At 51.0% G+C, this 52,685-nt stretch overlaps 1 protein-coding gene and 1 long non-coding RNA gene across 2 annotated transcripts; one reads left to right on the top strand and one right to left on the bottom strand.

The window, feature by feature from the left end:
- Positions 1 to 24,485: 24,485 nt before the first annotated feature.
- On the bottom strand, positions 24,486 to 27,045 carry LOC103003375 (uncharacterized). Its single transcript, XR_003622619.2, has 3 exons — positions 26,960 to 27,045; positions 26,442 to 26,695; positions 24,486 to 24,528 (listed from the first exon to the last, which is right to left on the bottom strand). It is a non-coding gene; the product is annotated as an uncharacterized LOC103003375 (long non-coding RNA).
- Positions 27,046 to 36,547: 9,502 nt separating this feature from the next.
- SLC22A11 (solute carrier family 22 member 11) lies at positions 36,548 to 50,386 on the top strand. The gene is given in 12 exon segments (XM_007174465.2): positions 36,548 to 36,940; positions 38,856 to 38,958; positions 38,961 to 38,988; positions 41,179 to 41,216; positions 41,219 to 41,266; positions 41,269 to 41,322; positions 41,426 to 41,598; positions 43,083 to 43,229; positions 44,907 to 45,022; positions 47,199 to 47,413; positions 49,119 to 49,227; positions 50,182 to 50,386. Coding segments are annotated over 12 exon segments (1,629 nt in total).
- Positions 50,387 to 52,685: the final 2,299 nt, after the last annotated feature.

The following is a 52,685-nucleotide window of genomic DNA, read 5'->3' as shown; positions in this document are numbered from 1 at the left end:
CTTGGTGTCCTGCTCATCCCAGGTGAGAATGGCTCTGTCAGTTTTCTGGCAGTTGGCGTGGCAGATTTATAGGCATCAAACAAAAACCTATTGTCTTAGTAACACGTTTGTTGTGAAGTGTCTATGTGCTTGTGTGTTCTTACAAGGCAAAGTGTTTCAGCAAAGAGGAGGCAACTTCCTTGGAAATTAGGATATTCAAAGTAACTACTCAGGGCTTCCCTGGTGGCGCAGTGGTTAAGAATCCGCCTGCCAATGCAGGGAACTCGGGTTCGAGCCCTGGTCCAGGAAGATCCCACATGTCGCGGAGCAACTAAGCCCGTGTGTCACAACTACTGAGCCCGTGTGTCACAACTACTGAGCCCGCGTGCCACAACTACTGAAGCCTGCGCGCCTAGAGCCCGTGCTCCGCAACAAGAGAAGCCACCGCAATGAGAAGCCCGCGCACCGCAACGAAGAGAAGCCCCCGCTCACCGCAACTCAAGAGCCTGTGCACAGCAATGAAGACCCAACACAGCCAAAAATAAATAAATAAATAAAAATAAATTCAAAGTAACTACTCAAATCAGGCCCTTTGATATTGCTTTAAGAAATCTGTTTTGCCCATAAAATCATGGCTCTGCTGTTTGTGCCATTCTGTTGACATTTTTTCCACTTTTCCGATAGCAGCCTCTTCCACTTTCCCTTCTGTAATTCAAAACTGTAATCGTTACGTCATCGGAAAATTGTTTTTGTAATATTCTAAAGTGAAATACTTGCAAATATGTACTTTTTAGAACGAGTGTAAATTTTAAATTCAGGACTAAAGTAACATTTTATGTGTAATCTTGTCTGTACCATAAATCATGAAGTGTTTTATTCTCTATTCTTTGAGCAAGTCTCAGTTGCCCTGTGTTTTCACGAGATTGGAATTGCTGGTTACATGGTTTGATGGGCTCCAAAGATGTTCTTTGGGCTGTATATGCTGGAAGCATCTGCTTGTGGAGCTGGTGCTACCCCATGCCTTCCCAGCTGTGGGCACGAAGGGCGCCTGGGGCTGGTTGGTACCACAGGTCTGGTAAAACCTGTGATGGGCTCTGGCGCCACCCTTGTTGGGGGTCTCAGCCCCTTGCAGAGTTCTCTCAATGTGCATTCCCCCCCCCCCAATATTCCTGGATAGCCCACTGTGCTTATGTCCAGGCAGCTACCAGCTGGCTTCTGCTGGGCGCCGACACCAGTCAGCACACCAGCGCCTCCCTCTGTTGGGCCAAGCGGACCCTTCCCTTGGCCCAGCCTCCTGGCTTCTGCCCTCCCAGTGCTCCAGGTGGCAGGTGGGGGAGAAGGCCCCCCTCCCTGGTCTGCAGAAGGGATTAGGCCTTGCCGTTGAGCCCTCTGTGCCCAGAAGATTTCAAGAACAGCTGTTTCAGGCTTCCCCTCTAGGACCCAGATGTGCCCAGGCTGGGCAGGGGCCCTGGCTGAGCGGTGGACACGTGGCCATGATCGTGGGCGCCCCCTGCAGTGCACTCCACTTGTTAATGGGTCAGCCCCTCCTGCCTGCTCTGATTCCCTGTTCCTCGAAGAAACAGACTTCCGGGGCTGCATCTTCCTTTGCCAGAAACATCTCCACCCCAGCTTGAGCTCACTGTACTCGGAGTGCAGTTTCCTCAAGTCCGGCAATGCACATGGCCTGCTTAACTGTGTTCTTGAATGTTGAGTGTCTCAGACCCTTCCTTGGAGCATCATTCTGATGCTGTTTCCCATCAGGTGCAGCTGAGCACAGGGATGGGCCGTGGGGACACCTTTGGAGAGCCCACAGCGTGGGGGGGGGGAGCGGGAGGGGGTAGGAGAAGGTGGAGACATGAGCACTAATGTCTCCAAACTTCCTCTGGCCCTACTTTTTTTTTTGGCTGTGCCTCGCAGTCTGCAGGATCTTAGTTCCCCGACAACCAGGGATTGAACCCGGGCCACCGCAGTGAAAGTGCCGAGTCCTAACCACTGGAGCGCCAGGGAATTCCCAAACGCCCCACCGCCCCCACCACTTCTTCAACCAGGAGTGAGTGGTGGTACTAGTTCACCTTTAAGGACTCTTTAAGCTCTTTAAAACCTACTTAGGGATGGAATCAAAAGTTTATTTATTTATTTACTATTTTTTAAAACCGCGGTTAAGGGATAGATTCGACAAACATCCGAGACACCTCTCTCTTCCGTGACCTCGTTTGCAATGCTCATCTATTTTCTGCCTTTGTTCTTTGTTAATAAATGCATTTATGGTTCTGAAGTTCCCTACAAGTACCCCTTTAGTTGCATCCCACACATTTGGAGAGTGTTCACTGCTATTCAGTTCTGTTTATTTTTAGATTTCCATTATGATTTCTCAATTGACTCAAGAATGATTTAGAGGTATAGGGTTTAAACAATTTTGTTTTCTTTTTTTGGTAGGGAGATAGGCAATGCATTCAAAAGTTTCAAAATCCAAAAAACCTAAAAGTTCTACAAGGAAAACTATCACTTTTTCCCCGTCCCCCCCGCCAGACACCCATAAGCAACAAATATTAGTCATTAACTGAGTTTATGTCTCAGATATAGTTCAAAATGTGTGTAGATGAGCATATAAACATATTATTTGCATTTGTAAATATGCATATATTCCTTTCCCCCTTCTTAGACAAATCCTATGCCTTAGTTCTGAAGTGTGTTTTAGTTTGTCCTTAACAGTTTATATTAGGGATTATTCCACATCAGTATGTAAAGAGCTTTTCATTTGTTTTTACAGCTGCATAGTATTCCATCAATTAAACATACCATTTTCTAAATACCCAGTTTAGTTCTCTATTGACGTACGTTTATTTTGTCTATGGTTTTTCAAATTTATAAACAATGTTGCCATAAAAAACCCTTTTGGGGGGATTATTACACAGTGGGCAAGCGTATCACCAGAAATGGAATTGCTAGGTCAAGTGTATGTGCAACTGAATTTTGATAGCTATTCCAAATGCCTTTCATTGAGGCTGTTCCAATTTATATATCCAGCAGCATAGCATGAGGTTCTATTTACCCCTTAGCTTTGCCAGCAGTATCCTATCAAATTTTGGTTCTTTGTTGATCTACTAGTGAATAATGTTATATTTTCTCTTTAACCTGAATTTCTCTTATTCTGAGTAAAGGAGAGCAAATTTTATATGTTCTAAAGTTAGTCATATGGATCTTGGTTTGTAAATGCTATTCTCCAATAAAAGGAATTAGGACTCCTTGGAGAAAGGGCTGATTCCCTGGGGCAGGAAACATAAGCCTGGAGCATCTTGTAGTGTCAGAGTTAAAGAAGTGCTAAAAACAAAACAAAACAAAAAACAACCTACAATAATAGGAGAATGTGAATGGGTCTCAGGAGCCAACTGAAAAAGCTCCCAATGGTCAAAGCTGGAACTATTTGAGCCGCAAAATAAATGCAATATTGGACTACCTTTGCAACTTTTCTGTATATCTAAAATTATTCCTAGATAACAAGTTTATTTTTTAAAAGTTATTGTATTTCTTTTTTTATGAATCATTATCTCCTTTGCCATGTTTTTTCTTTTGGTTGTTAGTCTTTCTTGTTTATTTGTAGCAGTTCTTTATATATTAGGATTTGACTGTAATGTTAATTATACATATTTTCCCCAGTTTGACTTTGTCTTTCAATTTTACTTACATTTTTCCCCACTCAGAAATGTTTCAATTTATATTGTCAAATTTATTCTTTTTTTGTGTGCATTTTATGGCTTTTAAGTTTACACTATAGTTGGAAGTTCTTCCCCCCTCCAAAATTGTAAAATAATTCTCTCATGGTTTACTCAAGTGCTTATACTTAAGAAGAGTGTTTTTTACATTTCCAACATTATATGATACAAACTTTAATTTCTAAAACTGTATCAGTTAGAGCAGTCAGGAGACAGAAACCACTCCAGTTATTTGAACAGAGAAGATTTAATATAGAGAATTCTTGGGACTTCCCTGGTGGCGCAGTGGTTAAGAATCCACCTGCCGATGCAGAGGGCACAGGTTGGATCCCTGGTCCAGGAAGATCCCACATGCTGCGGAGCAACTAAGCCCCCGCGCCTAGAGCCCGTGTTCTGCAACAAGAAAAGCCACTGCAATGAGAAGCCCCTGCACGGCAACAAAGAGTAGCCCCAGCTCGCCACAACTAGAGAAAGCCCGCGCAGCAACGAAGACCCAATGCAGCCAAAAACCAAACAAACAAAAAGAATCCTTAACTAGGTATACAGTTGTTAACTAGGTAACAAAAAAGGTAAAGAGAAAACTCTAAGGTATTAGGGGGTGAGCAACCACAGGAAGCAGCTACCACCCCCAGGGCTGAAAGAACAAAGAAAAGAGGCTGGAATCTTTAAACTCAGAATAATGTCCCTCCCTTAGAAACACAGCGGAGGGCCCCTCCTCCAGGTCTGGGGCCCACACCTCTGAGGGGAGGTACTGGCTGCACTGGTGTCTCTGAAGGGTAGAGTGAGGGCATGATGAAGTTGGTCTGCAAGCGTTGGAAAAACTGTGTTGACCTAAAACAATAAAACGGCCAATTACTTTACCAGCAAAATGGGTTCACTCAGCAACAGTAAAGAATTGCAACTCAGGGGGCTTCCCTGGTGGCGCAATGGTTGAGAACCTGCCTGCTAATGCAGGAGACGCAGGTTCGGGCCCTGGCCTGGGAAGATCCCACGTGCCGCGGAGCAGCTGGGCCCGTGAGCCACAGTTGCTGAGCCTGCGCGTCTGGAGCCTGTGCTCCGCAGCGGGAGAGGCCGCGATGGTGAGAGGCCTGCGCAGCGCGATGAAGAGTGGCCCCCACTTGCCACAACTAGAGAAAGCCCTCGCACAGAAACGAAGACCCAGCACAGCCAAAAATAAATAAATAAATAAATAAATAAATTAAAAAAAAAAAGTAACTGAAGTGAAAAACCAATTGAGGACACAAAACAAGGCAAAAAAAAAAAAAAAAAAAAAAAAGAATTGCAACTCAGGACATAGGTTTACTGTGAACCACAGGCAAGTCCAAGAACAAACGAGGTAAGTGTTCTTTTATAGTGGAGAAGGGGGAGCTGGGAGGGGCTGTTTTGTTATAAACAAAGGGTCCATTGGAGGACACTGGAAGTTCAAAGTGTCGTGGCTTTTCATTGGCTGAGTGTGGCAGTCTCTCATTGGTTGGGCTGTTGCAGGGCAAAGAGAAATTCTTCCTTCCTCCCGCTGGGTGGTAAGTAGCAACGTTCTTCTTGTTGGGTCTGCAATTGAGGTCAAGTGGCGGGGTATGAGAGTTCCCCCTTCTGGCCTCCTGACTTCATTTCAAATGAGGTTTCTGTTCATTAATTTTCACAACTGCAAACTGGATCCCACCCGCTGCTGTGGGCAGGAAATGCTGCTGCTGGGCTGAAGAAGCTTTGCTGGGATAAAGTTCACCGGAACAGGAAGCAAACAGGAAGAAGTCCCTTCTTCCTCCTCCATCTTTGCCCCCTATGGGCAGAACCGAACAGGGACCCTGCTGACAAAGCAGAAACATTTACTGAGTTCCAGCCCCAGGTTCACAAAGCCAAATGGAGGAGAGTGGTTTGGAGCTGAGACAATAATTTCATAATTGACCTGTTTGCTTCAATGATTTTTGCACACTTCAGTCCATCCTCTTCCATCTTGCAGTGGGACTGAAAATTACAGTGGCTACATAAAAGTGCCTTAGCTTTCTTTTTTTTTTAAAAATAAATTTATTTATTTATTTATTTAAATTTTGGTTGCGTTGGGTCTTTGTTGCTGTGCGCAGGCTTTCTCTAGTTGCGGCAAGTGGGGGTTACTCTTCGTTGCAGTGCGCAGGCTTCTCACTGCGGGCTTCTCTTGTTGTGGAGCATGGGCTCTAGGCACGCGGGCTTCAGTAGCTGTGACACGCAGGCTCAGTAGTTGTGGCTCGCGGGCTCTAGAGTGCAGGCTCAGTAGTTGTGGTGCACAGGCTTAGTTGCTCCATGGCATGTGGGATCTTTCCAGACCAGGGCTCGAACCCGTGTCCCCTGCATTGGCAAGTGGATTGTTAACCACTGTGCCACCAGGGAAGCCCCTCATTTGTTTTTTAATCTCTCAAAATGAATAGTATCTTGACTATTTTACACAGTCTGAATTGACGTAGGATAACTCACATTGCATGTTTACCAATTGATTTGCCCACCATTTCTTTTTTCATTTTAGGCGTTTTCTTTTCTTTTTCTTTCTTTATTTATTTTTGGCTGCGTTGGATCTTTGTTGCTGCGCAGGCTTTCTCTAGTTGCAGTGAGCGGGAGCTACTCTTCGTTGCGGTGCGCGGGCTTCTCATTGTGGTGGCTTCTCTTGTTGCAGAGCACGGGCTCTAGGCACGCGGGCTTCAGTAGTTGTGGCACGTGGGCTCAGTAGTTGTGACTCGCGGGCTCTAGAGTGCAGGCTCAGTAGTTGTGGCGCACGGGCTTAGTTGCTCCGCAGCATGTAGGATCTTCCTGGACCAGGACTCGAACCCGTGTTCCCTGCATTGGCAGGCAGATTCTTAACCACTGCGCCACCAGGGAAGCCCTCAGGCCTTATGGGATTGTTTTCCTTCTTCCTGAAGTACCTCCTTTAGAACCTCCTTTGGTTGGCATCTGTTGCTGGTAAACTCTAGATTTTTGTTTGTAAAATCTTTATTTCACATTAATAACACTTTGAAAACATTATTACACTGTCTTCTGGCTTCCACTGTAGCTGGTGATAAGTCTGTTTTCAGCCTAATTGTCATTGTTTTATTGATAATCTATCTTTTCAAATAACTTGATATATAAATGGAAAGACAATAGGTATATTTAAAAGGACATTAATTTGCAAAGAAATAAATGGCAGACAAAATCCTGATCCATCTCTGAGACCTTAGGCAAGTTTCTTAACCTCTGAGTCCTGTGACTTCATGGTAAGAAGGAATCTGTACTCTACATGGTGGTTGTGGAAATCAGAGAAGCCGCATACATGCCCTGGACAAATAGAGAAACTCCACTGACATGGTTATTTCCATGGATTCCATCTCTTTTCACATTTTTATGACACTTAAAGGTTAAAAATTTGAGTCTGTCAACAATGATGTTTAGTGCTTATTTTGAAATATCAAAACATAATTCCAACGATGGCTCATATTATTATTTCCTGTTATATAGAATTTTCTTTTCGATTAACTTAATAAGGAAACCTACAAGCCTCTGCTAATTAATTTCTCGGCACCAACTACAGTAGCTCAAACTCAGAATATTATCATGTCAAAATGGAACAAAACAAGAAAGGGAGTTTTGGGTACTCCTTTGGGCAAGAGACTGGTAATTGTCCTTGGTTTCTATCCACATAGTACTGCACTGGTCCTTTTCATGTACACAGCTATGGTCGGAACAAGAAAACCAACTATTTGGGCTTGACAGCTTTGTGTACAATTGTTTTTTTTTGTTTTTTTTTTTAAATCACTAATTTTGATTTAGAAGTTTTCCTAAAATGGTGGTCATATTTGTATCTGCATTGGACAACTTGGCATTCAAAACAAGCAGCTTCCCTCTGAATTAAAAGTAGAATATTCGGGCTTCCCTGATGGCGCAGTGGTTAAGAATCCGCCTGCCAATGCAGGAGACATGGGTTCGAGCCCTGGTCCGGGAAGATCCCACATGCCGCGGAGCAACTACTGAGCCTGCGCTCTAGAGCCCACGAGCCACAACTACTGAAGCCTGCGCGCCTAGAGCACGTGCTCCGCAACAAAAGAAGCCACCGCAATGGGAAGCCTGCGCACCACAACGAAGAGTAGCCCCCACTCGCCACAACTAGAGAAAGCCCGCGCACAGCAAGGAAGACCCAACGCAGCCAATACATACATACATACATACATACATATATACATAAATAAATAAAATTTATTTTAAAAAAAAGTAGAATATTCATCTGGGGAATTATTTACCTTCAGCAGAGTCGGCTGTTTGCTCATCTAGGCCTTTTAACAGGCTAGCTATCCACTAACTCATCTGTGTTCCTCTGCAAGGAACACCCTTCTCACCCTCGCCACTCAAAAGTTGTGCTCATTTTGAAATCACACCTTTCTCATCTGTTTTAACATATTGATGTTGTACAAGGAAACAAGACAAGATATATTGAGAAATAAATTGTGTGAGAGGGTTAAGGAATCCTAAACTATTAACCTATGAAGGTTAGTAATGAAAATGTCTCCCTATTCCTTAAACGCATGGATGCAAAGGGACAGTATTCTTGATTGGAAAAGAAACCATCACTTCCCACCTACTTACTCAACAAGAAGGTAATTTAATTCTTTGCCTGAACCTTGTTTGCCCAATAAGACTCTGTGTGCAGATGTTACTATTTTCTGATACCTCTTCTCCTTCTGTTCTCGGGTTGTCTTTGTGGATGACATCAACCTGCCTGCTCCAGGGGAATACGGGGCTCAACCTCCTGCTGAGTTACTTAGATGGCAGTTCGATCACTGGAGTCAGAATGACCTAAAAGATTGTTCTGTGATAAAACTGGTGGACATTCAAATCACGTGTGCTCTGGGACCCTCAGGTACATTTTCTGAGTTTGTGATGATTAAGATTGAAAATCACGCTGGCTATATCCGAAGAGGTAGCTGGAGAAAGAGAAACCCAATGGGACAATATGGGTCACAATGTTTTCTAAGCGTATACACTGCCACCTGAGGGGGTCCACCACAGGGGCAAACGCTGCAAAGTGGGTGGCCTGGGTCGGGGCCATTCTCCCACCAACTCTTCCAATCCTTTCCTCCCACCTTCTGGGACTTTGTTCCCCATTTCCTGCCCTGCATCCTGAGAACCCCAGCCCCTTGTCTCATTCCTTAATGTTCCAGCTGTATGAACCGTCCCTGATCAAAGATCAACTTTCCTCAACCCCAGTCAGGTCCCATCCTAGTGGGTCTCTGCCTTTAGATGGGCTATTGAGAGGAATTTAAGTAGGAAACAGCCCAAAGAATTGACCCTTAAAGATCCTTTACATTTTCCAAGAGAAATTTATAAACTCAAAGGAATCTCAATGTAGGGAAATTTTTTTATGCGAAAGTGTCGAAAATGGCTTGATTCAACTAACTGGACAGCTTCAACTATTCCCCTCCCGAACTCAAGTTGGTTATTCTATTTTTTAAAAATTCCTTCTCTCAGGACTTCCCCGGTGGCACAGTGGTTAAGAATCTGCCTGCCAATGCAGGGGACACAGGTTCGAGCCCTGGTCCGGGAGGATCCCACATGCCGCAGAGCAACTAAGCCCCTGCGCCACAACTACTGAGCCTGCGCTGTAGAGGCCACAAGCCACAACTACTGAGCCCATGTGCCATGACTACTGAAGCCCGTGTGCCTAGAGCCCGTGCTCTGCAACAAGAGAAGCCACCACAATGAGAAGCCTGAGCACCGAAGAGAAGCCCCTGCTCGCTGCAACTAGAGAAAGCCCACGCCCAGCAATGAAAACCCAACACAGCTAAAAAATAAAGAAAGAAGGAAATTTATTTTTAAAAATTATGTAAAAAAATACTCCTCTCAATGTATCACTTCTCCATATCACTGGTATTTGCCTCCTAACCCCTGACCTTTATCTGACCTGTGACTTTGGCTCTGAGTCAGGCTGTCAGCATGCTCTGGGCCACTCTGAACACTTTCTTTTTCTTTTTTTGTTCTTTTTTATTTTTTACTTAATCTTTTTTATTTTTATTTTTTGGCGCACTGTGCGGCATGCAGGATCTTAGTTCCCCAACAAGGGATCGAACCTGTGCCCCCTGCACTGGGAGCTCGGAGTCCCAACCACTGGACTGCCAGGGAATTCCCACTGTTTTTTCCTTTAAAAAGACAAATAAATAAAGGACTCTATTGCTCCGGGTCTCAGACTTCAGTTCTACTTTATCTCTGTCATCTGTACTTACCTGTTTACTTTTCCCCATCCCTTCAGGCCCTGGAAAGGGAATAGGCTGAATCCATGAGGTCACAACCTGGAAGTCCTAGAAGGAGGTCACTGGAACCTCCAATCTATAGTCAGTTGGTCAGGAGCACAGGTGACAACCTGGGGGGGGAAGGAGGAAGTGGGGGAGGGGAAGAGTCTTGTGGGACTGAGCCCTTTATCTGTGGGATCTGATGCTACTCCAGGTAGACAGTGTCAGGATTGAGTTGAGTGGTAATACACCCTGCTGGTGTCTGGAGAATTGCTTGGTGATATGGAGGGAACCTCACATCCTCCCACTTACATTGGAATTGGGTTCAGAATCCCTTTACATATGGTCTATTCTGGAAAATGCCCCTTGTGCACTTGAGAAGAACATGTATGCCATTGTTGTCAGGTGGAGTGTTCTGTATATGTCCATCAGGTCTAGTTGGTTTGTTGTGTTAAGTCCTCTGTTTACTTACTTACCTTCCATCTGGTTCTACCCATTGTTGAGAGTGGGGTATTGAAGTCTCCAACTATTATTTTAGAACTGTCTATTTCTGCCTTCAATGCTATCAGTTTTTGCTTCACATATTTTGATGGTCCGGTATCAGGTGTGTGAGTGTTCGTTCTTGTAGGGGTTGGGGTCATATTAACATGGGATAAAAAACCACTGTGATGTGGAGGGCATGCCTACTATGCCCTCCAAACCGCCAAATACATGTATTACTTTCTGTTTATAAATATTTAGTTTCTTCTAGATTTCTGGGTGTTATTCTTCCTCTTATTTAATACATGTGCAATTTATTTTCATGTGTGGTGTGAGGTATGGATCCAACTTTCCTTCCCATATTGCAGCCACTTGTCCTGGAACTATTGCTAAAGACACTCCTGCTCTTGCCCATTGAATATGACGCACCCATCATTTCTGGTAGGCTGTTCGTTCTGGACTTACAGTTACGTACAGAAAAGAAACCCCATCTGTCTAAGACATAGCTGGTTGGGTTTTGTACTTGCAACCAAATACACTCATACTGATTCTGTGCATGAATGAACAGCAGTTCGATGAACAGAACAGTGCTGGTCAGTGCTGAGTCATGTTCTGCTTCCTCTAACTGCAAGGGATGCTGGGAAAGTGGGTAACTGGACTGTCCTAAGTGTCTTAGAATAACCACCATTGCCTAGGGCTAAGTGTGAAAGTGGGGGCGTGAGTCACCACACAGACCAGCCTCTGGATTTTGTTACGTAGCATTACAGTCCCCCTAAGAGAATACTACTGGGACACTTGTGCAGGGAGAAAACAGACATATGCTGGAACTCCCGAATGATAAGTTCCAGCAGTGAGCTTATTATTCAGCCTGTAGGGTGGCAGGGTGTGTCCAACCAGCCCTAGCAGGACTGGATGATCTGTTTCTGCCACGCCCACAGCTGACCCCATAGAGAGAAGGTAGAGGGCTCCACGTTGTCTTGTAGGGGGCAGAGTATGAGGGGTGGGGCAGAGAAGGACCATCCTCACCTATTGGTGGAGACTGGCTGCTTCTGTTGCCCTGTTGTATGTATGAGTTTCCTATTGCTGCTGTAACATATCACCCCAAATTTAGTGGCTTAAAAGCAACACAAATTATCTTACATTTCTGGAGGTCAAAAATCTGAAATGGTTCTCATTGGGCTAAAGTCAAGGTGCCAATAGGGCTGGTTCCTCCTGGAGGCTCCTGGGGAGAATCTGTTCCTTGCCTCTTCCAGCTTCTAGAGGCTGTCTCTCCATATTCTAAGCCAGCAATGTAGCATCTTCAAGTCTCTCTCTGCTTCTGTCTTCACGTCAGTTGATTACATCAGGCCCACCAGGATAATCCAGGATAATCTCCCCATCTCAAGATCCTTTTTTTTTTTTTTTTTTTTTTATGTTGATTTTTTTTTTTTAAACTTTATTCCCTTTAATATAACTCTTAAAAATTTATTTGGTTCAAAAATTTGCAAAAGAAAAAATGGAGAGCAAGAATGAAGAGAAGTAGAAAACATGCTGCTAAAATAGCCTTGGCTCCCAGGTGTAAATTAATCAGTGACTTTTATTAATAGCAAATCAGTTTTACTCCACCCCCCCTAAATTAATGTTAAACAAATATTTAAAGTGTGCCCAAAGCATCCCCAAGTCTCAAGCCTTCCCTTCCCAGGTCTGCAGGAAGGCATCTAAAAATGCACTGCATTCACTGGCTCAGGGAATTAAGCCTTTCAGCCCCCTTCTACCTTCTCACTGCCTGTGCCATGCCTTGCTCTGTGCGTGCCTGTGTTTTAAGACACCCTTGGGTTCCTGTCTTGGCTCTCCCTTCTCACCTTTAGAATTGGTAGCCTGGTTCCCACAGGAGCTGCCAGTAGGAATTGCCCCACTCTCCCACCATCAGAAATTCCGTTCGCGTGCACCTGCAGCAGCAATGAATCTCAGTCCCAAACTCAGGTGTGCATAAAATGTAGCTTTCTTAATTTAAGCTGTTGCGGGGAAAAAAGAGTGCAGACTCAGAATTTTTAATTAAGTCCTTGTCGTTTGTAAGAAGTGTACTATAAGAAGGAAGTTAAGTACACACTAGCCAGAGGCTGAAGCCCACCATACCCCTGATCCTTACATCCAAATCACAGGCTGTCTTATATATGAGTACAACCTAAGAGTCCTTCCCAAGAATTGTCTTTTGGTAGCAGGGGATGAAAGTTCTTGCGATCCTTGGATGGAGATGGCGAGACCTCGTGACATTCAACAGGGTATAAGAAGACATGGGACTTCCCTGGCGGTCCAGGGGTTAAGACTCTGCGCTTCCGGTGCAGGGGGTGCGGGTTTCCCTGGTCGGGGAACTAAGATCCCACATGCCGCGTGGTGTGGCCAAAAAAAAAAAAAAAAAAAAGCAAACTTCCAAAAGGCTATTTAAAAGAGGGGCTGTTAATCTCCATTTGAAAGGGGGATCATTGTTTGTCTAATGAAACGTTAGAGATCATTCTGCTGACACTTTCTCTCTTCTAATTACTGACATGGGACAGTGCCTTTTAATGGAGGAGCTAATTTCTTCCTCATATTCTATCCTCTGTGGATTGTGAGTCCACACATTTTTACCTGTACATGAACTTGGCTATGAATATGCTTCGCCAAGTATAACACTTGTTCACCATCACCATAACAGACGTTCAGGGGAGATGGACAAGGTGGAGGTAGAGAAGGAAGCTCTTCCTGGTGTATGATGGCAAACTACCGTGGTAAGCTAGGTGAATGTGGTTAAGACTCCGGTTGGCATTAATTAGCTCACATGTTTCCCATTTTATGTAATTACCCCTGAGGTTATCCGCCCATGCATTTCTGAGACTTCTTTTTTTTTGTTTTTGTTTTTTTTTGGAGGGCCACAGGCCAGTATAATGTCTAAAATGTTCTACATCTTCCCCAAGAACCAATTTTCACCCCCTTAGGGGAGATATCAACCTGTGGAGAATGAACAAACCGGTTAATAATGAGATAGATGCCTAGGAGACAGCCAGGTAGAGAAGCTCAGCTAGCAGTGGAAATTCAGACTGGAGTTCAGACGATAGGGGAGGTTAGGAGATACAGTTGGATGTCCCTAGCATTTAGATGATGAAATTGAAGCCACCTGGGGAGTGAGTGCGGCTGGAAAAGTGAAGCAGGCCAGGCTGAAGCCTCAAGACACTCTTGCATGGAAGGGATTAACAGCGGAAGAGATGTCATCAAAGGAGAAAAGCCAGGAGAGGGAAGACGAGGCTGAATTCTGATGAGAGGGCGTGTAAGATCACAGAGACGTGAACAGAGGAATCGGCCACTCAGGGGTCACTGCTGCTGTTGACCAGAGCGGTATCCTTGTCATTGTCAAGGAGGAAACCAGCCTGCAGGGGTCATGGAGAGAGTGGACACACTGACCGGGCACCTCTGTCAGGATGTAGTGATGCATTGCCGTCTGGGGGAAACTGTGATGCCAGATGGGTTTGACATGTATTTGTTGTTGACATAGGAATCATCCAGTGGAGAGAGAAACAGATGAGGGGTGGTGGTGGGCTGGGTGGAGGAGCTCAGTGTGAGCTCTGGGGTCCATAGTAGATGGGATGGAAGGGCAGGGGCTGGCCTTTGATAGGAACGAACACAATGGATCCATTGTAACAGGAAAGAAGACAGAGTGGGTACAGACGTCATCACAGGTGTAGAGGTGACTGTTGTATGATGAGAAGATTTCAGCATGTTTCTTTCTCTTTTCTCGCTAAAGTATGAAGCAAGATCGTTAGCAAGAAGGGGTTTTCGGAAAAGTCAGTGATTATGATCTTGTGTCCCCCCCGCCCCCCAGTCCTTAAGGACGGAAAAGCAGGAGCCCAGGACATACTCTGGTACAGTGGTCCAGAGTCCCAGCAGTGGTACACTTCAGGCTGGTGGTCAAGATCCTTAATTCAGTCACATCTGCAAAGTCTCTTGCCTAGAAGGTATCATTTACAGGTTCTGGGAATTAGGACCAAGTGTTACTCCTTGTTATCCCAGGGGAGGGGCAGCAGCTGAGTCTCCCTGTTGGGGAGGGAGGGAGGAAGGGCTCTGGGAGCAGGGCAGAGCTAGGAACTTTCCGGAAATGCCATGGCCTGTTGGGCTCAGCGCGCAGCTATCAGCTCAGCTCTGCTGTGATGTGGGTCTGGAGGGTCCTCAGCCCGTTACCGAGCCCAAGCTTGCTCTGCCCACTGCACGACGGGCCAGTAAATCAGGAGACGAGTTGTTGGGGCAAGGAATAACTATTTTAATCGGACAGCTAGGGACCAAGAAGATGGCAGACTAGTGTCTCAAAAAACCATCTTGTCCCAGTCCAAATTCAGGCTCCTTTTATACAGAGGAGGGGGGAGGGGAGGGGCCCACTGCAGCGCTGACCAGTGGCTGAGTGGGGGTCCTATAGGTCTCGACTGCCCCGCCCCTATTACAAGCCTGGTTCCTGTTGTCAGGCCTCTCCCCTCCCCCGCTCCACCTGGGCGCCCCCCCCCGCCCCATCACAACTGCCTCTTGGCTGGTCTCCTGCCTCCATCTGGCCCAAGTATTGTGGCCAGAGGAGGCTTTCCAAGGTGGAAATCTGAGCAAGTCGCTCAGCTTAAAACCCTGCTGACAGCTCCGGGTTACCTTTTAGGATGAAATCCCACATCCCCAGCCTTGCAGTCCCACTCTTCAGGACCTGGTGCTGATCCTCACTTCACCTCCCAGAGTGTGGAGAGAACTGCATTTCTCCCATTGTTCCAGGTCGATTCTTGCCTCTTCACCTTCATATGTGTGGTTCCTCCTGCCCTTCCTCCCATCCCTCCTCTGCCAACTCCTATTCATCCTTCAGGACCCAACTTGGGTGTCACTTCCTGGGAAAACTTCGGGATTGGCCAGGATCCTGTGGATGCAACAGAAATGGATTCAGTCTGGTCCACATGAATGGGGGAGGGGTGGTCCCCAAAGGGCCGATGTTATCACAAGGGGAAAGGATACTGGATACTTGGGGACACTGCCCAAGTATATGCCTCCCTCTCTGATACATCCAAGTGGGCCTGGTGCCCCTGTGGGCATGTTCACCAGTCCTGGCACTGACCACAGTACATCCTTGGTGGCCGGTTGCTTGCCTGCCTCCCCGCCCAGTGAGCTCCTGATGAGAACCCAGCCTGGCTCAGCTGGGCCCTCTGGGTCAGCACAGTGTCCGGCACACAGCTGCCCCAAGATTGTGATGTGGCAGGGGTTTGAAGAGCAGTTGTAAACTCAGAAACACAATGAACTGAGAGATCTGTGAGCTGTGGGAGGACCCTAAGCCAAGGCAAATGGAGGGTAAACAGGCTGGGAAGCTGAGTCCTTTCTGCTCAGGGCTTGCTTTCTTGAGAACAGGGAGATGGGCAGTGCATACTTTGGAAAAGTGTTTGGCAGCGCCTAGGAAAGCTAAAAAGATGCTCATGCTTTGCCCAGCAAGTCCACCCTTGGTGTAGATGCAACAGAAATGAGTGTGCATCCCACCGAGACATCACATGAGCCCCCAGGGCAGCTTCATTCACAAGAGCCCCAAACTGAAAAGAACCTGAATGTCCTCCTCGGTGAAATGGATAGATAGTGTGGACTATTCACAAAATGGAAAGAAAGTTCATGTCAGAATAGACTCGCCCTGGCTTCCCTGGTGGCACAGTGGTTAAGAATCTGCCTGCCAATGCAGGTGACACCGGTTCGAGCCCTGGTCCGGGAAGATCCCACATGCCGTGGAGCAGCTAAGCCCGTGTGCTACAACTCCTAAGCCTGCATTCTAGAGCCCGTGAGCCACAACTACTGAGCCTGCATGCCTAGAGCCCATGCTCTGCAACAAGAGAAGCCACTGCAATGAGAAGCCCGCTCACTGCAACAGAGACTAGACCCCGCTCGCAGCAACTAGAGAAAGCCCGCGTGCAGCAACAAAGACCCAACACAGCCAAAAATAAAAATAAATTAAAAATTAATTAAAAAAAAAAAAAAAAAGAATCTGCCTGCTAATGCAGGGGACATGGGTTTGAGCCCTGGCCTGGGAAGATCCCACATGCCCTGGAGCAACTAAGCCCGAGAGCCACAACTACTGAGCTCGCGTGCCTAGAGCCCATGCTCTGCAACAAGAGAAGCCACCGCAATAAGACTGTGCACGGCAACGAAGAGTAGCCCCTGCTCGCCGCAGTCAGAGAAAGCCCGCGCGCAGCAACGAAGACCCAACGCAGCCAAAAATAAATAAGTAAATAAAATAAATTTATTTAAAAAAAAAAAGAATTGACTCACCCTACATCTGCGGGTTGAGAACCCACATCCAGCTGAGAAGGATGTGCTTGAGAAGGAAACCCCAAATCTGTTTGGGGAACACTTTTAACCCAGGGAAATTTAGAATTGAGTATAGTGATGATGAAGTAAATCAAAACTATAGCATTTATCTTTTTGTGTTAAGCTCAGAAATCTACTTTGTATCTTTGGCTTTTTCAGAACTTAGAAAGTTTAAGCAAATTGGGCAGATTTGAGTGTTAACATCAGACTTGTGATTCTAATTTTAAATGTGCTCTTGAGTCATTGGTTTCGACCTGTGATTGTAAGTTGAAATCTTACTAAGTTGGTAAACAGTTTTTGAATATTTAAAAATCACCATAATTATAAGTTTAATGTATCTGATTGATAAGGATCGCTTAAGGACTTGGGAAGATTTATTAGTCAGATAATTGAAAAACTTAGAAAATGGAATATAATACACTTTGATTGCAGCGTAAAATGTTTAAAGGAGTTTAATTAACTAAGTAGGTAAATGCTACAAACATGAATCAAAGTTCGCCTTAAAAATGATTGCTAAAATTGGCTGGATATATTCATAGAATAAGATTTGTACATTGCATTTAAAAGCTCAGCGAAGGATTAGGGCTTAAAAACCAAAGTATTTCTGAAAAGCCTTTTCTCTGCCCAAAAGCTGTCCTCAAAAACGCCAGAAAAATACTTGGATTGGGACCAGAAGGAGGCTGGAGGGAGGAGGACTCAGCAGCCACCTGTCAGCCGTCATCCTGGACCAACGGGGCAGTAGGTCTGGCAGGTGGTGCCCATGGGTGGGTGATGTGAGCCCTGGATCCAGGGTCCCTCCTTCCTCTCCCCATCCCCAACTTGGAGAGATACTCCCCAAAGCAGCCACTGGGCTACTGCAGAAACCTCGGGGGTGGGGGGGGGGCGGGTCACTGGAAGTCCCAGCCCCTGTGCCTCGCAGCCTCTGTGAGAAGTGAGCTTGGACACCCCCGACACCCTCTGGTCTTCGGAGCCTCCTGTCTGCTTGGCGTTGCCCTCTGTGGTGGGCAGAATAATGCCCCACAAAGATATCCAGGTCCTAATCTCTGGAACCTGCAAATGTTACCTTATATGGCAAAAGACACTTTGCAGATGCAATGGAATTAAGGTTTTTGAGATTAAGGGATATTATCCTGGATTATCCGGGTGGGCCCTAAGTGTGATCACAAGTGTCCTTGTAAGAGAGGCAGAGGGAGATTTGATGAAAGGAGGTGGCGATGAGAGCACTGAAGCAGGTGGTTACGCTCCCGAGCGCAAGGAATACAGCTCTGGAAACTGGAAAAGGCGAGCAGCCAGATTCTCCCCACGAGCCTCTGGAGGGAGGAAGTCCCTGCCGTCGCCTTGACTTCAGACCATTGAGACTCTGATTGTGGACCTCGGGACTCCATACTGTCGGAGAAGAAATGGTGTGGTTTTAAGCCACCACGTTGGTGGTCACTGTCACAGCAGCAAGAGGAAACTGGTGCACCTGCTCCGAGCATGTCCTTGCCTGTGGCTCCCCGTGATGCCACAACTCTGCTCAGGGGCCCCATGGCCCTTGCTGACTCCTTGGACAGAGTGGGGGGCCTGGGGAGATTTCAGTCCATCCTCTTCCCCGGGGAGCTGCTGACATCTCACCATTTAGTGGAGAACGTCTTGGCACCTGCCCCGGTCATTGGTACAGGGTTCCCAAGCTTGACAGTGTTACCATGTCAGTGGGTGTGGCTAGCATGATAACGACCTCAAGGCCTCTCTGTAAGTCTGCAGGCAGCACACCCTGGGGCCTGGCTGTGGGTCCCTTTCTTTGCCCACCTGTCCCTAATGCAGGCTCCTCTGCGGGCTTCCTCACCGTGTGGAGTGGATTGCAAACTGGGCCTGAACCACAGGGGGGGCCATCATCGCCCATCACTACCGGTGGGCCTCAGATTGCTGGGGGCCCTGGGCTACTGCATCCCAGACTGGCACCTCCTGCACCTCACCATCGCCACCCCCCTTCCTGTACTCCGGGCAGGTGTGGTCTGGTTTCGGTGACAGCTCAGAGATGCCTGGTGTTAGATCCGGGGAGGCAAGTCAAAAATTCCACAACCAACCCCAGAGGCCACACCGACTCACATCACAGTTAAGCTGAAGTTCACAGGAAACAATGTGTGATCCAGAGATCTCCAAAGTGGGTGGCATGCTTCTGGGGGAGGCACCAGACAATCTGTCGGGGTAAGGGAAGAAATGTCAGAACTCCCATTTGTATTTATTTTTAGCTCATTCTTTTAAATTTCCATTTCTTGATTATCTTTTATATTATCTTTAATATATTAGGAGTCTAAGTATATATTTATAACTAAATAAATATGAAATGGTGAGAATAAGCTTTAAACTTTTTATTTAACGAAGATGATGAATAAAGAATGTTTTTACATCACTAATCTAATCGTCAAGCATTTATTGATTTTCTACCATAGGCAAAGAACTAAGTTAGATGCTGGGGGATTTTTTTTTTTTAATGAAAAGACTTGAGTCTTTTGTTTTTAGTCTGTGTTTACACAGAGGAGACTACATATTACATATTCACAATACATATATTTGGCAAAGGACTATATCCAGAAAATATAAACAACTCTTATAACTCAATAATGGTGGAATTTTTAAAAAAAGAGCACAGGGTATGGTCTCTAGCAGAAAGGTTAGAAGTGCTGCTCTGAATGACAGCCTGGGGAGAATATCTGTAACTCACATCACAAAGGCTAATTTCCCTAAAATATAAAGAGCATGTACAAATCAACAAGAAAATGACTAACAGCCTAATTGGGGGAGGAGAAGGGCTGGGCAGATGAGATTCACAGAAATGAATTACAAATGGCTGTTGAACATGTGAAAGATGCTCACTCATCGTAAGCAGGACATGTGTTAAAAGAACACTGAAATACCAGTTTTCCCCCATCATGTTGGCCAAGATCCACAATGTGAAAGCAGGTGCCACTGATGGTGAGGGAGGCAGGTCATCTATTACAACAGTGACAGCTTCAGAATTACAAACACACACGCCTCCAAGTTGGCCACTCATCTTCTGGGAATTTACCTACCAATGTGCTCACCTGTGGGAAATAAACTGCATACATCCATACAGTGGGGTATCACTCGTGCTTAAAGAAGAATCAGGAAGCTCTATACGTACGGATATGGAATGAGTTCCAAGAATTATTGGTAGTGGAAATGGAGAGGGGCTACGATTTGTGTAAAAAAGAAGAAAAAAATACATATTTATACATGCATAGACAAATTCATGGAAAGCTGAGTGCAGGTGGAACCAGAGCCTTCTTTGGGGGCTGCTATCCAGAACAGGACAGATCCCTGGACAGGTTGGGAAGTGAGCTGGGAAAGGACCCACAGTGCCCTGCTCCAAGTCTTCATGGGGCCATGTTAAGCTCTCCTTGGTTTCCTCGCAGGAAACAAACACTGCCCACCCCTTAAGCCCCTGGGCTTGCTGGTCGCCAGGTTAACACAGGCCCTGTTATTAGGGGTTTTCCGGCACCAGGCTCTGTGCTCCGGGCTTCACATAGATTATCTCATGGAAACCTCACGGACAGCCCCGTGAGAGGGCTACTATTTGCATCTCAGTTTCCAGGTGCTGAAAGTGAGGCTTAGTAAAGAGGTTAAATAATTGGCCCCATGTCACACGGTGACAAAGCGAGATTCCACCCTGCTCTCTCTTTCCAAAGCTGAGCCATATTCCTTTTCTTACGGACAGTGAGACCTCAAACCCACATCTGGGCTGGTATTTTGCTGTGTCTTGCATTGCCCCTGCTCACAGCCCTGAGCCAACCTTGGGGTCCCCAAAAGCACCCGGTTCTAGAGGCGGCTGCAGCCTCACGTGCTCTCCTTGTCCCTGTGGGTTGATGCTGGCTGCCCGTCCGTCCTTCCGGAGCCTCAGGAACAAAGCACGTTGCTGATGGGGCTGCAAAGCAACGTGGACAGCACTGCGGTCCTGGACAGCGGCGGAGAGACGGCCGCCAGCACTAGCGGAGGGGAGAGGGGCTGCCGCACAGCCCGCTGAGGGATAGAGCCCCCTAGTTCTCCCGAGTCACCCTAAACAAAGAGGACGAAGGCCACAGCTACCCCTCAGAGAGGCTTTCCGTCACCTGAGTTAGAGGAATTCCCCTCCCCGCTCGATCCCCTTCTGCTATATCATCCTCTGTCCTCCATTTCTATTAGTATATTTGCGCGTTGATTGCTGTCTCTCTTCCTCTGCTGGAGTGGAGCCCCTAAGAGGCAGCGCTTTAGGGGCGTGTCCTCGGGCCGTTCCTTACACAACAGGCGCTCAGGAAATGTCTGTTGAATGAATAAATGAACGAATGAGTGCGTGTAGAGTTCATCCCAAGCGCTCTGCTCCCAGGGATGAGGACCATACGGGGGACCCCAGGGCCACCATCCAGGGCACAGACCTGGGGGCCCTCGAGCTCTTGCTGCTGCCTATGTCCCACACCACCTGCTTCCCACCACAGGTGCTTCATAGTGGGAAACGGGCGGCGTCAGGTGTGCCAGGATTGGAGGTTGTCAGCATGGGGAAGCTGGAGGTGGGCAAATTAGAAGGGAGGCAGCCCATGTGATTGGTCAGGGGAGCTGATTTGGTTTTCTCTGGTAGGTCCGAAGTTGGAGCAGAGAAAAAATTAGGGCAGCTGGTAGTTACCTACCGAGTTCTGGCCTTTTGGGGTTGAGGCTGCAGAAGTTGAGGTTTGGCTTCCCCGGGCTGGTTTGCTGCGGCTCGCGCAGTGTTCTATTTTTGTATGTGGTCTGGCCTTGGTCGGTTTGTACATTCAGCCTCTCACGATCCACCGATCCACGGCGCCCTGGGCTTGCCTGGTGCGCGGCTCCTCCCTTTTTGTGCGGTCGGTGGTGCTGGGGAACCCTGAGGCCGCCATCCCAGGCAGATTCTCGGCACCCGCCCGCAGGTCTGGCCGCCCCCCGGGGCCCTGCAGGTTGTGGGGAGCGACAGGCCCCGTCCCTGCGCTGCTTGGCGAAGTGCACACGCCGCCTGCAAATCCGCCGCCAGCAAACCCACCGCTGCGTCGCGCGGACGCTGGACCTGCTCCTGGGCGGAGCCAGCGGGTTCGCAACTACCTGGGCGCCCAGGTGGGTGCGCAGGGCCGGGGGGCGCCATCGCCTGAGCAGCGGCTGCTGCGTTCGGGGCCTCAGTCCCCCCGCCCCCTCCTCTTCGGGCTGGCTGACGGTAGCGGTTCATGTCTTTCGGTCCTGCTTAGAGGGAAAGGACGGCTTGTGATGCCAAGGGCAGAGCCAGGTTGACGTATGCTGGGAGCGGCGAGGAGTCTCCGGGAGGGAGGCCTAGGGGGTCTGGGTACCAGAGGTCTGCCCCAAGCTGGCCATGGCCACCAGGTGACCGGAGGAAGAGGGCGGGGCGGAGCGGGCACCCCCCCTCCCCCCATGCGCGCTAAATGACTTCCTATCCTGGGGTGTCCAGCGGGTTCCGGGAGGGAGCCCAGCTGTTTTAGCAGATCCTCCACCGAGACCCCAGGCGCACGTGCTCCTCCTGCACAAAGGCAGCAGCCGCCAGAGGGCACACGTTGGACAAACCCAGCCCTGAGCTGCGGCCGCCCCTCCCCTCCCGCCTCACCTGTTCTGGGTCACCGCCCGCGAGCATCTGGCCAGGGCGACTGTGAAAGCGCCGCCCCCAAATGCTCACTCCTCGATGCGGGCGCACGCCCGGAGGGGCAGGGGGTCATTCTAGGCGGTGTCCCAGGAGGGGGAAATACTTGCCTTCACAGGGTAAGAAGTTGATTCCCTAGTCACTTCTCTTTCCGCCCCCTGATTGACTGACGGGAGAATCTCTTTAACCCTTGCTGATGCTTTATTCTTAAAAACAAAGAGAAAGCTCAGAGCCCTTGGCAGGCAAAGGGATCCAGCCAGAACATCATACTGTTTGTTTCGTTTCCACAGGATCTGTTTTTCCAGTTTCCTTCTATTTATGACAAGTGATACTGGTTTTCCAGTTATGGTAGTTAACAAACATCCCGCAGAAAATAAATTATTTAGAAGTCTGTTGACTGAAAGAAAAGCATGAATAAATAATAGTTTATTATTTATTAATAATAAACAAGGGAACTGAGGATGTGACAGAAGTCAGGAAGACATGTAAATGGTAGAAGTTTTTTTATATAAATTTATTTATTTTTGGCTGCCTTGGGTCTTCCTTGCGGTGCGCGGGCTTCTCATTGCGGTGGCTTCTCCTGTTGCGGAGCATGGGCTCTAGGCGCACGGGCTTCAGTAGTTGTGGCTCGCGGTCTCTAGAGCGCAGGCTCAGTAGTTGTGACACACCGGCTTAGTTGCTCCGCGGCATGTGGGATCTTCCCGGACCAGGGCTCGAACCTGTGTCCCCTGCACTGGCAGGCAGATTCTTAACCACTGAGCAACCAGGGAAGTCCTAAATGATGGAATTTTGAAAAAACAGTGCTCTGAAGCAAGATGATGAACGCCTGCTGGGTCAGAAGCTCATTTTATTACTGTGTCTTTGTCTTGGGGTTTTTTTGGTGACTTGAACCTGGGCCCTGAAGATCTTGAAAACCTGGAACAAGTATTTCTTTATTAAATATGTACATGGCTTTTATCTGTGTGGCTATGCACTATTCTAAGTGCTTTACTAATATAATATCTCATTTCATCCTCACACCCTATGTGATCAGTACTACTGTCCCCATTTTACAGAGGAGGAAGCTGAGGCACGGTGAGGTTAGCTAACTGTCCAGAGGTCAGAGCTGGGATTTGAACCCAGTTTGGTTGGCTCCAGAGTCAGTGCTGTGAACTCTCATGGGGTCCTGGCTTCCTAGCCCTCATGCTCAGCAGCTCGATGTCAGCACAGCAATTTGATTCCCAGGTAGTCTTTTCAAAGGCGTTTTAGGACAGGGGGTGCTCTGCAGAAACGCAGGCCTTTCACCAGGTCTTTGCCATGGCCGCCTGCCTCGGAGCCTCTTGGGGCTGCATCGTCCTTTACTACAGAGGTGCACTGGGGCCCCTGCGTTTTGGGGACTGAGGGAGACACGAAGGGTTTGGGGTGGAAATCCTCTCTTTAGACTACAGTCACTGCTCCCTTGGCTGGTGTCCCCTGGTCGGGGAAAGCTGACAGCGCTGAGAGTGGCCGTCATTGTCCTTCCAGGGCAGAGTTAGGGGAGTGCTGGTCGCTGAAGCATAAAATGGGCACCGGCAGGCTCCCCTCCAGGAGGGGAGTGTTGGAGGATGTTCCGCCTTCCCACCGCAGGGGAGTGGACCAGGCGTCCGCTGGCCTGGGTCCTGAAGGTCACAGGAGGCGCTTTACCTCTGTCCTGCACATCATCTACTGCATCCTTCCCCGTATGGCCAGTCTGGGGTCTTTTCTCCTTCTTGAAACTTCTTCCGCTACCAGATACCATCCAAGACATGGAGGACCGTGAGTGGGACCCTAGGGGGAAAAAGGGTCAAGGTCCTGGTGACAAAATCACAGGGCAAGGAAACTCCTTGGAGGTCACAGAGAAAGCCCAGAGGTGCTGGAGTCCCCGTGGACCAGGAAATCCTGTCCTCCGTCTCGGGACAGGCTCTGGGGGTTTAGCTCTTCCCCTGGAGTCCAGGTCGTGGTCTGCCCAGCATTGTAAGCCCTGGAGGGCTGCAGTCAGTGACCCAAGGCCACCGTGGGGGAGCAGACAGGGGGCCTCCGGTCATCTGTGCATCATGGGACGCACCTGTCCCTGGGCTACCCCCGAGCCTCAGAGCCTGGGCTGCATGTCCCCTGACCACAAGCCCAGCCCCTGGAGCCGCACTTGCCTTTTGTATTCATCGTTCCAGAAGCAGGAAGCAGAACCCTCCAAGAGAAGAAGAGAATTATCAAGTCAAGCAGTGTTTTTCCTCCTCCTGGGGCCTCACAGAGATCCAGATTCAAGCCTCCCCACCTCTGGAGACCCTGCCCAGAGGTAGCACGTCCCCAGCCCCCCATGTCCCTGAGGACAGGCCCTGGGGGGGAGCTCTTGGCCTAAAGCCTCTTCTCTTGGCCACCTGTGCCCTGGATGCTTTGCTTCTCCTCGTGTTTCCACTGAGAGTCCCAGAGGCAGCCCACCTCACGGCCACCTCCCTTGCCACGATTCCAGGTGAATATAACAGCCCACCTCCCCCACTTTCTTCATCTCTCAGGGCCCTCCTTGCCCACAGATTGGCCCTGGCCCTTGGCCTCGGGGCTGAGGAACTGTGATGTGCTAAAAAGAAATCAGGTTGTGGATGAGCAGAGCTCTCTAATGAGATGGGAAGCATCCTGAGTGCCAGGGCTGCTTCCTTCAGGCGCTGGTGCCACTGCCATCCTCGTCAGCATCACCCAGACAGGACATGACAAGCCCAGGGCCCCACTGCGCTTCCATGAGTGAGGTGGACGGCGAGGCCCCGGTCCCAGGGAAGAGGCAGCGGCGCTTGCTTAAGTGAACCTGGGCCCGAAACCTCCTTAGAGCAACTCCCACTCGCCTTCAGGGCCCCGGGATCCCACAAGGAGGGTCAGCCACCTTCTTTGTGCTTCCGTATCCCTGATCATTAGCATTTATCACTGCCTTTATGTCTTTATCAAATATGTATATGGTGCTCACGTGTACTATGTCCAAGTCACTGTTCTAAGTGCTTTACTTATGGCCTCAACACGACCTACGGAAATGGAACTGCTATTAGAATTCCCATTTTGCAGAGAAGGAAACTGAGGCACAGAGAGGTTAAAGTCACTTGCCCAAAGTCACTGAACTGGGAAAAGGTAGAGCTGGATTCACACTGCAGAGCCCCTGTGTTCTTAACCACTGTGGGATGCACCTCTGTCCTAGCTGCCTTGCTTCGCGTCTGTTCCCCCAGACCAGAAGCTTTTTTTTCACCTTTACGTCCATAGTACAGGTTTCCCCCACTATCCAAAAGTAGAGCATTCCTATGAAACTATGAGATGCTGGGTGTACTTCCTGGGGAAGGAACTTGGCAGGGCCACTCCCGCTGCCCAGGGTGCGGTACCCCCTCTATAAGGGCTTGCTGCAGAACAAATATTGATCTCTATTTTCACTTTTTTCCGTAAAAGTGAAAGTCCTCTTCAGATTTCTTTCAATTAATGAAAACAGGTGCTAATGTAACTCTTTGTAAAAGTGAACTGGCGTAAAGTGAACTTTTGAAAAGTGGGGATACCTGTAATTGGCACAGTGCTCAGGTCCTCAGAAAAGATTTGTGATTGAAATAATGGCCTAGGTGACTATATACTGTGTGAGTCATGGTGGGAACTTAATGTGTAAACCCATCTCTATTCTTGGAGTTTAGACTTTCACCAAGTGTGTGTCATTTTTTTGTTATACCTGCTCAGCAGTCTAAACCACTCAGCTCAGAGATGTTTTCCCCTCTAATTTTTTTCTACTATTTCAAATCCTACGTTCAATGTTTTCTCCAACCTCTATTAGATGTCAAAAACCCTAACTTCCATGACTTGTAACTTTTGGTAAGTATTTTTCATCTCTTTGTCCTTTTGCACTGTATTCTGGGAAATTCCCTTATCAGGAATTCCCAGGTCACTGCATCCACTTCTCTGTTCAACCCGTTCATTGACAGTTTCAGAATTTGTCAGTCATGTTTGCAATTTCCAAAATGCTGAGAATGTTTCCTTTTCACAGCAGTCTGTTTTTAAAAAATAGATGTCCTCTTAAATTTCTCTGACAATATAAGCTATAATTACTTTAGATTTTTCTTCTGTTTACTGCATTACTTCACTTACCTCCTGAGTTGGTTCTTCTGTTTGTTGATCTGGCGTATCTCTCTCAGTGCACTGGAATTCCTAAGTGTCGGTGTTTCTTGGTTGTCCATTCATGTTTGAAGAAGTGGGGCATCTGGACAAAATCGTTGGTTGCTGGAACATCTTTCCTCAGGCCAAGTGGGAATTCCTGCCATGTAGCTGTGAGTGACATCTCTGACTGCAGTAGCCCTGGCCATGGTCCTTTGAGGTGGGGGCAAGCAGTCAAGTCCCGTAGCCTGGTGGAGCGAGTGGACATGAATTTCTGAATATAGGGCTCCACTCCGATGTGGGACCCTTACATTGCTGGGGTGCTGCCCTTGTTCTGTGGGCCTAGCCCCCAGTTTCTGAACCCCTTTTATCTGTACTTGAGGCTTTGACCCTGGGCAAACACTGGAGTTGGTGGCTAAGGGGAGGTAGGGAGGGGGGCTGGCATGACTACTTTGCTGATGCCCCTTCTGTTAATTACCCAGATGCTCTTCCTTTCCCCCCCAACCTCCCACCTGGCGCTATTCCACTCCTGCAAAAGCTCCTCTTCTTCCTCCTGTGTGGGCTGGTGGGTCCCTCTGCCTGGGGGGGTCTCCTTGTCCGTCTGCCCCATGATCATTATATCTTACGTGTATTCCTTTCCTCCTTTGCCTTTTGTCATCTCTCTCAATCCACCTGAATTTGGGGAGGGGGAGATAAATGAGTGCTCTGCAGGTTATCTTGTACCCTACACCCACCTTCATACCCCGGGAAACCAGGTACAGAGCTCAGGAGACCCAGGTGAAGCAGGGCCTCGGGGCCCCTGCATCCCCTGGGCGATGGCACCCAGCAGGTTCCTTAACGGCAGGCTCCGTAGCTGGGGAGGCCGTGGCTGAGTGAGGTCCCTCTGTAGCTGGGTTGACAATGAGGAGGAGGGTTTGGGGTCTACTTGCCACCGGGGGCAGAACGGGAAAGGGGGGTGGGGAACACACGTCCCCAGGTGTCTGTCTCTATGGGCCCAGCGCTGGCGGGGGCAGCAGTTTCCATTGCCCTGCCCTCTGTGCTGGCAGAGAATAAGGTTGCCGAGGTGGCACTCTGCAAACTTCCTGACAACGCTCCCTCCTTCACACAGCAAACAACGAGCGTGCGCCTCCCGTGCACAGGCAGCCTTGGGCGCTGGAGAGTTTAAAGATGAGGTAAGGACTTCCCTGGTGACACAGTGGTTAAGAATCTGCCTGCCAATGCAGGGGACATGGGTTCGAGCCCTGGTCCGGGAAGATCCCACATGCCACGGAGCATCTAGGCCCGTGCGCCACAACTACTGAGCCTGCGCTCTAGAGCCCGTGAGCCGCAACTACTGAGCCCACGTGCTGCAACTACTGAAGCCCGTGCGCCTAGAGCCTGTGCTCCACAACAAAAGAAGCCACTGCAATGAGAAGCCTGCGCACCGCAATGAAGAGCAGCCCCTGTTCGCCGCAGCTAGAGAAAGCCTGTGCGCAGCAACGAAGACCCAATGCAGCCAAAAATAAATTAATTAATTAATTAAAAATAAAAAAAAGATGAGGTAAGATCCCATTCCTGAAGAGATTATGTTTCGATGAGGAGGCAGTGGTGTGAATAACAACAAAGCCCCTCTTAGAAAGTCCCTTTGAGGAGGTGGAAGGGTTGGACCAGCTGGTGGCTGGTGGAGGAGAACGGTCTAAGCCAGCGCCCCTTGAACTTGAACAGGCACACAAATTCCTTGGGGATCTTGGTAAATGCAGATTCTGACCCAGGACGGCTGGGTGGCACCTGAGAATCTGCATTTCTACAAGTTCCTGGGTGATGCTGGTGCTGCCGGTCCGTGGACCACACTTTGAGTAGTAAGGGGAGAGGGAAGCCACAGCTTCCTGCGGCACCCTTGCTGCCATACTGTGGGTCATGGGCAGACCCCTGGGAACCCCACCAGGAGAAGAGTCCTGTGGTCTCTCGGGGAGGTGCTATGCCCACGCAGGCCTGAGTCTCGATGCTGGGCCGGCCAGGCCGCAGGCCCTCCTGCCTGGCATCTCACTGGCCAGGAATTCATGCCACCCCAGGGGGAAGGTGCTGGGGGTGGGTGTGCCCGGGTGCGACAGCGCCCATCAGCTTGGGGGCTTGGGCAGGTGAGACCCCCTTCTTCAGAACATCAAGGGCTCTGGCTCTGTTCCAGGGTTGGAGGCTGGGTCAGACAAGGTCCTATAGGCATACATGTGTCCGGTTTCAGAGTTTGTCATCGGGTCCCCGTAAGTACAAAGTGAGGCCTGTGTGTGGAGCCAGCACACGTGGCGGGTGTCCAGGAACCCTTGGTTGTCTCGGGCCCGAGTGACTCAGCAGCCCGTGACATTGGCCAGGGGCCAGGACAGTGTGGGCCACCCTTGGAACCTAGCTGGGAAAACCCTCCCAACCACGGAGCTTCGAGGGCCCCTTTCAAGGCAGAAGATGTGCATGTGGGGAGAGCGGTTGACCCGGGGTTGATAAATAAGCTTAAAGGTTAATACAGCGTGTGACCAAGACAGGCTCACTCTGCGGGTCAGGAAGACGCCCCGTCACCGAAAAGAGACACTTTAGAATTCTGAAGAACAGTACGTGCTATCAAGACGAAAAGGATTGTGCATGATGATACTTGTGTGGAGGGATGTTGCTGGATCCAGCAGGTCACTCTGCGGGTGGATCATATCGTTACCTCTTTAATAATTATTGAAACTACACTCTCACCATCCTCAGCCCAGGCGTGGTATGGGGCCTGGCAAAAGCCTCTTGCTGCTTTTCCTATTTTTAGCCCCGTCTTGTCCAAGCCCATCCCCACACTGGCCAAGAAGATCTCTCAAAACTGTGAACACAAGTGGAGCCCTCTTTCTTGAAGCTGCTCGTCACCCTCGGGGGCAGAGCCAGCGGGTGGGCTCTGTGCTCAGGGTCCCTACCTACTCTAGTCCTGTAGTCCTCCATCCCTACACATTCTTCTGGGGCCCAGACCCTCTCCTCTCACCTCTCCCCGCCCCCCGCCACCCCCCCCCCCCGCCTCAGGACCTTTGCACCTGCTGTTCTCCTTCCTCAAATACCCACCCCACCTCCCTCTCCCTGCCTCAGACCTGTGCCCTCTCTCGGTTCTTCCGGAGACCCCTCCCCAGCAGTTAATGTCTTCTGCTTTGTCCCAATGTGTGTCAGGTCCTGCTGACATTGTGTGATCAGACTATGTCATGGTGACTTTTTACCTCTGTCTCTCCACTGAACATACCTCCTTGCTGACTCAACCTGGGTCCCCAGGGCCCAGCGTGGGGCCTGACACCTGGTAGGTGTTTAATATGTATTTGTGGAGCTGAAGTAATGATGAATTCTTTCACAGCCTTTGGGATCTGAGTCTTGGTAGGTGGAGGGAAATTGCTGGAAAAAAATTTAAGAACCAAGTGGAATAAATAAATGTGTGTCTGAGTTTCCTAGGGTGCAGTAACCAAGCACCACAAACCAGGTGGCTAACAGCAGCAGACATTTATTCTCTCAGGGTTCTGAAGGCCAGAAGTCCAAATTCAAGGTGTCCGCAGAGCCGTGCCCCTCCACAGGCTCTGGGGGACCATCTCTCTGTGTGCCTTCCCGTTTCTGGGGGCTCCAGGTGCTCTTGGGCTTGTGGCCACATCCCTCCAATCTCTGCCTCTGTTTTTACCTGACCTCCTTTTCTCCCTGTGCCTCTCCTCTGTGTGTCTGTTATAAGGTCACTTGTCATTGGATTTAATGTAATCCAGGATGTTCTCATCTCTAGATCCTTCATCACATCTGCAAAGACCTTTTGGCCAAATAAGGTCACATCCCCAGGTTCTGGAGAGTCACTTTGGGGACCACCATTCAGCCCCTTACAATGTGCAATGAGAGGAATCCCAAGCCCTCTGAGACAAATGCGAGAGTGGGTCTCATAACAGCTGGGAGTTATGTCCAGGCGGAAGAGCACGGGTGACCAGTGACTTCATGGTCATTCTCTGGTGGCTGCAGGCAGTGTGGAGAGAACCGAGCGGGGATACCTGGATCCTGGCCGCTGCCCCATCACCCCTCCACCCCGGGGCCAGCACTTTATGTCTCTGAGGCTCTTCTCTGTGGCAAGATGAGGGGTGAGGACGCATCTCAGGATCCTTCTGTCTCTAAGTCTCTGTCCCTTTAGTCTATTGGCGAATGCACAGAGGGGAACCCCCAGCAGCAGACACCCTGAAGGAGTATGGGGTGGGGTTGGGAGTGGGGCTCACCACTCTGTGGCATCCCTGTGAGGCTTGAGGGAATCACCCGACATCTCTGAGCCTCCTTTATTCATGAGTCACCCACCTCCTCAGTAGTCCGGAGCGTAACCGAGGCATCAGCCTGGCGCCCACACATAATCCCAGGACCCCTGTTGACCAACTGTCACGCCTCACAAAAGAGGGTTGGGACCCCCTGCCTTAGGTTGGGTTCCTCCAAAGGTCTGAGTGTAAACCATTTATCTGGAGGTGATCTCAGGAGGGGAAATGAGACAGGGAAGAGAAGGAAGCCCACAGGGGATGGTATCAAGCCGGCTACCTTCGTGGCACTGGGGCTAGACAAGCTGGGGATGGACCCACCAGCTCCGGGCTGGAGGCTGCTCTGGGGGCCTTATGTCTCTGAAACTTCTGACTTGCTCCACGTGGCCCCCTCGAGCTCCCGCAGCCAGAGAAAGCCCTCGGGTACCCGCAGTAGGTGCCATCAGAAGGTACAGAAAAGAAGTCCTTTGCCCCCTTTCCCACAGAACCAAAGGAAGTAAGCAGAAGGCAAATAACAAGGGCTGAGTCCACATAGCTGGGGCTGAGGGAAAGTCCAGTCTCAGGCCACCTGCTTTGAGAAGGACCAGTGGACAAGGCCGTGGGTTGCAGGACGATTCCAGCAGTTTCCAGACATCACGGTTCTTGCATCTGGTCAAAGCATAAACGGGGGGCGGGGAGGGGGCTGTGGTGACCAGGGTCCACTGGAGAGGAGACAACCTCTGAACATGAGCACCTGGCAGCCTGGACCCGTCTGAGGAAATAAAGCTCAGATATGAGACTGTCTGGTCACATCCTACCTCCTGGAACCTGCAGGTGCAGCTGAGACCCTCTTCCACCGTCTCTCCTCCCCGGTCCCAGAGGCTCCCGTTTCTCAGCCTTCCTACATATTGGGGATGGAGGAAAAGCCCTCCATTATGTAAACTGAGGCAGGGCGTGAGAAGACGCAGCCAAATTATTTTTAATGAAGTATCACATTGATACCGAAACCTACAAAGATTGTGGGAAGGGAGGAAGGAAGGGAGGAAACCACAGCCCAATCTCACACGCGAAGAGTCGTGGAAAGCTCTAAATAAAACCTTAACGAGCAGAATCTAGCTGCACATTGAAGGAATAATAGCCCTTGTCTAAGTAGGTTCACTGCTGGAATGAAAGGATGGTTCAGCATTCTTTGGAAAACTCGTTCATATGATTCAGGAAATTTATTAACATAATTCATCATATTCATTGATTTAACAAGAAAAGTCATCCTGTCAACCCCATAGGTGTTGAAAAGACATGTGACAAACCCAACAATCCTTCTTGATTTAAAGAGGTAAACCATAAAAAAAATTCCTTCATCACCATAGTGTGGAGGAGACCTCTCAGATTATGCCACAAAAATCCCAAAGTCAAAAAAAAAAGATTGAAAATTTGATGACCAAAAAAAAAAAAAAATTCTACATGCAAAAAGATCAATAACAATAGCATGGTGACAAAGTCCAAAGACATTTAAAAATATTCTCAATTTCTATCACAGGCAAAGAACCAACCTCCCTAACATAAAAGGGACTTGTAGAAATTGCTAAGGAAGCCACAGACCATAATCAAAAAATAGACCAAGAACAAGAAGAAACAGTTCATGCAAAAAGAAATGCAAATATGTCTTAAATATGTTAAAAGATGCTCAGCCTCACTCATAAGAAAAGAAAGATGAAATAAAGCAGCCTTAAAATACTACTTGTCACCCATGATATTGGCAAAACCCCACAAGTGTGGTCATAGTGCAGTGTGTTAGGAAGCTGGGGACAGTGTACATGAGGGTGTCCCTGGGGAGGCCACTGGGGCTGCCTCTCAAGGCCACCAGCTCACTGACACCTCAACTCCATAATCCCACTTCTGGAATTTTATTCTACAGATACAGTAGCACACATTCAAAAGGGTATATGTGCAAAGTTATTCATTTCAACATTTTTTGTAATATCAAAGTATTAGTTGCAATCCAACTATCCATCGACAGGAAACCAGTTAGGTAAATTATGGAAATCCATACAATGGAATACTATGCAACTATGAAAATGAATCAGGATGTTCTCGGATGCACAAGGTATACCATTGTGTGGAAATAAACACAAAGTGCAAAGGTACCTTTTGCATAAAAGGGAGCAAAATAAGAATGCGCATTTGCCCTTGCTTATGTTTTAGGAAGCAAATGTGAAAGGATGCACAAGAAATTTTAAAAGGTTACCTGAGGGTGGAGGTGGCAAGTGGGGACTGCAGAAGGGGGCAGGTGGGGGAGCCGCTTCATTGTATACCTTGTCTACATTTTCTGTTCCGAATCTTGCAAATTGACTACCTATTCAACACTTTTAAAACTTGATGCATATATTTGAAGATGCTCTAAGATTTTTCTAGAAGAATAAACATGGTTGGTGGCACCTGCCTCCGGGCAGGTGAAGGTGATGGGGGAAGAGGACTTTTATTTGTCATTTTACAAAGTGCTGGACCATTGGGTTGTTTGCCGTGTACACATACAACTTCTCAAAGACAACTAATTATTAATGTTGATGTGTTCCTGAATACACAGAAAAAAGCATTTGAGTGGATTCCTCTGGGGGGGGGGGAAGTGCTGGAGTTAAGACAGCAGAGAAGGGGCTTTCCTTCCATTACCCCCATGAGTCTGTGACTTATACAAGTCTCCACCCCTGCCCTGCTGTGTGAGCCCAGGAAAGACCCTCACCTTTTCCTGACCCTAGGATCTTCTAGGAGTGCAGGGAGGGGCCAAAATACAGTGAGCCCAGATGGATCTGAAATGCTGTGACTTCAACTGGAAAAGAAAAAAAGGAAGAATAAGGGGTCAAGTGCGATGCCGGTGATGATGGTGGTGGTTAATACCCACTGTCAGGCCATTCATTATCTCATTTAATCTCACTATAAGTAAGCGGAAGGCCTCCACCTTAGAGATTCAGAGAAGGGACCCTGGAGTTCAGAGAAGGGAAGTGAACTGCCTAAGGTCATTTGACAGCCAAGTTTGGCCTTGGCTTTTTTTGGGGGGGGCGGGGCATGTTGCATTGGGTCTTCGTTGCTGCGTGCGGGCTTTCTCTAGTTGCGGTGGCTTCTCTTGTTGCGGAGCATGGGCTCTAGGCGTGTGCGCTTCTGTAGTTGTGGCTCGCAGGCTCTAGAGCACAGGCTCAGTAGTTGTGGCACACGGGCTTAGTTGCTCCACGGCATGTGGGATCTTCCTGGAACAGGGCTCGAACCCGTGTCCCCTGCATTGGCAGGTGGATTCTTAACCACTGTGCCACCAGGGAAGTCCCTTGGCCTTGGCTTGAATTGGTAGAGCCCTTGGGTAGAAAAGTCAACCCCAAGGGCAATTCTGGTTCTACGAGAACCAGGGGTTCACTTTACATGAATTAATTTAATGAGACAGTCTGGAGGGCTTGGTGGCTACAATCCGAGGCTGCCTGCATCCCACCCCAAGGCCGCCTCTTCCCACCTCTGCTTCGGTATTCTTGGGGGATGGGCACATGGGTGAGGATGAGCGGGATGCTGGGAATGCTGCACTCCCGGGTGTGACCACCAGGTGGCGGAGCAGCTGCACCCAGACCTGCCCCCTGCAGCCCCAGAAAAAGAGAAAATACAAATTAAAAATTCCTTGGTCTGGAAGCGGAAAGTCAGTTGGAGATTCCGGGAGCCTTCTGGCAAATCCAGGAGGTTTGACCTTCTCCTGTAAGCAAAGCCTAGGGGCGTCCATGACAGGCAAATGGCAGGGAAGAAGAGAACATTTTTTAAAGCATATGGAAGAAGGAGGTAGAAGGAGAAAAGAATTCTCTCGAAGACCCTGGGATTTCAGTAGCCACCTCTAGCCCAGCCACTATCCAAGGGAGGCCTGGGTCCTAGTGCAGCAGAATCACCTCAGGGCTTATTTTTAAATGCAAATTCCTGGGCCCACAGGGGAACTGCATTTTCACCAGCACTCCTATGGTTTCTGATCTTGGCTAAGGTTTGAAACACCAACATGGCAACAGTTCCTTTCCCAGGTCAGAAACCAGGGGCCAGAGAGCGGAGGTCACTGCTCAAGGTTATGGTCCCCGGGTCCAGGCCTGCCCCTGTGATGATGGTGTTTGCACAAACCTAGGCATGAAGCATGATTCTTTCCATGTAAAATTTGGCCTGGAATAGTTTTGGAGGGGGCTGCTCCCAATCAGCCCCTCTCTTCTGGCCTCCTGGGCTTTAGTTTGGGCTGGTTCTCTCCCCACCTCTCTCTATTTGCTATTTTAAAATTCACAACGAGTTCCTGCCCGAGAGGCAGCGGCCCGGGCTTTGAAATCCAGGCCCAGAACCCTGACTCCCGGCTTCCTGGCTGGGCGCCATCTTGGCTGAGTTCCCCAAGCGCTCTGGGGAGCTTCTGGGAAGTTTAGGGTCCAGACATCCACCCACACCTCACCCACACTTCCAGCGCTCTTCAGACTTCTCTCCGGAACTGACTCAGCCAATTCTTCTTGCACCTGGGAGGCCCTAATTCTGACCCAAATTCTGAATTCCAGCCTTTAGCTGGGATTTGGTACATGACAAGCTAGAGACCAAACAGCAGCTAGCCAGGGGCCTCGAAGAGAGCACAGGCTGTGGTGTCTGGTTCGAATCCTGATTATGCTGTGTGACTTTGGGCAACCTGCCTGCTCTCTCTGAGCCTCAGTTTCCTTGTCTGGGGGAATCAGTACTGCTTCTCTCCTGGGCTGCTATGAGGAGGGAATGAGAGAGTGCAGGCAGCGTGGTCAGCATGGAGCTGAGCACACAGCAAGCCCTTGGTGCCAGGAGCAGCTGTTACTAAGAGGCATAGCGCAGGGTGGGGCGCTGGGGCAGGGGCTGCCCGCCTCCTCACACCAAGCTGGACTGGCATCAGATACTGGGTCAGGGAGGTGTGACTTTACTCACTTCCCCAGTCTGCTCAGCTCCAGGGCCCCCGAGGGCCTTCTAAGGGATGCCAGGAAATCGTAGCCTTGGTTTCCAACCTGGGGGAGCTTACAATCTAATAAAGGCAACTTGGAACCTTGAAATGGAAATTTCCTGAAATAGTGCGTCTGTGAGCTGGTGTCCCCATGCTGCCTGGTAGGAGGCACACAGTAAGGAGGGACAGAGCCCAGGCCTGGGCCCTCCTGCCAGCTCTGCACACCCACTCCCACCTCCCCCAGCCTCCCTGCAGCCTCAGGGTGGTGGAGCCCCGCTCCGGAGGGCCCTGCCTGATCCTCACTTCTGTGCTTTAGCCAAATGAACTGATATGGTCCAGGATGCGTGAAAGTTCGGCCAACAGTTTCCTGGTTGAAGGAGGGCATGTAGAGGGTTCTGAAAGTTCAGACTGAAGGATGCTATCAGGCGGCCCGCAGGGAGCTGCTGAGGCCTTTCTGAGTAGCTGAGCCTGCCTTTCTCCCCCAGGATTCCTTGCTGGGATTTAACTTTAACCGTGGCAACGAGGCCACGGCCCGGTTGATGTTTCTTCCACAGCTGTAATTCAGTAACATCACGGCATCGAGTCTTTTTTTTTTTTTTAAGTTTCTTGACCTTTTACTCTTGGTGTTGGAGAACAGGGTGCCCCAGATGCCCCAGTGAGTCTTATCTCCTCTCCAGAGCAGTGGAGCATCTGAGCGGTCATTCCTAGAAACTGGATGAGGAGCGGTTTCTTCAAAGTATCTTGGGCATCTTGGGACACACTTGACTGGCTGCTGGACAGCTGCCCCACCCCCACGGGGCCGAGTGGCGAGCGGAAGCAGAAGGTCTGGAGAGCCTGCGCTTGCTAGTGGCTCTGGGCAGCAGGCTGGATACTCACCAGCTCCCTGACCCCCAGGAGACCTGCTCTAGGTGCCGGCATCTCTGTCCATGGTGTTCACTGAGCTCTTGGAGCAGGCTGAGGGTGTGGGCTTCTTCCAGGCCCTGCAGGTCCTCACCTTCTTCCTCCTCTCTGTCTGGGCGCCCATCCAATTAGTTGTGGAGAACTTTTCAGCCGCTGTCCCAGGCCACCGCTGCTGTGCCCACGTGCTGGACAATGCCTCTGAGGCCCCCGCAAACCTCACCCCCGAGGCCCTCCTGCCCGTCTCCATCCCACTGAGCCCCAACCAGGAGCCCCACCATTGTCTGCACTTCCGCCAACCACAGTGGCAGCTCCTGGACCCCAATGCCATGGCCACCAACTGGAGCGAGGCTGCCACGGAGCCGTGCGTGGACGGCTGGGTCTACGACCGCAGCACGTTTACCTCCACCATCATGACCGAGGTGAGGGCCTCCCCCCGACCCGCCCCAACCAACCCCACCACTTCCTTCCTTCCCAGCCTCCCAGTGACTGGGAGGATGAGATAGACTCCATCACCGCTGTTAAATGATATGCCACTCCCTCAACACGTAATTACTGATCACTTGGGATGGCCTGGATTCTGATCTAAGGCTAAGGTTACAGGATGGACAGGGAGATTTCTAGGAGCTTACATTCTGCTGGAGAATTCAGAATCAGTCAACATTTAAACCAGTAATAACAGCAGACCAAGTCCATACCTTGTGCCTTTTAAGTGGCAGCCACTGTTCTGATGCTTTCCCTGTCATCACAATTTCACAACAATCTCTTGAGTGGGTTTCATTATTGACCCCGTTTAATAAGTGACAAAACCGAAGCCCAGAGAGGTTAAGTAATTTGCCCCAGGACACACAGCTAAAGCACACTCAAATCTGATTCAACCCAGGCAGCCAGGCACCAGAACTTCTCCATCACTTTCTGTCCTGCCTTGAGTCTCAAGGCCCCTGCGTCATAAGTGAGCACAAAGGAGAACGCAGCTCCTGCTAGTAGGGAAGGGAGAGCCAGGCAGGGAAGGGCTCTCTGAAGAGGTGACATTTAAGATGAGACTTGGATTATAAGAGAAGGAATCAGGGACTTAGTGGCACAGGGGTTAAGAATCCACCTGCCAATGCAAGGGACCCGGGTTCGAGCCCTGGCCCAGGAAGATCCCACATGCCTTGGAGCAAGTAAGCCTGTGAGCCACAACTACTGAGCCCACACACCAGAACTACTGAAGCCCGAGCGCCTAGAGCCGGTGCTCTGCAAGAAGAGAAGCCACCGCAGTGAGAAGCCCACGCACCGCAACGAAGAGTAGCTCCCGCTCGCTGCAACTAGAGAAATTCCGTGCACAGCAACGAAGACTCAACACAGCCAATAAATAAATAAATAAATAAATAAAATTTTTAAAAGACAGAGAAGGAATCAGTCACGTGAAGTTCGGGAGAAAGCTCAGTTGGGACAGAGGTCCAAGTAGGAGCTTGTCTGGGTGTTGAAAGAGCAGAACCTGGCACAGAGGGTGAGGGGTCCTGCAGTGGCCGGGGAGTGTGGGGAAGGGGCCCGGATTTTGTTTAAGTGCAAAGGAAAGTCATTGGAGGCTTTTCGACTAGGAGATGCTGTGATCTGATTTGCATTTTCAAGAGGTGACTTTGCAGGGTGGAGAATGCCCTGTGGGGTGGGGGCTCCTCCTGCAGCGATTCAGGCCAGAGAGGCGGAGATGGAGGGGGAACCGTGGGCGGAGCGGCCAGGCCTCGGTGAAGGGAAGAGAGGCGGAGATGGAGGGGGAACCGTGGGCGGAGCGGCCAGGCCTCGGTGAAGGGAAGAGAGGCGGAGATGGAGGGGGAACCGTGGGCGGAGCGGCCAGGCCTTGGTGAAGGGAAGGGCAGATCTGGGGGGGAGAGGTGATGGGGGCAATGTTCAGGTGATGTCTGTCTGGTCCACGTCAGGCAGCAGGGAAAACCACGGTGACACGTGCTTAGCCCTCAGTGCTCATCTTCGTGCCCTGTAAGAGAAGCAACCGTACAGCCCCATTTCTGGAGGAGACAGGCTCTGCCAGGTGCAGGAACGCCCCCAGGGGCACCAGCCGGTAGGTCATCAGCTGACTCAGAATTCGAGCCTGTGGTTTAACCACCACCCACCACTGTCCACTCGGAGCGGCTGTCACGCCATCAGACCCAGAGCCGTGTCACATGCGCCACGCTGTTGGCTGCCAGTGGGGGGCTGAGGCCCGCTGCCCACACCCCCCTTCCACCTGGGTCACCTGGCCTTAGGAATCTGGGGACCCCATGCAGGGTGGCCAGATCCCCTCTGGGGGTCCTGGACCTTCCTCTGCCACCCTGGCCCTGCTATTCCACACCCCCTGAGCCAGGCTGATGCACCCTCCTTCTCTTCTGGCGGGACCTGGTGTGTGACCACCAGGGCCTGAAGCCCCTAGGGCAGTGCATCTACCTGGCGGGGGCCATGGCGGGTGGATCACCTGGGGCCTCCTCTCCCACCGGTGAGCATCTCTCCCCCTCCCAGCTCCTTCAAAACAGAGTGAGTACCGTGGGGACAGAGGTAAGGAAATGTCCAGTGAGCATTCGTGTTTCCTAAGAGAGGGCCTCCCCTGGTCTGGGGTCTGCGTCCCAGGTTCCCAGGGAGCCAAGAACCCAATGTCTGAACCTCGATGCCAGGTTGAGCTGAGAAATTGCCCTGAACACTGGCTCTTATCTTCAGCTATTGCACCAAACTTTCTTGAGCACCTACTGTGTGCCAAGCACTGCACAGCCCCTGCCCTCAGCGAGCTGATGGTCTTCTGGGCATAGACAGACCCCTCTTTCTTTTAACTCCAAGTACATGAAATGTAATGAAATAGAAATACTCCTCTCCCTCCTCCCCCGTCATCGCCCCTCCACTGCCCCCCACCACACCCCTCCTGAGGTGGAGCACGCAGAACGCTGTCCGGGACCTTCTCTCTGTCTGCGGTCCCCTCCTGCATGGGGCGCTGCTGGCCAGTGCTGAAAACGCCCGCGTTGCACCCCCTCAGCTTGTAAACCCAACTGCAGACTTGGAGGCACCTCACACTTACCACCGTCAATGCTGAGCCACTGACTCTCCACCTGCAGCCCAGCCCCCTCCCCACCAGACTCCATTCTGGAAAACAGCCAGCCCTGTACTCCCACCCTCACCGCCCACACTCATCCTCCAGGGCACAGCCCCAGCCCAGCGCCCTCTCCCCCACGCCCGCTGTCCCCCGCCCAAGCCACCGCCCTCTCTGGCCCTGCTACGGCCTCCTCTGGGGTCTCCTGCCTCTACTGGGCCTTCCGTTCTGCTGCAGAGCTCAGAGTGACTTTGCAAAGGCTTATATGTGGATCTGGTCGCTGCCCAGCCTGAGGTCCTCTGGGCTCCCACACCAAGGACAGTCCCCACCCACCCCACCACCCCTGCTCAGCACTTGGCTTCTCCCCCTGAGCCACGCCAGCCCCTCCTGGGGCACCGCTGCTCCCGTCCAGCACACAGAACCCACTGAAGCCGGTGGCCGAGCCTTGCCTAGAGGTTTCTGCCCACAGCTGCTTCGTGCCCAGCACGCAGGCCTCAGCTCCAGGCCGCTCCTCAGAGAGGCCTTTCCGGCTTCAGGCACAAAGGTCCCATGGTCCTGCCCACGCTCCCCATCACAGCTCCTGGCTCTCTCTGCCGGTGCCCAGCTTTAGTTAGTTCGTTTACTGTGTGTGTCCCCACGAGAACGTAGCTCCAAGAAGGCAGGGGCCTTGGGGCCGTATCCTCAGTGCCCAGCATATAGCGCACAATCATAATACGCTGAATGCATGAATGGCTTCCGGACTCTGGGCAGTGCAGGCTCTGGGACCTCATGTGTCCCAGCTTCTTAGAAGGCGGGTTTGTTGCTTCTCTGGGCTTCCTCCTGTGAGTGGGGACCCTGCCACCTACCCATGGGTCTGTGATGATTGAGTGAATCACATGCAGAGCTTGGGCCAGGCCAGCACAGTGGTCGCTCTTTGTGGGCCTCATGTTATCCCGAGTGTAGCGGAGAGCCTGAGCAGCAAGGCAGGAGGTGGTCCAGTTTGCACTTTCAGAGGACTGGCCGCCGTGCCGCCACTTATCCTTCCCCAGGGGCCACCCACACCAGGAGCCAAATCGCAATCAGTCTGAGGGTCGCCTGGCGAGCCTGGGGTCAGCGCCAGGTGTCAGCCTCCAGACCTCACCCCGGATCTGGGGCGCGTGTCCCTACTTCTGGGCGCTGCTGGGACAGGCAAGGCCAAGTTTCGCCCACATCTCTCCAGTCTGACTGACACATACTTCAGCTAAATGCAAGCGGTGGCTCGGGCTAAGCTGACCTCACTGGGACTGAGGGCCCTCCGGTCACAGGCATGGGGGAGCTGCCTGGGTCACCCAAGGCCATGTGCGCCCAGCCTCCTGCCAGGCTCCTCCCTTGTTCAGTGTGTCATCGTGAATCCCTGCATTTTACAGATGGAGAAACTGTGGCCCAGAGAGCAAGGCGTCTGCCGTTTTTATAACAAATGCACTCTGTACGTGGTCCTAGGAGATCCGAGAAGGAGGTGCTGCCTGCACTGGCCGGTGCCCCAGCAGGTGCCCCAGCCTCCTTCGGCCCTCCGGCGGCAAGTCCCTGCCTCTATGCCCAAGTCCCCAGGGCCCCTCTCCAGGCCCCCACTGTGCTTGTCTCCCGAAATAGGTTTGGGCGGAAGCCAGTTCTGAGCTGGCGCTGCCTGCAGGTGGCGTGGCCAGCATCAGCCCCATCGTTGCCCCCAATTTCCTTGTCTACGATTTTTGAGCGCTTTTGGATTGTCTGGCATCATCCTGACCTCAGCGACGCTCAGTGGATCCCTTGATCACCTGCCCCAGCCCTGTCGGGGTGGGGAGGAGGGGGCTCAAGGCCACTGCATGTGGCCCTCACCTGCTCATCTGCCCCCACCTTTCAGTGGTGGATTGGACCACGACCCGCACGAGGGCCGTCACCATGATGATACTGAGATGCACCTGCAGCATCGGCCAGATGGCCATGGGCAGCCTGGCCTTTGCCCTGTGGGACCGGCGAGCCCTCCAGCTGGCCTTGTTGGTGCCCTTCTTGGTCACCTTCCTGATATCCTGGTCAGTGCAGTTGGGGCCTTTTCCCTTGGGGAGAACATCACTGAATGGGAGGGGGACCCGGGGTGAGAGGGGCCCTACCACTCTGGCTGGCCACAGCTCCCAAGGTGCCAAGACCATAGAAGAGAATGATGTGAGCAGACCCCACTGGGGAGAGACATCTTGGGGGCTCAGAGTTCCGGGGTGGGCATTTCAGCCAGGGGTCCATGGTTCCCTCCAGCCCACTGACCTCTGGGCCTGAGGCTGAGGGCTCCGTTCTTCCCTCACATTGGCACCAGCACCCCCCGCCCCACCCACCCACCAGCTTCACTCCCTCACATCACTTGCCCAGCCTGCGGACCTCCAAGTCAGGCATTGGATATGGAAAGATAGTATCACTATTATTTCCAGTGCTGCGAAAATCCCTAAGGTCTGGAAATACCTGCTTGGGTGGAGACTAGAAGAAGAGATACAGGGAAATAAACACAAATTCCTGTCCTCATAAGTTCTCTTGTGCCCGTGGGCCAGAGTTGAGAAGGTCTGCTGTGGGGTGTAGAGAAGTCTAAGGACTCATTCATTCATTCTCAAATATTTATTGCACTCCTGCTCTGTGCCAGACGTGGCTTTAGGCACTGGGGACCCATCGGCAAATAAAATAGATCAAAAGTCACCGACTACATGGAGGTTTATTGTGTCAACAGGACCAGGAAGAAAGGAGGAAGACCATCCCATAGTTACACTGATTAAGCCGCCCTAGTCACACTGATTGGGTGCGTCCAGGTGCTGTTGGTAACACCAGATGTATATCAACACTCCTTCTAATGAGCAAGATGATGTTATTACTGCCACTTCCAGATGAGGGGCTGAGGCCCAGAGAGGGCCAGTGACTTGCCCAAGGCCACGCAGTCACTGCATGCCAGAGGCAAGATTTGAATCCAGGCAGGCTGACTCTTGTAACCACCTCGTCAAACTGCCTCCAGAAGTTTTTCTTAGCTTCGCTGCAAACAGGGCTGAGCTCCTGTGGGCTGGAAAAACCCTGACCCTTGCAAAAGGGAGATGCTTCCCCCTGCCCATCTGCCCCTGAGGTTGGGAAGAAGCCTACTACTTTCATAAAACCACTTGGTTCCGGTTGGGGATGTTTTAAATGTGTGTGTTTTTTTTAAAATGCAGCATGATGCAAGCTTTCTGCCATAGAAATGACCCCAGAATCACCCCATTTCCAGGCAGCCTGTGCGCTGGCTGAATGTGAGGCTTGGGCGGGCAGGCTCCTGGCAGCAGGGAAACCAGATGGGGTGCCAGGGAGTGGGGGCTGGTGAAGAGGGCGGCCAGGCGTTGGGACTCATCTTTATTCTGAGACCACCAGGGACTTCCCAGCCTGGTATTAGCGGTGCAGAGGAAGAAGCGGCTGCCTTCTCCCCACTCCTGCTGCAGCCAGCAGGTCTGCTGCCCACCACCCCCTCCCCACATGACCTGGGGGGAGTGCCCATCTACACGAAGAAAACAAAGACCCAGCCAAGCACCTGCTTCTTTAACCGGTGGCCGCCAGAATCCGCCCGATGGCTGATTATGGTGGGCAAAACAGATCGAGCGCTTCAGGAACTCAAAAATGTGGCCAAGATAAATGGCCACAAGGAAGCCAAAAAGACACTGACTATAGAGGTGAGATGCTGCTATTTGTGATACAGAGTGTGGGACATGACCCAGGGAAGGACATCCACTGATGTTTTATCATTATTATCACCAGCATTACCCCAATCTGCTCCAGCACCACCTCCATCAACACACCCATACCATCAAAACACCACCATCGACATCACCACCACTGTTGTCAGTTTTGCCATCTCTATCATCACCATCACCATAATCATCACCACCATTATCACCATAATCATCACCATCATCATCACCACCATTATCACCACCATCACCACCACCACCACCATCATCATCACCACCATCATCACCATAATCAACACCATCATCACCGCCACTACCATCACCACCACTATTATCACCTCCATCACCACCAACACCATCACCACCACCATCACCTCCATCACCATCACCACCATCATCACCACCACCATAATCATCATCACCACCATCATCACCACCATTATCACCACCATCATCACCACCATTATCACCACAACCATAATCATCATCACCACCATCATCACCATAATCACCACCATCATCATCACCACCAGTATCAGCACCATCATCACCTCCATCACCATCACCATCACCATTATCACCACCATTACCATGTCCACTACACCCACAATCACCACCACTGTCATCATTTCTACACAAACACCGCTACCATCATTACCACCACCAATAATAATAATAATACCACTAATATCAACACCATCATCAACAGCATTACAACTCTCCATAGACCCACCATCACTATTACCACCATCACCACCACCATCATCACCTCCACCAGCAGTACCATCACAATTGACTTCACCTTTATTATCACCAGCACTACCAATACCATCATTAACATCACCATCAACATCTCTACAAAGCATCACCAACACCACCACTATTACTATCACCATCACCTTCACCACCATCATTGCCATCCTCATCACCGCCATCCCCAACTCCACCACAGCCACCATCAACACCACCAGTAACAACAATACAACCATTGTCAACAACAGCACACCCACATCACCATCTCTATTATTCATCACCTTAATCCACATATACTGCTCATTTACCTCACGGGGCTTCTCAGCGTATTTGGGGAAACAGGATGTGCTTATCTGAAGGTAGCTATTTCAAGGAAGTAGGTGTGGGAGGATGTGCGGACGGAGACTAGAGGACACAGAGCTCCCTGGGGGCAGAAGGATCAGGGAAAGCTTCCAAGAGGACATGAGCTAGAGCTGACCAGGGCTGAGCTGAGTGCAGGGCAGGCCGGGCCCGGGGTGCAGGCAGAGACTGGACGGGTACTTGGGAGGATCCAATGGCTGGAGGGGGCGTGCGCTGATGCCAGCCAAGAGGAGTGAAGAGGGATGGTAGGGCTTTGCGGGGTAACTGCCAAAACCTTCCTGCAGCCTGCAGCTCAGAGACTAGAGCTGGGACACAAGACCTGCTCCTTGGCTCTGAGTAGGGTGACCGGGTCTGCAGAAGATAGCTCAGCTAGGGGCCAGAGAGAACCCTTTCTCCCCTCAGGCCACCCGCACCCCCAGGGCTCTCCAGTCTCCAGAGGCCAAGGCCAGGCTCTCCCTATCACCCTGCCCATCCGGACACCGTTCCCGGCACGGGGGTGGGGCAGGGCCATGGCCCCAACATTCACTGCCCCTGTCATCGCTGGAGGTACTGATGTCCAGCACGGAGGAGGACGTAGCCTCTGCGAAGTCCCGCCGGTCAGGGCTGGGTCTGTTCCGTATGCGCGCGCTCCGCTGGAGAAGCTGCAGACTGTTGGTAGTGAGGTACGCCATATCCCTCCCGGGGCTAAGGAGGGCGGGGTGTCCAGCGGGAAAACAGCCCCTGCAGGCCTCATGGGGTACATTTCTGGCCAGAACAGGCAGCTCCCCCAGGAGGCAGGAGCCTAGCAGGTGGGGGAGACAGAGTACGTACAGATGTGATCGGGAGGCCAGCTTGTGCAGGAATTCAGCTAGAAGGCAGGGCTGGGCTGTGGTCCTGGGCAGGGTGCCAGGGTCAGGCTGAAGCCCAGAGCAGAGGCAGAGCCAGGTCCTCAGAGCCAAGGGACCAGCAATAGCTGGAAAGGGTCACTGCTGGTCAGCACTGGACTCACCCTGACAGCTGGACTCCTAGAGGGTGGCAGGGACCACGTGCTGGCCACACACATCCCCCTCTGAGCCATCCCATGACATAAGTTCATTTATACCCCACTTTGCAGATGGGGAAAGAGGGGCTGGGAGAGGCAAGAAACTTGCCCAAGATGACAGAGCAGGCATTTGAACCCAGGCTGAGCTACCTCCTCGTCCTGCTCTCTGACCCTCCAGCCCCACATTGAGCGTGGACACCCCGTCCCGCCCCAGGAGGCCCCATCTCCCAGGGGTACCTGGGACCAGGAAAAGGCTCCTTAAGACAAATTCAGTTTAAGTGACTTCCAGAAGAGTGGATCGAAAAGTGAGGGTCAGGTTTGATTGGGCCTTGATCTTGAAATAAAACTCAAAATTAGGAAAACATTTATTTTATGCTCTATTTAAGCACATCTGGGTTATAATGGCAAATACGTGCTACATCTCAGACAGAGAATGCATCAAATGCTTCTCTCTCTCTCTCTATTTTTTTGCTTAAGTTTTTTTTTTTTTTTTTTCTTGATAAATTAGGAGTGCCCAGGGCCACTGAATGTCCAGGGCCATTCTTTCAAAAACCATCAAGGCTTCCTCAATTCTCCCAGGGGCCACTCTGCACTCTTTGTTATTCAAATCACAGGCTGTGAAGCGGCCACCCTCATGGGTTTTCTTGTCTCTGTTAACCCAGTTGTTACCGGCTAAGGCTCTAGATTCCTACGGGTCAGCCGCTTTCAGCTCCAGCCTGGCCCTTGTCAAGTCACTTTCACAAACTTCAGGAAGCACTGCGTTTCTGCAGGAATCGCAGCTTTTCTCTACAGTTGTTGGCCTGGTGGTGCCAGATGTCTCCTGAGGACGGCGGTCAGGTGCCGCTGAAGGGGAGGGCTGGGAGGAGCGTCCGGGTGAAGCAGGGTTGGGGACAGATTGGAAAAGTGGTGGAGAATAATTTCCCACCATGGCCACTTGTGGGGCCAGATTCAATCTCCAAGGTGTAGAAATTCAGCTACTGTAAGTTCAGCTACTCAGGAGCTTGTGTCAGGGGGGTCCCCTGGGAAGCAGGCTCTGAGATGGAGGTCGACGGGCAGGCAGTTCACAGAGGGGGCTCTAGGGATCACCTCTCATGGAAGCAGAGGGGGGCCAGTGAGGGCAGGAAGCAGCAGGGGCAGGGGAGACGTCGTGGTGACGCCGTCACAGCCAGGCCCCAGCCTGGGGGCCTGGGAGCTGGGGTGGCCCTTCTGAGTTGTCTCTCTGGACCGTGTAGACCAGCCATGGGATGCCCTCCCCAGCTGGGGGACAGAACTCCCCAGGGCACTGAAGGGGGCAGGCCAGCATCCTCCACTGAGACCCCATTCTATTATTAATCCCACGTTTCAAGACAAAGAAACGTGTCCAGAGAGAGCCAGGCAGAGACTTGCCCAGGTCCATGGCTAGTAGAGTGGGACCCAGATCGTGGTTCCCGGCCACGACTGGGAACAGGAAACAAAGCCAGAGGGTGCTAGAGCCTGGCGAAGGGGCAGGTCAGCTTGACCCACTGCCCCACCTGCCCAGAGAGGGTCGTGTTTTCCTGCTGGTTGGTAGAGACGGAGCCTAAGAGGCAACGTCCAGCCCCCCATGGCCGACACCCGAGGCTAACACCCAAGGCCCACACGTGGGATGGATGGGGCCACCGCCCTCCCCACCCTTTCCTGGGACAACCTGACCCCGGGGAGATGCATCCTGCATTCACCAGGCTGCCCGGGGGTCTGGGCTGGTGCTGCTCTCCTGGTGCAGCCCCGGCGTAGGTGATGGTGCAGGGGTGCCCTCTCCTCCATGGGGCAGGGACCTGGCTTCTGGATTCGCCCCACAGCTTGCCCCTCACCCTCTCCTACGATGGGCTGGTCCTCAGCCTGCAGAACCTGGGGAGCAACATCTTCCTCCTCCAGGTCCTCTTTGGAGCCGTGGGCTTCTGGGCCCGGATCACCACCACGCTCGTGCTCAGATTCTTTGGCCGCCACACGACCCTGGCCGGCTCCCTGGCTGTGGCTGGCCTCGCCATCCTGGCCAACATGCTGGTCCCACAAGGTGCAGCCAGGGCAGCAGGAGGGAAGGCTGAGGGGCTGCCGGCCCGGGCGCCTGCTGGCCTGTCCACTGCACTGCACCCCCTCCAGCCTCTTCCCCTCCCCCGGCCCCGAGGATGGGCAGGGGCCACTGTACCCTGGCTCTGCCCAAGGCCATTACTGCCACAGCCCAACCAGCCCTCCATCCATTTTCCTGGGGACACTGAGGCTCAGAGAGACGAAGCCAGGTGCCCGAGATCCCTCAGCAGCAAGCGACAGAGCCAGGCCTGGACCAGACTTCAAGCCAGAGGCCAAGTCTGCAGTGGGAAGAAGGGTCCGGGAGGCTGAGGGGGGCTCCAAGTGAGGCAGGAGAGGCACCAGGCCGAGTGTGTGTGGTGTTTCCTCTTGTTAACTAAGCGAGAGGGGGGACTTCCCTGGCGGTCCAGTGGTTAGGACTCTGCACTCCCACTGCAGGGGACCCAGGTTTGATCCCTGGTTGGGGAACTAAGATTCCCACATGGCCAACAAAAAAAGAAGCAAAAGGGGGCTTCCCTGGTGGCTCAGTGGTTAAGAATCTGCCCGCCAATGCAGGGGACACAGGTTCGAGCCCTCATCCAGGAAGATACCACATGCCACAGAGCAACTAAGCCGCGCGTCACAACTACTGAGCCGCGCACCACAACTACTGAAGCCTGCGCACCTAGAGCCCATGCTCCACAACAAGAGAAGCCACCGTAATAAGAAGTCTGCATGCCGCAACTAGAGAAAGCCCGCGCGCAGCAATGAAGACCCAACACAGCCAAAAAATAAATAAATAAATAAATTTATATAAAAAAATTAAAAACCTCATACTGCAGATACTATAAAATGTGGGTGCATTAATGACAAAAAAAAAAAATCTGTATAAAAAAAAAAAAGAAGCAAGAGGCAGAGCACTGGGGAAGCCGGGATGGGCCCTGGTCTCACTCTCCTTTCTGACTGAGGCTGTGAGGCCCCAGAAACCCTCTCCGTGTCTCATTTTATTGCTCAAGGTGGGTGACTGGGGGAGGGTCAGGGACAGGTGTCCCACGGTGGCAGCAAAGCCAGGAGGGAGGCAAGGGAGGACCAGCAGCTGGGAGGGGCCGGTTGAGGAGGGAGGAGCAGTCGGGAGCCCAAACTCTGAGCGAGGTGCAGCGCTCTGAGAAAAACTCCAAAGCCGAGCACTTGAGAGTTTATGACTCTTCCCAGCCACGTGCGGGAAGGGAGGTGAGGCCCAGGCGCGCCTCTGGCTTGTGACCTGCACCCTGGCTTCCCAGCTGAGGCTCTGTGTGGAAGCAGGGGCCCCACAGGCAGGCTGAGGGGTGGTGGGAAGGCTTCTGGGTAGCTGGGCACCCCAGGGCCCCTGCTGTGGGCCTGGGCCTGGCATGACTCTCTCCTTCGAGGGAAGAAGCACCCTCAGGGCCCAAGGAGCCCTGGCACTGTCACCCCGCGAGTGCCACCCGCAGCTGCCCCCAGGCTCACCCACCCCAGACCCGGCTGGGTTCTTGCCCTGCACCCCACCCCCGGCCCACCCACCAGGATGTCATCTTGCACTGCATCACCACCTGGCCCGGGGCAGGCTGGCACCGGGTCACAATGCCCGGGACCTGCTTTCAGTTCAAATCAGCCTTGTGGGAGAACCCAGTCACTCTGCTTCAGGCTCCTGGGGACCCTCCCGAGCAGACCCCACTCTCACCCTTTCCTCTGCCTAGATCTGCAGACCCTGCATGTGATCTTGGCTGTGCTGGGAAAGGGATGTTTTGGCATCAGCTTAACCTGCATCATGGTCTACAAGCCGGAACTCTTCCCAACTTCGCTGCGGTAGGCTGGGCTGCCAGCTGGGCCCAGGAGGGACCTCCAGGCCAGGGGCGGGCGAGAAAGGGACACCCCTGCGAGGGCCCGCGGCAGGGGTAGAGAGACGGGCTGGGCATCCAGGGACACACAGCAGAGGGAGAGGGGGACCCAGCGCGAGGACATGGAACCGAGCAGACGCCCTGGAGTCCTTCCCCCAAAGGCACCTGCTCAGCCAGGGCCTCCGCAAACAGCCCCTCCCCAAGAGTCCAGGCTCGGAGGCAGCCCCCCCACGGAGAGACCTCGGGAGGCCTCTGGGCTGGAAACCGCTTCGAGCCACACAGCTCTCTGCTCAGGTGAAATCTCATAAGAGCCCTGGTGAGGAGACCAAGAGCTACCCGGGGTAGTGGGGACTCTGCTTGCTTCCCACTGTCCCCTCCCTGCCCCAAGGGAGCCCCAGGTCACCTCGGAACCCAGTGGTCTAGAGTTAGAGCACCCCTGCATTGGGCAGTTGGGTAGACTGAGGCTGAGGGTGGCCAAGGACTTAGCTGAAGAGCAGGGCTGGACCCCGGCCCCCAGAGGCCTGGCCCAGCCTCACTCATGGTGCTCACTCACTCACTCACTCGTCCACTCTTTTTTTTTTTTTTGACACACATTTATTGATTTTGTTGATACTTTATAGAAAGTCTGAACTGGGAGCTCCGTGGCCTAGCAGGAGCCCTGAGACAAGCCTCCAAATTACCTGAGACCAGGGAGAATAGGGTGGGCCCTAGAGAGTTCCGTGAAGGACTCTGGATGTTCCCAGGAGGCAGAAGCCCCTTTGGATGGGAAAAATCTAGGTGGGCTCAATGGAGGAGGTGGGGTTAGAAGAGCCCTTGAGGAGGGCGACTCCAGCAGCCCAGCTTTCCCTCCCCTGGCCCAGCCAAGTAGCCCCTCTGAAGTGGCAGTTGTGACAAGGGTCCCGGCCCTCTTCTCTACCCACAGGATGACAGCAGAAGGCTTCCTGCATTCAGCAGGTCAGCGGGGGTCTGTGATGGGCCCCCTGACCAGGATGACCCGCGAGGTCCTTCCCCTGCTGGCCCCCCCCTACGGTGTCATCCCCATCGTTTCCAACCTCATTGTCCTCTTCCTCCTGGAGACCTGGGGACTTCCACTCCCTGACACCATCCAGGACCTGGAGAGACAGTGAGTGACCCATGGCCACCCTGGGAGTGATGCAGCTGCGTGGGGCTGCAGATATGGTGGCAGGTCCACCACAGCCCGGGGACAGGAGAGCCCAAGAGTCAGGAGATGTCCTGGGCAGAGAGGTCAGGAACAGGGCCGGGCTGGTCATCCTGATGATGCCCGCAGCTTGAGCTTGTTTAGTGCCCAGAGCATTCCCGACACCATGCTCAGGGCAGCATGTTTCTGAAACCAATTAATCTTTACAACAACCCTGCTAGGAAGATACTATCGCTCTCCCTGTTTACAAGAGGCTCAGAGAGATGAAGTGACTTATTTGAGGCCTCACAGGTAGAAGGTGATTGTACCTTAGACAGGAAAATGTACTGGGCAAGAGCCCGGCTCTGCAGCCAGATTGCCCAAGATTGAATCCCTGCCTACGCAGGCAAGTGCCTTCCCTCTCTCATCAAACTGACACAAGAAGAAAAAGAGATCCTCAACAGATGCCACCAGAAAGCTACTAGAGCTAATCAATGAATTTGGTAAAGTTGCAGGATATAAAATTAATGTACAGAAATCTCTTGCATTCCTATACACTAACAACGAAAGATCAGAAAGAGAAATTAAGGAAACAATCCCATTCACCTTTGCAACAAAAAGAATAAAATACCTAGGAATAAACCTACCTAAGGAGGTAAAAGACCTGTACTCAGAAAACTATAAGACACTGATGAAAGAAATCAAAGATGACACAGATGGAGAGATAATACCATGTTCTTGGATTGGAAGAATCAATATTGTGAAAATGACTATACTACCCAAAGCAATCTACAGATTCAATGCAATCCCTATCAAAATACCAGTGGCATTTTTTACAGAACTAGAACAAAAAAATCTTAAAATTTGTATGGAGACACAAAAGACCCCAAATAGCCAAAGCAGTCTTGAGGGAAAAAAACGGAGCTGGAGGAATCAGACTCCCTGACTTCAGTCTATACTGCAAAGCTACAGTAATCAAGGCATTATGGTACTGGCACAAAAACAGAAATATAGATCAATGGAACAGGATAGAAAGCCCAGAGATAAACCCACACACATATGGTCAACTAATCTATGACAAAGGAGGCAAGGATATACAATGGAGAAAAGACAGTCTATTCAATAAGTGGTGCTGGGAAAACTGGACAGCTACATGTAAAAGAATGAAATTAGAACACTCCCCAACACCATACACAAAAATAAACTAAAAATGGATTAGAGGCCTAAATGTAAGACCAGACACTGTAAAACTCTTAGAGGAAAACATAGGAAGAACACTCTTTGACATAAATCACAGCAAGATCTTTTTTTGATCCACCTCCTAGAGTAATGGAAATAAAAACAAAAATAAACAAGTGGGACCTAATGAAACTTAAAAGCTTTTGAAAACAAAGGAAACTACAAACAAGACAAAAAGACAACCCTCAGAATGGGAGGAAATATTTGCAAATGAATCAACCGACAAAGGATTAATCTCCAAAATATATAAACAGCTTATGCAGCTCAATATTAAAGAAACAAACAACCCAATCCAAAAATAGGCAGAAGACCTAAATAGACATTTCTCCAAAGAAGACTTACAGATGGCCAAGAAGCACATGAAAAGCTGCTCAACATCACTAATTATTAGAGAAATGCAAATCAAAACTACAGTGAGGTATCACCTCACACCAGCTAGAATGGGCATCATCAGAAAATCTACAAACAACAAATGCTGAAGAGGGTGTGGAGAAAAGGGAACCCTCTTGCACTGTTGGTGAGAATGTGAATTGATACAGCCACTATGGAGAACAGTATGGAGGTTCCTTAAAAAACTAAAAATAGAATTGCCATATGACCCAGCAATCCCACTACTGGGCATATACCCAGAGAAAACCATAATTCAAAAAGACACATGCTCCCCCAATGTGCATTGCAGCACTATTTACAATAGCCAGGTCATGGAAGCAACCTAAATGCCCATCGACAGACGAATGGATAAAGAAGATGTGGTACATATATACAATGGAATATTACTCAGCCATAAAAAGGAATGAAGTTGGGTCATTTGTACAGACGTGGATGGATCTAGAGACTGTCATACAGAGTGAAGTAAGTCAGAAAGAGAAAAACAAATATCGTATATTAACACATATATGTGGAACCTAGAAAAGTGATACAGATGAACTGGTTTGCAAGGCAGAAATAGAGACAGATGTAGAGAACAAACGTATGGACACCAAGGGGGGAAAGTGGCGGGGTGAGGGGCGTGTGGGGTGGGATGAACTGGGAGATTGGGATTGACGTAT

Source organism: Balaenoptera acutorostrata, chromosome 9 (genome assembly GCF_949987535.1).
Source record: "Balaenoptera acutorostrata chromosome 9, mBalAcu1.1, whole genome shotgun sequence".
Taxonomy (NCBI): domain Eukaryota; kingdom Metazoa; phylum Chordata; class Mammalia; order Artiodactyla; family Balaenopteridae; genus Balaenoptera; species Balaenoptera acutorostrata.
The sequence above is the reverse complement of the archived record's forward strand: the minus strand, read 5'-3'. Positions and strand labels throughout refer to the sequence as shown.